Below are 72089 nucleotides of genomic sequence, written 5' to 3'. Positions count from 1 at the left end.
TGCCATGAATTGTCCCACCTTGGACAGGCACTTCAGCAATGCCGTACGCGACCAGTTTGACCTTTTTTCCTCTGCTGATACAGAAGCTCGCAGGGGGTCCTTGTTGGCGCCTACCAACGTCACCTAGTGATGACACCCGCAGATGCCAATTTGGGACGGCAGTATTTCATGAACCACGAATAGATCCTCAAGCGCACGAAATACCGCTGTAGCATTTTACCAGGGGGTATACCGGGGTGTCATTTCTATTTCCGTAGGGAAGACGATCAGCGAGAGAATATATAGATTAGTTGGTGAGCTCTATCTAAATTGGATATTCTCATGCATAAACAGGGGTAGGGTAATAACATGGTAGGAGGTAGTGTGACACACACACAAACTACTCTCTTGGATAAAAGAATAAAGGTTACTTTAGGCGGGGAGCAAGGTAAAAGTCAGAGCTCGAGTCAGCTATGCTAGGCTAGCTATATCTACACTTTCTCATTAGTTAGCTCGTCAGATATTAAACTACACAACAGGGAGATCTCTATCGAAGTAATGGGAGGAGCCCGTACACCCCGGCGACTTTATCTACCTCCTACCCCCAATACCGAATGTGGAGGATTTCTAAAAGGCACGGACAGGGCTGTCACCACCTGCCAGCTACCTCTACAAACTGTGGGTATAGTTGACATCCAGCAACTCTTAGCTAATCTAGACACCATGTCTACACTAGTAAGGGATACTCGAGTGTCCCGCGCGGAGCCCCCACCCTCCGGATGGACAGACATCACACTAGAGCAATCATACGAATACTAGAGCAGTTGATAGAGTTCTAAGAACAAAAGACTAACCATCTCCAGCACAGGGTGATCACGCAATGCAAGCATTGAATAATAACGCAACCACGACAAGAAGAATATACTCGATAACTCAGAATATACTTCAAGCAGATATCGGTAACTATAGTCTAATTCTATTACAAACGACCAAATAGTACAAGAGAGAGCTAGAGATGAACCCATACCAGACTCTCGAGCAACTCCGTCGACTCAATGACTCCTAGACTTCTCCTAAACTCCACTAAGCCTAAATACTATGCAAGAAATGCAAGAGAGGAAGAGGTGTGTGGTGTGTGGTGTGTGTGTGTTCTATTCTCTACCCCCCCCCCCCTTCTATTTATAGCAGGGAGCCACCAGCCCCAGCACGCCAAACCGACGTTGTGAGCCAACAAGGAAGCACCCCATGCCTTGGTCGAGGCAGTGGGGCCCACGGGCCTGGCCGGCCGACCAGGTAGGTCGGTCGGCCTGCCCGGGCTGCCAACCGCCCCCAACTTCCTGGAGTGGGCTTGTCTTGGTCTCCCCTTATCCTAAAGTTGAGGCACGGCCTGCCCCAGCTGGGTTTGCTTCAGTTCTTAATTTTCACTTGGTCCATTTGAGCCTGAATCGGTACTCTGATATATTTCTGTGATTTTGTGTCGGGCCAAAGTGTGCTTGTAACCTGCATATTAGTTTGAAAACACAACTTGCATATTCTAAAAGGTAAAGTGTGATTTAGGAACTTTATTGGATAAGGATGCTTGTAAGAAATGCAAACTCTCTTGATTTTCTGATCAAGTTGACGCCTGGAAATGGTCGTTAGTGAGCGTCAACAAGATCCCCTAAGATGTCCTTTGCTCGTCTCGAGCAAAGTAGGACAAATCAGGTTGTTGATCAGAAAATCACTTTGACTCGTACCTTACCTGTCATGTCATAGTCTGAAGCAAAGAGATTCATCTATAAGCTTAAATAAGTTGGTTAGCATACCTTTGCTCAATTACCTTACTCCCTCATGGGGCTTTTTAGCTATCTCCTTGTCTTGGGCTGTTGAGAGTTAGAATGGTGCATAAAGCAGTACTTACTTGTTCATAGATCCTCAATCCATCTAGAGGCATTTTTTGAAAGATTTTTGAAAATATGGCAAAGCTCCAGGATAACTCTCTCGAGGCACTCATCTTGTATTTTCTTACCAGGGCAGTGTTTGCCTTTGATCTTCCCTACTACTACAAGTCTTTGTGGAGCTCAAGGTAGGATAAGAACAGGGCACACTTGTATTCTATTTATTGTAAAGTCAAAGAGAGGATCCATAGAGAAACAAGTCATGCAATCTCGATTAAAAGGTGCAAGTGTATGAATGGATGGATAGATGGATGAATATGGCTTACTCCTTGAGGTAATGGCTTTTCTCTCTCGAATCATCCCTATCTCTCTCTCTCTTTTTCTTTTTTTTTTGAGACATGGTTACCCACTTTTTCTCTCCTTTTTTTTGGGTCATGCTTCTTTGGCATGCCATCTTTTCTCTTCTTTTTAGGGCAACCATAATCTGACTTTATTTTATTTCAGGAATGTTCTACGAGAGAGATCATTATTTGCGCTCCTTAAGTACCCATTTTATTATATGATTAGGAGTGGTTTTGGTAATTTCTTCAGGATGATTCATGTACTAACCCGCCACTTGGCACCCGAACTTGACCGTTTTTGATTTTGTCTTGGATTTTAGAGCATGTTGTATTTTGGCAGGAAATTGGATATTTTCGGAGATGTTTTGACGCATGATCACAACTGGGCTAAGATGAGGAATAAGGAGAAGAGGCCACACGCGAAAGTTGGAACCGAAAGGGGCCAGAAAGGGCCCAGGCCGGCCGGCCTGGGGCCCTCTGAGCCGGCCGGCCTAGCCCATTCAGAAGCCCAATCGGCCTCAGTATTCGTAAACCCTAGCCTGTGTTTTACCAAAACCACCGACCAGAACCGCCTATATATACCCCGAAGCCGCCGTCAAAGAGAGGAATCGGAGGAGGGAGCATCTAGAGACGATTTCTAGATATCCATTTGAGTTAGACACAAGAGAAAGGTGACACCGGAGGCCTCATCGTCCCTCGGCGCCGCTGCAAGTTGGAGGACAGCAAGGGATCCATCTCTTGCCGGAGATTTCGTCACCATGATCGACTACGCTTCGCCTAGCTTCATGGGGTAAAGTCCTCGTTTGTTCATGGGGTTGTAAGGAGATCTTGAGTTGTAATTGCCGAATCCTTTATGAGATTGATCTATCATGATTCTTGTTGATGATGCTTTGATGCCTAATAGAATCGTGACTTGGCTTTGGGTTTGCTTTGCTCTTGCATGGTTTACTTAGATTACATCAACTATCGTGTTCTTGTTGTTCGTTACCGATTATCCTCGTGTAGTGACAGTATGCGGGAGGGAAAGGTTTTGATCTTGGAACACACCTTTGGTAGATTAGATCCGTTCTTCGTTGCTCAGCGATTACATCTCTAGTGATCCTAGATCCTATGGACAAATGCTCTTCATATCTTGTGCACACACCTATCATTGCTCACTAGTCTAGATTAGATTAGATTGGTTAGATTAGATCTATTTCACACTCAATCACTCAATATAGATCTTTCACCAACGTCATTAGTGCTTAGTTAAGTATAGTAATACACTTGTTCCGTGGATTGATAAACCTTGGGGGAATACTCTAAGGGAAAAGCTACATGATCCGTGTGCTTGCGGTACGTAAATTGGCGCTCTAAGGAGCGTCAACAAGCTTTTCTGGCGTCGTTGCCGGGGAACAAGCGATTTTGCTACGTTTAACTTTGTATTAATTTTGTTGGTTACTAACACCTAACCTTTTCCCTAGAAAATTTTTGTTTTTGTTTTTGTTTTGATTGTCTAGATGGCCCTTCTCATTCAACACGTGGAGGAAGGCGAAAAATCACTAAGGGATTATGCAAGCCCGCGATCAGAGGACTTCGACATGCAAAAATCAGATTCGGTGTTGCGAGCCACCGAGTACGAGATCAAGCCTCAAATCATCAAGATGGCGGCGGCAAACCCCTTTAGAGGAGATGAGACGGACAACCCATATAGACATATCAAGTGGTTCACAATGCTATGCAACACGGTACAACAAGACGGAGTTCCGTTAGCTTGGTTTAGATGGAATCTTTTCCCATACTCACTTGCGGAAGAAGCGAGAAGATGGTTTGCACTTGCGTCCTTCGAGGTAAAAGGAAATTGGGATGACTTGATGAAGAAATTTTGCGAGCGGTTCTTTCCGTTAAGTAAGGTTCAACATATTCGGAAGCAAGTGATCAACTTCGCGCAAGGAGAAAAAGAAGGGATAGATCAAGCATGGGATAGATTCAACGGATTGATTGAACAAGGACCGAAGCTCGGATTTTCCGGTGAAGTACTCTTGCATACCTTTTATTTTTCCCTAACCCCCGAGTGCATGCAATTTGTTCAAATGTGTGCAGGAGGAGATCTCATGGAGAAAACACTCACGGAAGCCACCCAACTCCTACAAAAAATAAGCAAGGGTGCGCCCATGCGAAGAGATTGGGAAAAACGATGTTCGGCAAGCTCCGAGGAAGAATCTCATGTGCGGGTGCTTGCTGGAATTTTCAGAAAAGAGACATCGGAAGTGAGGGAAGAACAACCGAAGCATGGGAAAGTCATAGAGACAAACCACGATGAAGAAGCATCGATCCGGAGTGCAACAAAAGACGACCCGAAAAAGAAAGGAAGAACCTTGGGCACCGCCAAATCGCTAAGGGAATTCGAGCAAATGGATTGGATACCAATTGACTTCGGAAGATTGTTCGACAAAATAAGACCGCATCCAAATCAACGAGGAATGGCGAAGGTGATAGCGGAGGACTTTCCGCCGGATAATCACACGGGATATACATTTGGCAAGGAATCGGCCGGTGATATTATTCGGAAACTTTTTGAAGAAAAAGAGGAAGAGATTGACTTGAACGAAGTGCTGGAGGTCAAAAGGATCATGGGAGTGAAATCGGAATCATCACCCTACGCGCACATAGCCCAAGTATATGCGATTGGAAGCAATCAAGGCGAAGGTAATCCATCACCCACACCTCGTGTTGATTGCATGATAAACGGAGTAAAATATTGCAATGTTCTATGTGACGTTGGCGTCCATGTTAGTGTGATGAGTTCCAAGGTTTATGCTGCGCTTTTTAACGAAACACCAAACCTAGATGCTACAATCATTAAATTGATCATGGGAGATGGTAGATTAATCAAACCGCTAGGAGTGCTTAGAAATTTAAAAGTTACTATAGCGGGTAAAGATATTCCTACCGACTTTTTTGTGATTAATGCTAGTGATGATGAACATGAAAGCATAATCCTTGGAAAACCCTTTCTCAAACTAGTAAATGCTATTCTAGATGATGGAAAAGGGATTGTCACTTTCGATCTAGATGGAGAGAAGCACACTTTCGAATTTCATTCAAAACCGTCTTTTGCTTCACCTCTACCTCTTGATAACGAAGGGGTAGAGAGCATTCATTTCATTGATTCTTTCAGGGATCCTCTCCAACGCGCTTTGGAGAATGGGGACGCTCAAGATGATAAAGATGGAGAACTAGTAGAAACAATGGAAGAGTTGAAGCCGCAACAACGGAATTTGGAGGAAGAAAATTTTGAAGACATTGGAAAGTTAGATCAAGAAGAGGATGGTGCGCCCGATGTTGAGATGAAGCCGCTCTCCAAGTGATTGAAATATGAATTTTTGGGTGATGGCAAGACTTTCCCGGTGATTGTTAGCGACGAATTGAGCCCGGAAGAGATGGAGAAGTTGCTGAATTTATTGAAGAAGCACAAAAAGGTGATCGGCTACTCGATTAACGACTTGAAAGGTATTAGCCCCGCTTTTTGCACACATCGTATACAACTCGAGGAGCAATACAAACCGGTGGTAGAGCATCAAAGAAGGTTGAGCCATGCTATGCGAGATGTGGTGAAGAAGGAGGTTATCAAATTGTTGAATGCCGGAATAATATACCCCGTGCCACATAGTGAATGGGTAAGTCCCGTGCATTGCGTTCCGAAGAAAGGAGGACTCACAGTTGTGAAAAATGAGAAGGAGCAATTGATACCGCAAAGAACCATCACGGGATGGAGGATGTGCATCGATTATAGAAAATTGAATAAGGCAACGAGGAAGGATCATTTTCCACTGCCATTCATTGACGAGATGCTAGAAAGGTTGGCAAAGCATTCACACTTTTGTTACCTTGATGGATACTCGGGATTCTTCCAAATACCTATTCATCCGGATGATCAACATAAGACCACATTTACTTGCCCATATGGAACTTTTGCATATCGGAGGATGCCTTTTGGATTATGCAATGCGCCCGCTTCTTTTCAAAGGTGCATGATGGCTATATTTTTTGATTTCATAGAAGAGATTATGGAGGTATTCATGGATGCTTTCTCGGTGCATGGTACTAGCTTTGAAAATTGCTTGGCAAATTTTGAGAAAGTTCTTAAAAGATGTGGAGAGATCGATCTTGTGCTTAATTGGGAGAAGTGTCATTTCATGGTGAAAGAAGGAATTGTTCTCGGTCATGTTATCTCCGAGAGAGGGATAGAGGTGGACAAAGCAAAGATAGAAACCGTGGACAAATTGCCACCACCTACGGATATCAAATCCCTAAGGAGCTTCCTCGGTCATGCCGGATTCTATAGGAGGTTCATAAAGGATTTTTCAAAAATCACCAAGCCATTGACACAACTTCTCCAAAAAGATGTGGAATACACCTTCGATAGTGATTGTCTTCACGCCTTTCGAACACTCAAGCAATCTCTCATAAGTGCTCCCATCATGCAACCTCCGGATTGGAATCTACCTTTTGAAATCATGTGTGATGCAAGCGAGTATGCCGTAGGAGCCGTTCTTGGACAAAGAAAAGAGGGGAAGGTAAATGCTATCTACTACGCAAGCAAGACTCTCAATGAAGCCCAAGTTTATTATGCAACAACGGAGAAAGAATTGCTTGCTGTGGTATTCGCCTTCGAAAAATTCAGATCATACATAGTAAATTCAAAGGTGATAGTTTATACCGACCATGCGGCTATCAAGTATCTCTTGTCCAAGAAAGATTCTAAGCCACACTTGATTCGATGGATCCTATTGTTACAAGAATTCGATGTGAAGATAAGAGACAAGAAAGGGGCACAAAATGTGGTGGCCGACCACCTATCAAGGATGTACCATGGAGATGATGGAAAAGAACCTATCGAGGACCAAATGAGAGATGATCACCTATATAGAATTCTCAACAAAGATGGTTGGATGAATGATATAATAAGGGCAATAAAAGGGATGCCCTTGGATCACTTGGACAAGAATGCAAAGAAAAGAGTGAGCGCGGAAAGAAGAAAATACTATTGGGATCCACCATACTTATATAGATATGGAGAAGATGGAGTCCTAAGAAGATGCATACCGAGGGAGGAACGTGAAGAAGTTCTAAGAAAGTGTCACTCGTCGGGATATGGAGGACATTATGGGCACTTTAGAACTCAAGCTAAGGTATGGGCTAGTAGATTCTATTGGCCCGAGATGCATGAAGACGCAAAAAAATTTGTTTCGACTTGTCCAGAATGCCAAAGGACGGGGAATATCTCGCAAAGGAATGCCATGCCATTGAACTACAACTTGCAAATAGATCTATTTGACGTCTGGGGAATCGATTTCAAGGGACCATTCGTGAACTCACATGGGTTTGAGCATATATTGGTGATGGTGGACTATGTTTCAAAGTGGGTTGAAGCTATGCCATGTCGGAAGGCAACAACTGAGGAGTCCACGCACATGATTAAATCGGTAATCTTCCCTCGATATGGCGTCCCGAGAATCTTGATAAGCGATGGAGGAACACACTTCACGAGCAAAGACTTTGGTAAATGCTTGAAGAAATTGGGAATTGAACATAGAGTGTCCAAGGCTTATCACCCCCAAACAAACGAACAAGCAGAAACTTCGAACAAGCAATTGAAGGATATTTTAAAAAAGACCATGATAAAAGGAGAAAAAGATTGGTCGAAGAGACTAGATGATGCACTATGGGCATATCGTACGGCAAACAAAACCCCGATTGGTATGACTCCTTATCAATTTGTTTGTGGAAAAACATGCCACTTGCCGGTTGAGCTAGAACATAAGGCGTATTGGGCGATGAAGGAGATGAACTTTGATGCGGAAGCTGCTGGAATTAAAAGGAGAATCCAAATAAGCGAATTGGAGGAGTTAAGACTGAAAGCGTACAATAGTGCAACAATTTACAAAGAAAGGATGAAGAGATGGTACGACAAGCGATTACAAAACAAGGAATTCAAAGAAGGAGTCTAGGTCCTACTCTACAATTCAAGATTCAAACTTTTTGGCAAAGGAAAATTACAAAGCAAATGGGATGGACCATACGTCGTACACTCGGTTTCACCTACGGGAGCGGTGACTATCATGGATGTCAAAGGCGACCAATATGTGGTTAACGGACAGCGACTAAAGGTATTCTTGGAGCTCAATGTCGTGCCCCTTCATTACATCGACATATACACCATCAATGAGGAACCGGAACGTCAAGCCTAACGACGTTAAGCAAGGTAAGTTTGTAAATATTCTCTTTTAGATTTTATTTTCGTAGTTTTATTTTTATTCTGGACGAACTTTGAGTAAAACATAGGCTCATAATTTGTTGGTGGGCACCTCGGAAAAAGCTGGAGTCCAGGGGGCCGAAAAACCCCCTGGGCCGGCCGGCCCAACACCTCTAAATTGGATATTCTCATGCATAAACAGGGGTAAGGTAATAACATGGTAGGAGGTAGTGTGACACACACACAAACTACTCTCTTGGATAAAAGAATAAAGGTTACTTTAGGGAAGGAGCAAGGTAAAAGTCAAAGCTCGAGTCAGCTGTGCTAGGCTAGCTACATCTACACTTTCTCATTAGTTAGCTCGTCAGAGATTAAACTACACAACAGGGAGATCGCTATCGAAGTAACGGGAGGAGCCCGTACACCCCGGTGACTTTATGTACCTCCTACCCCCCATACCGAATGTGGAGAATTACTAAAAGGCACGGACAGGGCTGTCACCACCTGCCGGCTACCTCTACAAATCGTGGGTATAGTTGACATCCAGCAACTCTTAGCTAATCTAGACACCATGTCTACACTAGTAAGGGATACTCTAGTGTCCCGCGTGGAGCCCCCACCCTCCGGATGGACAGACATCACACTAGAGCAATCATACGAATATTGGAGCAGTTGATAGATTTCTAAGAACAAAAGACTAACCATCTCCAGCACAGGGCAATCACACAATGCAAGCATTGAATAAAAATACAACCATGACAAGAAGCATATACTCGGTAACTCAGAATATACTTCAAGCAGATATCGGTAACCATAGTCTAATTCTATTACAAACGGACGAATATTACAAGAGAGAGCTAGTGATGAACCCATACCAGACTCTCGAGCAACTCCGGCGACTCGATGACTCCTAGACTTCTCCTAAACTCCACTAAGCCTAAAGACTATGCAAGGAATGCAAGAGAGGAAGAGGTGTGTGGTGTGTGTGTGTGTGTGTGTGTGTTTGTGTGTGTGTTCTATTCTCTACCCCCCTTCTATTTATAGCAGGGAGCCACCAGCCGCAGCACCACAAACCGACGTTGTGAGCCAACAGGGAAGCGCCACGTGCCTTGGTTGAGGCGGTGGGGCCCACGGGCCTGGCCAGCCGACCAGGTAGGTCGGTCGGCCTGCCCGGGCCGCCAACCGCCCCCAACTTCCTGTAGTGGGCTTGTCTTGGTCTCCTCTTGTCCTAAAGTTGAGGCACGTCCTGCCCCAGCTGGGTTTGCTTCAGTTCTTGGGCTTCACTTGGTCCATTTGAACCTGAATCGGTACTCTGATATTTTCTGTGATTTTGTGTCGGGCCAAAGTATACTTGTAACCTGCATAGTAGCTTGAAAACACAACTTGCATATTCTAAAAGGTAAAGTGTGATTTAGGAACTTTATTGGATAAGGATGCATGTAAGAAATGCAAACTCTCATGATTTTCTGATCAAGTTGATGCCTGGAAATGGTCGTTAGTGAGCGTCAACAGTCCTCACGGTGATGTCATCCACCGAGTAATGTTCTGGCTCGTCCGGAAGCACTGTGGGTTGACCTCCGGCTGGGTGCTACGTGGAAGCGACGCTGCTACGGCATTGCGAGCCGGGGCTGCTCTCCAAATTGGCAGCTGATCTGGCTTCTTGTTGTGTGCCTGACTGCTAGCTGCCATTACCCCTTCAATCGAAGGTATCCTTTGTTCCAGGGCACGCATCTTATCTTCCTGTTGAGCCTTCTTTCTGGGTCAGCTTCGATAGGTCTCAATGTCAGCACTGAAGCCATGCTTCCAATGAACTACACCCATACCTCGCACACGTCCTGTGTGTTCCGGTGTCCCAAGAGCGTACATCAGCTCATCTTTCTCTCTGTCCAGCTTGAAACTGCCTTCGGACACGGCCTTTAGTGCCTCATCCAGCCTGTTGGCCACTTCTCTTATGGCGTCACTAGTGATAAGCAAGCCATCTTCTGGGTTTACGGAGCCTCCATGAGCGTAGAAGAAATGCTTTGCTCGCTGTGGCCAGTCGAAAGTCGCCGGTATGATTCCCCTTGCAGTGATGTCGTCTTCCATTTTCTGCCATTTGGGGATCGCCGTCGAATAACCTCCTTGCCCAAGATGATGAAAGTGTTTCTTTTTACTCGCTTTCTCTGTGGCTTGTGCTGTCCTTTTCTCGTTGGTCTCGGACAGTTTGTATTGCACAAATGCATCCCAAAAAGGACGTTGCTTCTTGAAGTGTTTCTCGAAGTCTGGCACGCGGCCCTTCTTTATGTAGTCTTTGTTCAAGTTCTTCTTGAACGTCTGGAAAGAAATAGCCATCTTCTTCATGATTCAATCCTTAAAGATTTCTTCTTTGTCCTCTGGGAAACAGAAGTGTTGTTTGACATCTGCCCATAGCATTTCTTTCTCTATTTCAGGGACGATGTCGGCTTCATATATAATACGCGGAGTTACGTGTGATACGTGAAATTATATAAGAAGCGGAGTTTTGTATGGAATTACGTGTCGTGATCTATGCCTTAAGATTGTTCATATGGAATTACGTGTTGTGATCTATATGACAATATATGATAAATTTATAATATGAATACATCATAAGTATGAAAAGTTTCAACAATATATGATAAATTTATAATATGAATACATCAGAAATATGAAAATTTTCAACAATATAAGATGAATTTATAATATGAATACATCAGAAATACATCAGGTATACATCATATTGCAACAATACGAAAATTATTAAACTCATACATATAATAACAATTTTCTACAATAACAACATGATTCTACGATTTTCCAACATTAAGGAAATGATTCCATGATTCTCCAACAATTTTCAACAATAAGTACATGATTCTACGATTTTCCAACTATTTTTTACAATTTTCCATGATCCTCCAACATTTTTCTAAATTTTTCTATTATTTACTATTAATTTCCTACCATTTTCTATAATTTTCCTATAATTTTCTACCTATTTCTATAATTTCCTACCTATTTCTAAATTTTCTAACTATTTTCTATAATTTTCTACATTTATTTCAATTACCCACATATTTAAAAAAAAGGGTGACGTCAGCACGTATTAGTGTTGATGTCAGCAAGGGCTTACGTTAGCCCTGCTTGCGGCGAGCGGTGGTCCGGGGGGCGGGGCGTCCTTGGGCGGCTGATGGCGGCGTGCGCGTGGCGGTCCGGGGTCGCTGAACCGGAGGGCGAGGCGGGCGGCGCGCCGGCGGTCGAGGTCGCGGCGGTCGAGGGCGAGGGGCGTCGCGGCGGCGGGCGACGTCGCGGTGCCGGCAGGGGGCGGCGCGGTCGAGGTCGCGGCGCCGGCGGTCGAGGGCATTGAGGCCGGCGGGCGGCGATCAAGGGCGACAGCGGCGGTTGAGGCGCACGGCGCGCGGAGGCTGGCGGGGGCGGCGGCAGTCGAGGCGGGGGGCGCGCGGGCGATCGGAAGACGACGGGACGGCGAGCCGGAGCGCGAGGAAGGACGGCGGCGGCGTTCTTGGACGGCGGCGGAGTTGGGCAGCGACGACGTGGACGATGAAAGAGGGGGAAATGGCGATCGAACTAAGTCCCTGCTTATATATAGGGATGACCAGTTTAGTACCGAGCCGTGGTTACGCCCGGTACTAAAATGCCTTTCTCCCATTTAGTACCGGGCGTAGCCACCGCCCAGTACTAAATTGTTGCATTTAGTACCGGGCGCGTCTGTGGCCCGGTACTAAACAACGCCCACTAGCGGGAAAAATTGTGGAGAACTTTAGTACCGGCCATAGCCATGGCCCGGTACTAAATTGTAAAAAGTTATATTTTCCAGCATTTATTTTCTAAATTTCTCATGTGTAAGTAATTGTAAAAGGCATTAAAAATAGAAATATATAATATTTTGGACATGCAAAATTACTATATTATACATTGCATCATTAACAATTTATAGAATATTTGTTTATTTGTAAAAAAATTGTTTTATATAGCTTATAAATATGTTTGTCGTTGAACAAATTAAATATATTTTTGAAAAGGGTAATATATATTATATACATCAGATATTCAATACAAAAGGGTAATATATAATGAAAAGGGAAACAAATAGAACATAGATTTTTACATGATTTTGATCAGATATTCAATACTAATTTATATTACTTATGACCACAAAAAATATATAGTACATAAATCACTTGATCAAATGAACAATAAGGTAAAACATAATGGATACTATGACTCAACATTATTTAATGGAACATTTACAATTTTCATTTTGACGAACGTCCCTTGGTCGTGATCGTGGTGTAAATAAGGAGTGTCCTCTTTGAATAACAAGATGCTTGGGTCAACATCAATCGAGAACAGAGGACGGTCATCAAACTGATCAAAGTCTTCTGACTTGTCCGAAATATCCTCAACTACAATGATTTTTCATTTTCCTGGAAGAACTGTGTGGCGTTTTGGCTCGTCGTCGGACTTGGCTGTATTTTTCCTAGGCTTGCTTGACATGTCCTTCACGTAGAACACCTATGCGACATCCTTTGCTAGGACGAATGGTTCGTCTTTATATCTAATCTTTTTGAAGTCCACAATTGTCATTCCATACCGGTCTATCGTTACGCCGCCTCCAGCTCGATTCACCCATTGGCACCGAAACAAAAGAATCAACAAAGGACCATATTCTAATTCCCATATCTCCTCTATGACTCCGAAGTAGCTGTCCTTATTTCCATCATTTCTTATTCCGTCCATACGCACAACACTATTTTGATTCATGCTCTTTTCATCTTGATCTCTTGTGTAAAATGTATATCCATTAATCTCGTACGCTTGGTACTGCATGATTGTCATTGATGGGACCCTTGCTAGCCATTGAAGTTGCTCTACAATCGTGCCGTCACCCATCAATATTTTTCTAAGCCAAACAGCAAAGTTACCTATGTGATGCCGTGTAATCCAGGCCCCAGGCTTCCCAAGATTTTCAGACCATACAATTACAATAAAACAATAATTGCTCTCACAATTACAATTAAAGTGTACTCTTGTTACCACCAAGTCTGAAATGTAAATAAATTAGAGTTGCTATTGAGCCATTAGTCATCATTGTGTGCCTTTGTAACATCCCAGTTTTCATCACTATTGAGGGGGAGTGTTGAAATATACAATGCAAACTTCTAGAAGGTTCTATAAAAATAAGGATAAACCATGGCATAATTTTGTTCACCATGACAAGGTTCTAGAATGCTCCACAAGAATCATAAGAAGACATGAAGCTTGGATATTTTCTTGTCATGGTAAAATTTAGAATTTTCTAGATATAGATATTTGTAGGGAACTTCCTAGAGTGTGACATGTGTCACTCATCCAAGAGGGTATGGGTGCCTATATAAGGATGGTGCCACCCCTTGCCATGCCATACTACTCCACTCCATCCCACGCACATCCAAGGGCATGGTAGAAGTGAGCATAGGTAGAGAGTGCTAGGTTAGCCACCACAAGGTGTGTGTTCCTTTGTAACTTTGTTGCTCCAATAAGGTAAGTGTCTTTATAAGTGTTAGTCTCCCGGTTAAGCTTAGTACTTAGTGTATAAGTTGTGATCCATCGAAGGTTGGCTCTGTCACCCGGGATCACAAAAGGGTCTGGGCTTCATCGAAGGTTGGCTCTGCCACCCGAAAGCCAGCTTCATCTATTGGTAGGCTCTGCCTCCCGGAAGAAAAAGGCGGCCCTGCCGTCAAAAGGACCCGGTACACTAAGTAACTAGAAGCTGACCGACTCTGAAGTGAGTTGGTCTGTCATAGGGGTAGATCCTCAACTTAGTGGGTATTAGGGCCACCTCAATTTCCAACAATCACTAAAATAAAACTTATGTTGTAATTAAACTAGTAACGTAAAATAATACTAACGTTATATGAGGTATTACATAATTACTAGGCAAACTATTTTATACTCTTGCCTTGCGTTAGTACATTCGTTCCCTCCAGTAACCAGCATACGCATGCTTGCACCTGCGACAAAAATCATCCCGTCTCTTTCCGTAGAAGCCTCTCGAGTCACCGTACCATGCCATAACTCACAGTCAACCGATGGCAGCACCTACTCCCTTTTACTGACGCCTCGACGGCAACGTACCACGCCATAATTCCCAGACAATCATGGCAGCGCCTACCTCCTTCACCATAACTTCATCATCCTCTGGAAGCCACAGAGTACCCACACCATTGACCTTGAAATGACCCGTCATGGCAGCACTCACTCCATTTCCTGGAAGCCGACGCCCCCCTGCCGTCCTCACCCGCTCGCTCTCGCTCGCGCACGCGCGACAAGCCGGCCCCATGACGGGACCGTGCACTGCCGCCGGCACCACGCCGTGCCGCCCACCCCCGCGTCCCCACCTCGCCCACGCCACTGCAGCGTCCTCGCTAGCTTTGCCGCCTCGACGCTCGCGCCTTCAGCACTGCCACTGTTCGCGTTGACGACGAGCTGCCGCAGCCCACGCCGTCACCCGTCCCTGCGCGACGCCGCTGCTGCTCTCCTCGCCTATAAAAGGAGCGAGGCCGTGACGAGCCCCATCACCAGCCCAAGCACACCGAGCCGCTTCGCTCCGATAGCTGAACCACTCCTCACGAGCCTAGTTCACTCACGAGATGAAGCTCCAACAGTTGACCCTCTTCCTCGAGCTGCTCCGCGCCAAGGTGAGATGGCAGGCAGCTCCCCAACCATTAACTCCACAACACTAATAAAGGCCAAAAACACCCACCAGGCCGTGATCACTTAATCCAAATCATTCCATTATCAGAATTAAATACCGACCAATACTATAAACTCAATATCTCTTTCATATCAACTCCTTTTCCGTAACTCTTTTTCCTAAACTCTCCTCAAATCATATACTATCTATTCCTCCCATTTTCATCTCCATTTGAGCTTATTTTATTGCTTGCTTGTGTTTGTTTGCCGGTTGTGCCGTTTTCACCCGTAGATCACGGAGTGACCGAGGTGGAGCCTGCCAAGGAGTACGAAGGCCAGTACCGCGAGCTGGAGCTAGAAGACCCATACCGCGAGCAGAAAGCCGCCGCCGCCGACGCGTACGTAAGCGAAGGCAAGTTTCATCGACCCCTACGTGAGCGGTTGCATCCATGTGAGGATGTCTAGCTGTAGCCTGGGTCTAGGATCGATTACATATACCAGTACTTGAGTGATTGAGTGTGCTCATGCATGCATCTGAGTAGTCATGCATATCCAGAGCTGAGACTAGGATGCGAAGGGATCTGACTGAGACCAGAGCAGTTGGGTGTGCTGGAGCCGGCGCTACCGTGGTGGTAGACTGGCAAATGAGTGCTACCGTGGTGGTAGGCTCGAGTTGATATGTTGATGGATAGTTGTTGCCCTGGTGAACCATGAGGACCGAGTTGTTTTGACATCTCACCTAGCTTACTTTAGTACGACCATAGGTTCCGGTATGGGCCGGACTTAGCCTAATCCCACTGGTTAGCTTGACGGTCGCAGGGATGGTTTACGGGTATAGACCAGTGGGGTCAGGACCCGAACGTTTGTACGGCCGGGCTGGGTCGTGACCACGGCTGGGTGTCGGCTATGTCGGTTGTCCGTTCGGGCAGTCGAGCGTGTGGGTACAGTGTACGACCTCTGCAGAGTGTATAATCCATTTGAATGGTCCGTGTCCACGGTATGAACAAGCTACGGTGTGGTCCTGACAACTAGTGAGCTACCTACTGTGGTTTGTGTCGGGAAGGGTTGCATACCATTAGTTGCATTGCTAATGCATTGTGCTTAATGTGCGTCGTGCATGTCATTCCCCTCCCGTAGGGTGAGGTGGAACTTGCTGAGTACTCTTGTACTCAACCCTTGTTGATTTTTCTCCAGAGGATCCTGACTTTGTGCCAGAAGACTACGAGTAGATCGTGTCCGCACCCAAGCTGATCGAGTGGAGCCGTGATGGATGAAGAGCTAGTCCTCCATGCCGTCATGCTAGTCGTTATCCTATGGTTGTTCTGTGTAGCTCTGTGTTGTCGCTTTATCCCTCGTGTACATGTTGAATAAAGCTCTGTATGACTCTGGACTCCACTTGATGTAACATGTATTATGCCGGAGACTTTATTTGGTAATTAATACATGGTTTAGCCTTGATCTTTGGGTCGGGGCGCTTCAACCTTGCAATGTCGCAGCTCTACCTAAACCCTTGTTCTTCATCGCTCCTGGCCTCACCCTATCTACATAATGAAGGGTCTTGAAAAAGTTGTGACATTGCAGGCACGATGTGACTAATGCCCCAATAGCAACACTAATTCGTTTATAGTTCACACTTGGTGGTAACAAGTATACATATATAAAAACAATATTTGAAATAAATCTCTAATTAATTGGAAGAAATATCTAATTAATTGAAATAAATCTCTATAACTCCTAATTATTTTGACACCCTTCAATTTTAGGAGAACACTCTTTTTAATATCCAGAAACCCTCTATAAGAAAAAAACTTTATTTCGGAAAATGTATATGTCGGTAACCTCGACCCTGCAGTGATGACATTGCCTTTCGGGGGACACGGTGCGGTACAAGTACGTCATCAATAGGCCAGTCGCAACACCAACATTTACAATTGAGAGGAACACAGCACTTGGCACTGGTAGCATGCTCGTTGATATGCTCTCACTGCAACAACGGCCACACTGACTGCGCCAAATGCTGTGTTCGGATCAACCGCAAATGCTGGTGTTGCGACCAGCCCATTGGTGATGTCCTTATAGCGCATCGTGCATCCCCGAAATATAGTGCCATCATCGTTGAATGGAGATTAACGACGTATACTTGTTTCGAAATAAAGATTTTTTAAGGTTCTAGATGGTTTCAATGTGAGACTGAATAAATACATCACTAGAGTGTCAAAATAATCCATTCATAATACAAAAATTCTATTATACTTCTTTCAATAATTCATTATAAAAAAATTTACTTTCCATATATGGTCATATATATAAGTAAATCACATGAATTCTCTAAACTCATTCTAAAAATTTCCACTGTCCACATATACTCATCTCATTCGAAAAATTAAAAAATATACTACGGTCATTTCTAATATATAGAAAATGATTGAAAAATATCTCTATAAATTATCCACATTCAACCTAGCCAATAAACCTACTACCACATTCAAGTCATCGTTTCTATATATTTCAAATCATTGCATAAATCAAAGAAATGCTCATTCTCACTATTTCTAAAAATCTCAAATTTCTCTAACTATGGAGCATAAAACGAAGCATGAAGACCATCAAAAAGGAGAGGATGAAGTTGCAAACCTTTGGCGCATTTGGATGAGTGCAAATATCACAAAAAAGATCAAATGGCAGCACCACTCTAATATGAGAGAAGAACCGAGCTCGAGCTAGGTCTCTGGTGAAATGGGCGCTGGCTCGGCTCGGGGAGGAAGAAGGCCTGGTGGCTCCAGCCGGTACTAAAGCTCCTCATTTAGTACCGGCTGGAGCCACCAGCCGGTACTAAGTTTCCTGGCGGCCATTTAGTACCGGCTGGTGGCTTCAGTCGGTACTAAATGGTCACTAGCCGTTGCAGGCGGCTGTCGGTGGCTGTCGGTGGCGCACTTTAATGCTGCCTGGAGCCACCAACCGGTACTAATCGGCTCCTATGGACACTGTTCCTTTGGCCCGGTAATAAATTTGAATGTTAGTACCGGCCGAAACCGTAACCGGTACTAATGGCCGCGGACGAATATGCATTTCTCTAGTAGTGCCACTTGCCTCGGGTCTCACCACACTAGCTGAGCTATAACATTTGTTGAACGAGGGATACCCGCTACCCTATTTAATAAGGTCAGATAAGAAATAAAATACACCCTAATTATTGACTCCTTAATATGCTAAATTATGTCAAAAAGACTTAATTTTTTAGTATAGAGGGAGTATAGTAATAAGATAGTGTAAATATAGCTAAGGCCGTGTAAGCGTAGAAGTAAAAATCTCAAGAGGGCTAAAACAACCGAATGTCACCTAAACAGATTCTTGATGTTTGGTGGCTCATCGTCAAATTATCTCTCTTTGCTTGGGATGGTAGTACTGTAGGACTATATCCCATTATGCTTGCTCTCACAACCCAAGCAGAGGCACACACATATCACCTCCCACGCCGTCTCATCGTTAGGTAGTATTGCTATTCAATTTTTCCTGTTCCAGAAAACTTGATGTTTCTCTGTCGCATTACTTAACTTTCTTTTTCTGAAATTACATGGTACAACTCAGACACTCACAACGCACGCATACTCACACCCCTATGAACACACGTACGTAAATCCTACCCCTATGAGCATTTTCGAAGACCGAGCCGGCAATACCGAGATTTACCAAATATAAAGTAGTTAATTATCATTGATTCAACATGGCATATATTTTTATATATCTATTTACTCTTATAAAAGTGAACAATTTTAGCATATTAACTTGATCAAATTTAAGTCGTGCTTATAGAATTTGCACTGGGTTTCACTAAAATCCTAATATCTTGTCGTAGTTGCTTTAACGTCATCATCTACGATTTTCCATATATGATTCGACTACATCGTCCTTAATACTATGCAAGCTTCTGTCATTTCTCTTTTACAAAGCGCGGTCAATCCCCGGCCGGCCAGCCCGCCCAGGCTCTCCCCGGATGGCCAATGGGGACACGTCTCCCCGAAATCAGCCATTGGCCCACGTCTGCGCCACATCACGTCCGCATCCTCTGATTGCTCCATATCAGCATGGCGAGGTCCAAATATAAACAGCCCTCCCTCTCCTCACCGAAAAAAAAATGCACACCGCTCCCAATTTCTCTCTCGGTCTCTCCCGATGCTTCCGCCACTTTCGCCTCCGCCGCCAATTGCTCCCTCGCCGTCCTCGCCAGCGCCGCCGCCGCTCCGCTTGACCTCGCCGCGCCGCCCCCGCTCTGCTCGTCCTCGCCGCGCTGCCGTTCCATCCCCTCTCTCCTCCCGAGTCGGCGGCCGGCGCAAGGTGACTGCATCCCTGACGGGCGACGCGCCGGCGCGGGTGGGGCTCGGCGGCCCCCTTCCTCTCCCTCATCTTCCCTGCGGGCTCCTCAACATCTCCTCCCGTTGACGAACATGTGCGACTCGGCCCGACGAAACCCTAGGTGCTTTGCGGTGGAGGCGGCGGCGGCAAACCTCGGTGGCTTAATAAATCTCGTACTCATTATATCCAAGATCCAAGGGCTGCTGTGCATAACTAAGGGTATATGTTTATTTCACTGTAGAGTATAAAGTACGCGAGTAAACATGCGAATAAAAAAGTTAAAGGTAAAAAGCAGCAAAGCATCTCAACCCAAAGCCTTGGCGTGTATTCGTTATCCTCTTCTTCTGCTAGCACAGAAGTAGAGCATCTCAACCTATACGTCTGGGATCATCTCCCACATTACCTTGTCATAAAACACATAGACAAATAACAAAACACACAAGAAAAACAATTCCTTGGTGTGTTACTGGAGGGACCCTTGTCCACACCGGGGTGTGTGTGCTTTGTGTTGGTCTCTGTTTTTATCTGCAACAAGCATGGGTGCCAATGCTGATAGTATAACCTGCCCTGGACCGACCGCGGTGTTTGGTCTAAAACAGGGCTTTTCTGGTGAGTGACTGCAGGGACCCTTACAGAGAATTCGGCTATACGCTAGTCTACAAGCATCCCTATCAACTGGAAACTAGTCAAACTACTATACCAGCACTGCTTTAGCCTTGAAGAAATCAAAGCAAGGCAGCCGTTTTCACAAAAGCTTGACTTAGTACAGGGATGCGTGGACTGAATAATTGGCCTTAGGATCATGCGTGCAGATGGTCACGGTTCACCCCTTTATATTTTTGCTACTTCATCCACCTTCTGAAGCGGCAGATAGATGATGCATCCAGCTCCATATCTCCTCCTTGTGTTGCTCTCTGCTGCTATCTCTGCGACTAGCATAAATATACCCGCAGCCTGAGAGCCCGCGGTCGGAGGTGGAAGGGCTTTTTTTTAGATAAGGGAACAAAGTTCTAGCCAGAAGGTGGAAGGGCTTATAAGGGCTTAAACATGTATAGAAACAAATTCAGGGTTCTAGATGAGAAAAGCGCAAGAGAAAAAGATTTGGTGGAAGGGCGTCAACGTGTACACAAATAAATTCAAAGTTCCTGATGCTAAACATGAGACTGGTAGAAAAGAGGTGTCGAGAAAAGCCTTTTGGGTCGAAAATATAGAAAACTCTTGGATGATGTTTTTTTTCTTCCCCACACTAATTTGGGAGTTGGCAAAAATCATATTTTGGGAAACAAAAATATGAGAAAATCTTGGAGATTAGCTGTGGGCACATGTTCTGTTTTGGTTAGAAACCAGAGCGTTTGTTTAGAATTACAAAATGTGCCAGTTTGGATGAAAGATCCGGTGCAGTGATTGTACGCTTTTTCAAAATTACAGAGGAAGACATATATAAGACAAAGCTCTAACAATAAGCACGTAAATTCAGGATAGACTCTTTGGCTAAAAGAGTCTTTTTCGTTGCCACATAAGGGCTGTTTATATACCTCGGCCCCTAAACTGGGTTTCCAGGCTGTAGGCGATGATGATACGAAACCAAGCAAAGCTACTGCCGAAGAGGATTATCGATCAAACAACAGAAACGTCGAACAGGCTCCTTTCCTAGCTCGTCTCCTAGACCCAGCTGTCCCTCCCATATATCCCGTCTCCCTTCCGGAACCTACTGGAAACCTTTTCTTATATGTGCTATTGCTGTTTGATTAAAGCTCACTCTTCCTCTCAGCTTGTATTATTTATCAGAAGGGAATTTAATCGTAGTATCTGTATCTATGTCGAGAGGGTGCATGCATGCTAACTTTGCAATTCTAATTTCAATACAGTGACTACTCGGAAGGAAGGAAGGGGGATGGGAAGCCGCTGCAATAGTTTTTTTTTATAGAGTTCATGGGTGACCTCCGGACTTTATATTGAAAAAAGACCAAACAGTTAAGCTCCTTACACGTTCTTTCACATAGTAACATTAACCGAAGAAAAAGACATATTACATCAAAGCCCCGTCTTTAGACTAAACAACCTTCATATGACACCCGCCATCAACTTCCTCACAGCAAACTGAATGAGTACTTGCCAGACTTTTGCTACACTTGTGGGCGAATTGGGCATTTAGATAAGGTGTGTGATATAAAACTGAAACCGGGTGAGAAACAACAGTTTGGAAAATTCCTCAGGTTTATCCTGGAAAGGAGAAGGTATGAGGAGAGTAGTGGTGATCGCTTCCCTACTAGTCGAGGGCCATGGAGGGCAGGAGGTAGTGGAAGTACTGGTAGCTGGGGATCGGGAGGAAAAGGGAGGAGAGGTGGCTTAGGAAGTGATTCCCTATCCTGGAGAAAGGAGGAGGGAAAAGGAAGTGGACGTAGTGAGAGGAAAGATTTGGAGGAAGTGGAGGTTACAAGCCCAGTAAAGAATACCAATAGTGCGTCGGGTGGGGAGAGAGCAAAAAGAGCGCTGGCACTAGCATCAGTGGAGGACCAGGACAAGTTAAAGATGCCAGAGCTCCCTAGCAATGAGGGCGAGGAGCGGCTGCCGGAGGAGACCATCGCAGTGGGGGTGGCCGAGGGCGACGTGAACAGTGCCATGCAAGCCATGCACGATGACCAGCCTATAGTGCATACGGGTAGTGATGCGGATGGAGGGGAAAAGGAGGGGGAGAAGAAAAGGAGAACCTACAAGAGAAAGTGACTCGGACAAGAGAGACGAGCACTAGTGGTGGAGACTCGATGACAATGAGTAGAAAGAGGGGTCAACAGGATATGAAGGTGGATGAGCAAGGGTGGGAGGCAGCAGGAGGGACGGGCAATAAGGAGGAAGTGGCAAACAAAAGAGCAAAGAAAGCGGGGCTGGCGGTCCAGCCCTGCAAGGATCAATGAAGATAGCGGCGTGGAACTGCTGAGGTCTAGGGAACCGCTCGGCAGTTCGGGGGCTTCTGGATCTCCAGAAGTCGGAGGACGTGGACATTCTTTTTCTGTCAGAAACAAAATTGGACAGAAGAAGGATGGAAAAATTTCGGTGAATGCTGGGACTGGCAAACATGCTAGTTCAAGACGGAGAAGGAAGGGGGGGGGGGGGAGTTGCAGTGTTTTGGCAGAACGGGATCGATGTGTCTCTACGAGGCATGTCGAAGTATTGCATTGATGTTGATGTTAGGGAGGCTGACGATTTCTGTTGGAGGTTCACTAGGGTATATGGAGAGTCACATACAGATTTGAAGCATCGGACGTGGAATCAGATGAGAAACCTACACATACAGCCGGCCTTACCATGGCTGTGTGCAGGGGATTTCAATGAAATTCTTTTTGCCCATGAGAAAGAAGGGGGCGAGAGAAAAGTCAGCTGCAAATGGACAGGTTCAGGGAAGTTTTGACACATTGTAACCTCGTGGATCTTGGGTTTGAGGGGGATGTGTTCATGTGGAGAAACCACAATCACGTGGCGGACCATTACATAAGAGAAAGGCTGGATAGAGCTGTGGTAAATGATGAATGGAGTGCGAGGTTCCCAACAACCAGAGTGATAAACGGTGACCCAAGGCATTCTGATCACCGTCCGATAATTATTGTGATAGAACAAGCTGCGCAAGGTAATATGCGTGCTAAAACACGGGGATTCTAGTTTGAAGCAACTTGGCTGGGAGAAGAAAAGTGCGCGGAGGTGGTGAGCGATGCTTGGAAGGAGGCTTTTGAGATTCTGGGTGCAACAACAACACAAGAAGCTCTTAAATCAGTGGCGGGAGGATTGATGAATTGGAGCACAAATGTGTTGGGCGACTTGGAGAAAAGAGTGAAAAGAGTGAAAAAAGATTTGGAGCTTAATAGGAGGAAGATTAACAAAGATCAGGTGGCGAGGGAGGAAGTGCTGAGATATAAGCTAGAAAGGGTGGAAGAACAAATTGATATGTACTGGAAACAACGGGCTCATGTCCGTTGGTTGCAGGAGGGGGACAGGAACACGGCTTTCTTTCACGCCATGTGCCGGGAAAGGTGAAGGTGTAACAGAATTGGGAGAATGAGAAAAGAGGATGGGAGCTGGGTGGAGGATGAAGTAGAGAAGGGTAGGTTTATGGCTAACTATTTTTCTTCCCTTTTCAGGTCAAATGGGGGTAGAGCTTCACAGCAAATTCTAAATGCTGTTGAAAGCAAAGTAACACCAGAGATGAATACTTTTCTCTTAAGGCAGTTCAGAGAAGAGGAAGTGCAGACTGCTTTGGATTCAATTGGTGATCTAAAAGCTCCCGGTCCGGATGGCATGCCTTCCATATTTTATAAGAGATTCTGGGAGCTGGTTCGCGATCGGGTAGTAAGGGAGGTGCTGGATGTGCTGAATGGTGGACCGATGCCAGTGGGGTGGAATGATACTACGATCGTATTGATTCCCAAGGTGCCGAAGCCGGAACAGGTGAAAGATCTACACCCTATAAGTCTCTGTAACGTGTTATATAAGCTGGTGTCCAAAGTTCTTGCAAATAGGCTGAAAACAATTCTGCCAGAAGTGATATCTTTGTCACAAAGTGCGTTTGTACCGGGTCGCCTCATCTCTGATAATATCCTAGTGGCATATGAGGTGACTCATTGTATGAGGAATAAAAGAAGAGGCAAGGAGGGATATGCCTCGGTCAAGATGGATATGAGCAAGGCGTACGACCGAGTAGAATGGGGTTTTCTGCAAGATATGATGTGCAAGCTGGGTTTCAGAGAGGGTTGGGTTGACCTGATTATGAAATGTGTCTCCACTGTAAATTACAGAGTGCAGATTAATGGCCACCTCAGCGATAGTTTTGCTCCTGAGAGAGGCCTTCGTCAAGGCGATCCACTTTCGCTGTACCTCTTCTTGCTCTGTGCCGAAGGCTTCTCAGCATATTGCTGAATAAGGCGGAGGAGGAGGGAAGAATTAAAGGGGTTAAAGTTTGTTAGGGTGCTCCTAGTGTGTCTCATCTTCTGTTTGCCGATGATTCGCTGATCTTGTTTCGTGCAAATAGAGATGATGCATTGCAGCTACAGAGGATACTGGATGTGTATGAGGAGAGCTCTGGCCAAATGATAAACAGGGATAAGTCAGCTATTATGTTCAGCCCGAATACCAGCAACACAAACCGGGGAGAGGTAATGGCTATTCTGAATATTCAGAAGGAAACGATGAATGAAAGATATTTGGGGCTGCCAGTCCATGTCGGACAGAACAGGAAGAAAGTGTTCTCTTATTTGAAAGAAAGGATTTGGAAACGACTACAGGGATGGAAGGAGAAAATGTTATCGAAGACAGGGAAGGAGGTATTAATAAAGGCGGTAGCACAGGCAATTCCCACCTTTGCAATGGGCTGCTTTGATATTACCAAGGATTTGTGTGATGATATTAGTACCATGATATGTAAGTACTGGTGGAGTAACCAAGATAAAGAAAATAAGATGCACTGGATCAATTGGAACAAATTGACTGAACCCAAAGAGGAAGGAGGTCTGGATTTCAGAGATATTCATGTGTTCAACTTGGCCATGTTAGCTAAGCAGGGTTGGAGATTACTACATTACCCAGAAGGCTTATGTGCACAGGTTCTGAGAGCGAAATATTTCCCTTCCGGTGATGTGTTACAAGCTACAGCACCACCAAATGCTTCGTATACTTGGAGGAGCATAGTTAAAGGTATTGAGGTACTTAAAAGGGGAGTAATTTGGAGAGTGGACAATGGCAGAAGCATAAACATTTGGTCAGACCCATGGCTGGGCAGAGAGTGGTTAAGAAAACCCATCACTCCTAAGGGACAGAATATCCTCAGTAAGGTGGAGTTGATAAACCCAGCCACTAGCAGCTGGGATGAGGAACTTGACCGACAAACTTTCTGGGCAGAGGATGTCGACCTTATTCTTTCTACCCCGGTGCACTGTGAGCTGGAAGATTTAGTAGCCTGGCATTATGACAAAAGAGGTTCGTTCTCTGTCAAGTCGGCTTACAAAGTACAACGTGATCATGAGAGAAGAAGTAGTAGGAAGGGCATGGCTTCATCATCTAGTGGAGAGCCAAGGGAGAAAGTAGAGTGGAGAAAACTGTGGAAGATCAAATGTCCGGGCAAAATCAGACATTTTCTGTGGCGTTTCGCCCACAATAGTCTGGCGCTGCGAAGGAATTTGGAACGGAGGGGAATGGAGATCAACACTAAATGTGTGCTATGCAACCGGTTAACAGAAGATGGAGGGCACCTCTTTTTCAAATGCAAGTACGCCAGGGAGGTTTGGGAGGGAGTGCAGTTGGAGGAGCAGCGAAGGGAGCTAGAAATGTGTTGTACTTCCGGGGAAGTCATTCAAAAAATTCTGAAATTGAAGGAGGACACTCAGCTGAAAGTAATTGTTCTGCTTTGGCAATGGTGGAATGAGAGAAATAGAGTTACATAAGGAGATAAAAGAAGAAATATACATGACTTAATTTACGTGATCATGAAGAACGCAGAGGAATTCCTACAGTTGGGGAGTACTAGTGAGGAGAAGGCCAATAAACCTCTACCACGCTGGTGCAAACCTCCAAGTGATACCGTCAAGATAAACTCGGATGGGGCCTTTCTAGTTGAAACAGGAGAAGGAGGGTGGGGGGATGTGATCAGAGATGGAGATGGTGATGTGCTGTGTGCAGGGGCTGGAAACCTCACATGTCCGAAAGATGCGTTACAAGCTGAAGTACGAGCGTGCTTGCATGGAGCCAAAGCGGCAGCCGAGCATGGGATGGGAAGGGTGATCATGGAGACGGATTCTTTGGTGTTGATACATGCCATGAAGGACAACTCGTACAGGTTATCTATGTTTGGAGGCGACATTCTAGAGCTCAAAACATTCTTGAGGGAAATTTTATTTCTTGTACCATGGCCTTTGCGCCTCGATCTTGTAACAGAGTCGCTCATGCTTTAGCGGCTTTGGGCCGTAGATGTTTACCGGAAGCCAACCTTGCATGGAACGGCTCTCCTAGTTGTGTGGAGGTTTTGGTGGCCAGCGACATTGCTAAGCCCATAAGTTAATGGAAAGCTCTTTTCCACGCAAAAAAAAAGAAGCTGATCAATCAGTCTGTGTCATAAGCTGATTCTTCCTCGGCAATGTCTTCTCCCAATCAGTGACCAACAAAGCTGATCCACTTTCCTCCTCGGGCAGCCTTCTCCCAATCAGTGCCATAAGCAAACAGGTCTTTAGCTTCTTCAGGTATTGCCAGATTCTTCCAGTCATGACCAGCAAGATACAAAGAACGCTCTCCAGGCTTGTTCAAACTGATCAATCCAGGCAGTCTGTGTGGGCTTGTGTCAATAGTCTTCAACTTCGCCAATCGAACCTTGTATTCCGGAATTCTTTCCTTGGGGCATAACAGAATCCAATCCTGCAGCATAACTGTTACCTTCAGTAACATTATACCCCCATCCTTCCAAAGATGACCCTGCAAACTGTCAGGCGCCTGGGCCGCTGGGCCCTAGGGCCGGCCACACGCGGCCCAATGATGGGCGCGCGCATGCCAAGGAGGGGAAGGGAAGCAGCCCCGCCGCCGCCGCCGTCGTGAATCTCGTCAAGGAGTCGTTTTAGGCAATAAATAAATAGTAAATAAAATAGAATAGATAAGGAATTAGAATTAAGATTTCTTAAGATGCAGGTCTGCTCGGGATCGGGATGCAAGTGGGTTAGAATTGGGTCATCCAGTGATTGACCCGTACAACCCATGAAGAATATTATGGAGTTTTGGGTTACACTGACCCGTTATGATGATTACCCAAATGACACAGTGGGTTACCCAAAGCAGCAAATTTGATGATTCAAAGCCTGCGCACAACAAAAGTATGCGTCTGTTGCTATTACCAGCCCGACGTCCAAGCTGCCAGAGAAGCAGGAACCCTTCGTCTGGGAGCTGATGCACCTCATCTAAGTGAGATGATCGTAGCACCTCCTCAACTGCCATGCCACCGCCAGTAAAAATGCAGTGGCCGCCGTGCTAGAAAAGGCTTCGGAGGAGGATGCTGTGGGACTGCAACTCTAGGACGCGGCGAGCGGGAGTCTGCGCCCAGCCGCTCAGGATCAAGCGTTGGGGAGATGGGAGGGAGGAGAACAGGTGGCCGTACGTGCTTTAGAATGGAGTATGCAGCAGGCATAGAGAGATAAGAGGAGCACGACATGGCAGAGCAAGGGCGGTGCAAATGACTACGTGGGACAGGGAGACGGCGATCTATGCGGTAGCTGGCTGTGACACCGCTCGATGTTGGAATGGGTTACCCGATGACCCAAAGCACTATGCACTGCTTGACACTAAAATTTTATGGGTCAACATAATGGGTATTTACACTAGAATTCTTATTTTGGATATCGGGTCACTGGGTTGACCCATATAAATCTGCATCCTTACTCGGGACTATAAATATAGAGGCTATTGTACCCGTTGGAATTAAGAAAAGAGTTAATAGGGTTTTACCCTTATCTCTCCCTCGCTCTTTCTTTCACCGCGCCGCCGCCTCCTTCCCTCCCGCGCTCGCATGCCGCCGCTGCTGACGCCCACTGCGCGCACGCTGCCACCACCGCCTCCTAGCCCTAGCCGCTGCCCCCCCCTGCCCAGGGGCCTCACATCTGGTATCCGGAGACCAATCGATCCATCAGCCACCACCACCATCAAGATCCGTGGCTGCCACCACGACCGAGATCAAGCAGCTGATCGAGTCCATCAGCGAGCTCTGCCGCCGCAACTTCGACAACATCAACACCAGGCTGACTCCATCGACAACCGCCTCCAACGCCTCGATCGTGCATGACAGCAGCTGGCGCCACCATCAGCATGGCCAGCCCGACGAGCGCCGCCAAGGGCGCCTCCAATCTGGTCAACCCCGACACCGACACTGACGCCGACAAAGGCATCCTTGCCACGCCAGCAGGCGCCTCCAACGGCACGCCTGCGCCCGCACACATCTCCAACAGCGCCCCAGCTCTCAAAGGGAGCTGCCGCCACCCAGATCGACGTTGACAACGTGAGTGCCCCCAACAGCGCCCCCGCTCGCGTCAACAACAACAAGGAAGTTCCCGCCACCGAGATCACCGTTAACAACGCTCCGACCCTAGTGGACGCCATCAACAACCTTGCGGTGGAAACACAGCAAGTCATGCGCAACTCCGGTCAAACCCATCTACGTCACAGGCTGAGGGAACCCCACTCATCCATGACACCAGACTCCATCTCCAAGGTATCGGCAAATCTATTTGCTACGCCCCTAACCAACATGGATGATTTCCCGGCAAGGCACGTGGCAACAGCTCCACCCAGGATGGGAGGCGACCCACGGCACCAGCCAGCCATCTGGCCGCCGGCGCAGGATGCGCCACCACAGGGAGAGCACCCACCAATCAACGCATCACCACCACAACAGATGACGACCCCAGCCAAGGACGCAACGGGACAACGTCAACAATATGTCGCCCGACTTACGCCGCCAACATATATATGACGGCGCCAACAACCCAACTGCATGGGTTTCTTAGATGCAGCTGCTCAAACTACACCGTCTTCCACAGGCGGACTACGTACGGTACGCTGCGTTTCATCTGACAGGTGCAGCGCAGCTTTGGTACACACGCGTGACCAAAGAGGCGCCCATGGAGGACTGGGACGCCTTCACCGCGACTTCGGCCCACCGATCGACGACGACACCACGACAAGAGGGCTCCCTGAACGACTACATCCGCGCCTTCGAGAGCTACGCCACCCGCACCGGCATCAACAGTGAACTCCATCGGGTCCACCTCTTCACCCACGGACTTTGTGATGTGCTCCGCGACGCCGTTCAGCAGTACGAGCCCCGTGAGTTCGAAGTAGCTACCATGCTCGCTCAAGGGCTGGACGCCTCCCCACCTTCATCGACCGGCGACCCTACGACCGACAACTACCACGCCGACAATGACGCCCACAACAATGACGACGTCGACAACCCCATGGACAAAGGGCAATCCACCAAGGCGACGCCACCAGCAACACCAGGCCCCTCGACATTCGACTCCATCACCGCGTCTGAGGCCCTCACCGAACTACGCCTGGCGCGCTCCAACAACCGCGAGCTCGAGATCATCGTCAACACCATCGAGCTCCAGGCCGAGGCACCGGCATGGAGGATCCACAATGGCATCATCCGCTACAACAATAGCTACTACGTCCCAGCCAGTGGCGGAGCTAGCATTTCAGAGTTGGGTATTCCCATCTCAAACAAAAAAGACTAGTCCAAAGCTGTATAAAATAGTTTACAGGTAAAAGCTATACAAAAAAGACTATCACAAGCCTGTCATGTACATATAAATGGTCAAAATGTGATCAATTAATTGTATTAGAATATTTCGACAGCTAATACATAAGAAGCATGTGTATATGTTTGATGTATACTTGGTTTGGTGTACAAAAGTTGGGTATTCCTAGGAATACCTAGGCATCAATGTGGCTCCGCCACTGGTCCCAGCGACCGCGTGGCAGCTTCAGGACCTGCTCCAACTCTAGGAAGTCTCTCCGCACTTCCTAGCGGTGGGCCTCCACAACCCCTGCCCCGTGAGCATCCTGCTATTGGAGGAACGGCCACGCCTCCTACCACCATCAGTGACAGTTGTCTTCTTCGACAACAACGGCCACCAGTTCATCAACATCGACGACGTCACCATCGGCCAAGAGAGCAATGGTGCCCCAATGATTGGCTCGACGACGACTAACGCGACCGACCTCCTCTACGGCACGCTGATTCACTTCTCCATGTCGCCACCGACTCACGTTCCAGCGGCCCTATGCAGTCACATCGACATGGATGTGGATGTCGGTAACGTCTACTCATTCCTCAGGTCACCCCCTATGATGCATAATATTCACCTGACAGGAACCATGCACGGCGCAATGATGGCCGCGGCTCTACAAGCCCGACCAACTCTACAGGAAGGGCCGTACACCTACTACCTCTGCGGCTTCATCGGATCCTGCCACTACGGTTTCTTCTTCGACGACGACATCTACGTACGACACGGACAATGCCAACGAGCATCTCGGACACCTCCGCATACAAATCGAAACGACATCAACCGCCTCGTCGCTCCGTCCCAGTCTCCACTCCGCCTGGCGCGTTAGTCAACGCGAGGACGCGTCGACTGGAGGAAAGAGGGGAGAGATGTCTGGTGGGGGGGTTCCTATCTATCTTGTGGAAGATAAATAAGCCATCCATCTTTAAAGCCCACTCTGTCCCAATTAGTTTATATAAATGTTCGACATTTTTTTAATCATGTTTAACATTTTTTTAACCATGTTCAACATTTGTCGTTCAAAATGTTGAAACTACATAGACAAAATGTTGAAATTGTGAACATCAAATGTTGAAACTATAAATTTAAAATGTTGAACCATGTATCTGGGACCTTCTTTTCCGCCTCCGGCGACCTTGCGTCGTGCGGCGGCGCCAGGGGGCAGCGGCAACCGGGGGCGGGGCGGGGCGCAGTGGCGCCAGGGGGCAGCGGCAGCTGGGGGCGCGGCGGCCCGGCCTCGACGGCAGCCGGGGGCGCAGCAGCGCCCGAGGGCAGCGGCGCGCGGGGGCCCGGCCATGGGCGGCAGCCAGGGACGCGGCGGCGCCCGAGGGCAGCGGCGCGCGGGGGCCGGCCATGGGCGGCAGCCGCGGACGCGGCGGCGCCCGAGGGCAGCGGCGCACGGCGGCGCCCGGCCACGGGCGGCACCGCCGGGGCAAGGGGCGCGCAGTGGCCCAGCCACGAGCGGCGGCGCCGGGGGCGGAGCAGCGGGGCTGCAGCGGCGGCGGGGCAGCCGCGGCGGGCGCGCCAGGGAGGGCCGCACGGTGGCGGCGCAGCCCCAAGAGTCAATAGGGTTTTACCCTTATCTCTCCCTTGCTCTTGCTCTCACCGCGCTGCCGCCTCCTTCCCTCCCGCGCTCGCACGCCGCCACCACCGCCTCCTAGCCTTACACAAACAAAGGCTATTTCTTAGATTCCAAAGCCCCCACGGGGCAGCTGCACAAAACATGTTTTCTACTGTAAACTTTGAACGGCCCAAAGCATTGTAGCAACAACACAATCAAAAAAGAGATGATTAATAGTTTCTAGTTCTGAGCAAAATAAACAAATAAGATCTTTCAGCTTCTTCCTAATGCTCAAATTATCTCTAGATAGAAGTTTGTTCTTAGAGAGCAACCATAAGGAAAATTGAACTCTTGGAGGTACCTTAAGTGCCCACAAAGCATGCACATAGATGGGCATAATACCGCAAAAATTAACAATTCTATATAAGGACTGTGTTGAGTATATGCCCTGGGAGCTAAACTGCCAGACTAAAGCATCTTCTTCATCTGAAAAGCAGATGGTAGAAGCTAACTGAACCACCTCCATCCACATATTATAAAGTCTATCATCTACACAACGTCTAAAGGTGCCCTTGAGATTTGTGCCATCCCACAGAGAAGCTACCGTAGCTGCTTTTTGATTAACTATAATGTAGATTTCCCAGAACTATATAGCTAAACTCGAGGACCCCAGCCAATTGTCCTCCCAAAACTTGCATTTCTTTTCATTCCCAATCCTCCATCTATATCCTATTTTTGCTGCCGAGGCAGCCCACATCATCCCTTTAAAAAAATCAGAAGCACCAGCCGTGGAACTATAAAAGATATTAGGATTATCAGCTCTGTACTTAAAATCTAAAAATTGCTTCCACAACTTATTACCATCTAGACTATACCTTTTGATCCAAGAAGCTAGAAGGCAAACATTTAAATCTCTCAGATTTGGTGCCCCTAAACCACCATATTCCTTCATCATGCTAACGCTTCCCCAATTGGCTAGATGGATCTTACGAGCTTCTGGACTATCATCCCATAAGCAATTAGCTAAATGAGTATCTATGATGCTAAGAGCCCACTTAGGAAACTTGATGAAGGATAAAAGATAAACCGGGATGCTTGCTAAACAAGATTTAACTAACTGTAATTTGCCTGGATAGGATAGCAATCTTCCTCTCCATCCAGCAATTCTTTTCAGCATCTTGTCTACTAAAGGTTGAATGTCTTCTCCACTATGTCAAAATGCAAAGGGATTCCTAAGTACTTAATAGGTAAGACCCCAATAGGACAAGAGAACAAATGTGCTAGCTTCTGGACCCCCTCAGGCTCCACATTTATAGAAATTAGTTCACTTTTATGGAAGATAATCCTCATCCCAGATAATTGTTCAAACCACAATAAGATGCCCTTAAGATTCCTAGTGTCTTCCTCCTCGACTCTAGAAAAAAGTATGGTATCATCTGTTGGCGCCTGCACCAAGCACCAAGGTGAGCAGGCCCTTGCTCACCTTCCTCTCCCTCTCCCCTGTCCCAAGGTTGAAGAAGAGCAGGGCTCTCTGCTCACACACACACAAAGCACTCTGTTCAGCATTGGCTGAGCTTGGACTCTCAATGTTGGAAGCAAGGAACCACCTTCTCCATTGCATTGCATTGCTTTTATATACAAGTCTTGTACTTGCTAAAGTACAGAGGACATGGCCGACCTCAGCCTTCCTACTCCTAGTACGAAATCAGCCAGGACGTGGGCTGATGTACCTCTACTCCTACCACTATTTGATTGGCCTATTGCCATGCTGTTGCAGTGCCAAGGATGGGCAGCACAAGACTGACCAATTCCTACTCCTTGACTGCTTTAGGGAGAGAAGAGAGGGTTTGTAGAAGATTATGTTTAACAATTCTTCCCCTAATCCTGCTGCTAGCCCTTGACATCCACCATGCCGATCATGCCTCGCAGCTCTATAAACCTGAGGCGCCCGAGCGAATTGGTGAGGATGTCAGCGAGTTGCCGCCCGGTCTCGATGAACTCGATGATGAAGTGTCCTCCATCGACACAATCTCGAAGGAAGTGGAACTTCAGATCGATGTGCTTGCTTTGGTCGTGAAGAACTAGGTTCTTTCCCAGCGCAATGGCTGGCTTGTTGTCCACCTTCAGCACTGGTGGGCGAGCCACAACGCCGGTGAGCTCTCCCAACAACCAGCGCAGCCAGACAACTTGGCACACCATAGTGGCCGCCATGACGTACTCTGCTTTGCACATTGAGATGGGCCACCATCTTCTGCTTCAGTGATTGCCAGGCGATTGGTGCCACGCCGAGGAAGACGAGCACGCCAGAGGTGTGCATCGTCCATATATATCGCCTGCCATGTCCGTGTCACTGAATGCCGCGAGCACTAGCTCACCAACCTTGGCCTTGGGCGGTGCTTCGCTGAATGCTGTCAGCTGCAGCCCGCTGCGTTTGGGGAAGATGATGCCCATTTCCAACGAGCCCTGGACGTACCACAGCACTCGCTTGACCGCCATCCAGTGGTCGTCCCGCGGATCCTCCATGAACCAGCTCGTACCCGATGGCAAATGCGATATCTGGCCGCGAATGGGAGAGCCAGCGCAGCCAGCCGCCGATGCTACGATAATGAGTCGCATCCACCTTCGCCGCCGTGCTCCGCTTGGAGAGCTTAATCCGCTCCTCCATCAGAATAGCCATGGCCTTGCATCCCACCATGCCAGCACGCTCTAGCAGTTTCAGCATGTAGGCGCGCTGCCCCAGCGTGATTGCCTCCTTCCCCTGCTTCACCTCAATGCCAAGGTAATACGACAGCGTGCCCAGGTCACTCATCTTGAATCGGGCTGCCATCTCCTCCTTGAAGGCGTCAATGTCGCGCGCCCGAGCCCCAGTGACAGTCAGATCATCCACGTACACGCTGACGATGAGCTCCACCTTCCCCAGTCGTCGGGTGTACAAGGCATGCTCTATGGCGCACTGTGTCAACCCAAGCTCCATCATGGTGACGTCGAGCTTGGTGTTCCACGCCCGCGGAGCCTATCATAGTCCATAGAGCGCCTTCCGAAGCCAGAGCACCTTGTGCTCTACTCCCTTCACCGCAAACCCCAGTGTCTACCGGACGTAGACGACCTTTGCCATGTCACCATTGAGGAAGGGCAAATTGATGTCAAGGTGATGGACAGACCAGTCCTTGGCCGCTACCAGTGCCAGCAGCAACCGCACCGACTCAATGCGCGCCACCGGCGTGAAGACTTCCTCGAAGCCAATCCCTTCCCGCTGCACAAAGCCGCGGACGACGAGCCACACCTTGTGCTTCATCATGGCACCATGCTCATCGCGCTTCACCTTGTAGACCCACTTGAGTCCGATCAACCAGCATCCTACCGGTGGATCAACAAAGTCCCAAGTCTTGTAGGACTCGATCAACCTCATCTCCTCCAACATCGCCTTCCACCACTCTGCGTCGTGCTCCACAACGGCGAACATGGTTGGCTCCTCTGTGCTCATGAGTAGGAGCTCTGGATCGTTGTTGAGTAGCCGTGCTGCCAACCCTGGCGCCTTTGCATCACCAATCACATTGTCAACCCGGCAAAAACTTCCCTCCTCTCCTTTGTGAAAGACGTCCACAAATTCTGAAAGGTCGGATGGTGGCATCGCGAACTTGATTTCCGTTGCCGAGGAGGTCCCCTGCCCATGCGGAATAGAGGATGGATGTGCCAACCCCGCAGGGGAACTCGGCTCGCCGACCACTGCCTCATCCACGTGACCCGTGGGAGTACGCCATCCTTAGGCTGATTCGCGCAGCCCCGCGGGGAAATTTGGCTCGCGGACCACCGTCCGATCTGCATGACCCTGGGGGTGACTTGTCACGCCGGCCCCTGTCCGATTCGACCGCCCCCTAGGGAAACAGTCAGCTCGCTCGATCCCTAGGTGCGTCTCTGTTGATGCTAGTTATCGTCAACTTTATAAGGTTAAATAAATAAGAATTATGAATAGAGGATGAGAATACTAGAGATAGGGTTTAAACTAACAATTTCCTTGAGTTGTGTGAATTTTTGTTCTCTACAGGATTTAATCAAGAAAATATCAAGAGAAAGCCATAAATGAAGAAATATTGAGAAGCAGAAGGATTAGTATCGAAAAGTGGGATCTAGAGGACACCAGAAGACACCCCACACAAGATGGGACCCGCCTCTTGTGGGACCAGACCGGGCGGCTTGCGCCCATAGGCCGGCTGACCTTACAGAGAGGAGCCACGTGTCGAACTTTGAATGGTTATCTCCCACCGACCTCTAGATTCAATCCTAGCCATCCAATGAAGTCAGTTTGATCCAAGGGTTGAGATTCATCCTCGAGGGCTATAAATAAAGAGGCAGACCACCCCCCTGGAAACCCTAATTCATTATCTCTCAACTCAGATTGCTTGTAGAGGTTTCCCAATGTAAGGATAACCTCTCTCTCAAAGATTAGAGAATTAAAAGTAAATTAGATGTAGATTAGATCTAGATCTAATTGAGAGTTAGAGAGAGCGAAGCCGTGCTCCGGTTCTGGAGGAGTCTTCAGAGTTTGGTATGTCTTTGTATCTTTTTGCTACAAGACTTATGCTTTAATATATTTATCTTCTCTATTTACTTTATTTATGCCTTTCATATTAATGGTAAGCGTAGTATTTATACTTTTGCATGGCATCTTTGCTCGTATTGAGTGCTCTAGTTATTCGCGGTGACTAGAGTAGTAATCGATAGTTTACGTATGGTGTCTAGACTATAGGTTACCTGAGGTTGCGCTCAATCCTACGGATAGTTGTAGTAGCCCTAGAGGTGACAGCTCTGTCAGGCCTTTGTAATCCACCACATTAGGGTTGATGTTCGTGGAGCTTTAGGCAGCCTTCCCCCAACTAACCCTTCCCAAGTGTTTTTGTGTGATTGCTATATTTATCAATGATTCAGTTATCATAAGAACCAAAGTAATAGAGAAGTGTTTAGAAACCTTGATCTCTCCTCTTAATTAGCTAATCTACTCATTTATCATAGAGTTCTTTGTTATGTGTTATTATTCATAGTCCTTAATATCATTTATAGTTTTATTATATATTTATATCATTTATCACTTACCCCTATCTTTAGTTTAGTTGATATTTTAAGTTAGTAGATACATGATTGAGAATTATCAATCTCTTTAACTAAAGCTTCCCTGTGGATACGATACTCTAGAATACTGCTAGGTAAAAGCTATAATGGTGTTCTGTGCGCTTGCAGAATCTTTCATATTCTAATAGCACTTAACAAATGCCAACAAGCTTTTTGGTGCCCTTGCCAGGGAAGCAATTGGCATAAAAATTCTGATAATGATCTTGATGTTTGCTAATTTAGTATATCACTAGCTTTAGTAGGATTACCCATGTTCTGCTGAGTTGTGGAATAGACAGGACATTAGATGCCGTTGCGACTTCCAGCAAGATTCCACAAGAAAAGGAAAGAAGAAGAAACATTGAAGAACCCAGGATGCTTGAACTTCATGATCCATCAACATTGGAGCCCTGCCATCTCAAAGAAGTCAATGTCACAAGAATTCAAATCGCATCTCAAGTGATGAACATAGAAGCTGCACATCATGGTAAGTGTGATCAAGAAAGGTGAAATAGTTTTGCTCTTGAACTTAAACTTTATGAGTAGTTATCATTTAATTTCTTGCACTCCACTGCATATTTACTTTGATTAATCCATGCATTCACTCCATTTAGTTTATGTTTTCTCATATTAAACTCACTGCACATTTAGTTCCTTGCATATATTCATGTTGTTTGCATCTAAAAAGAAATAAAAATAATAATTCTCACCATGATCATGCTATTTCAACTCCATTTGATTAAATATCTATAATGCTTTTCATGCTACCTTTGTTTGCCTAAGTAAGTTTTGGTTTGGAAGTACTGCACATACTTTCATTAGCTTTTAAATTAAGCGTGGTGCTTAGGGTTAAATAGCCTTCCTTGATTAAATTAGACATGGAGTCTAGTTTGGTTATTGAACTAAGAATTGCTTGTGTAGACAATAGTTATTTTGTTGGACTAACCCTTGCTGGAAACTCTAAAATTCGATTTGGGTAAGTCAAGAGATAAACTCACATCGGAGATGAAGCAAGGGAATAAGATGAACTCCAACAACTTCATGCAAAAGGCCTATAAGTATCAAATTCATTCACTTTATCTTTTGCTTCAAGTTACCTTTGCCTCGAATCATGCTAGAGTGTAGCTATAAGTAAAATTTGTTATAAATTATGTTAAATAAAACCTATGCTAAAGTAATTTAAAAACTATCTTTTCAATTAGCATAGATGAAAAAATTCTATATTTATTTCATGTTTATTTCTATATAACTTTTGTTTTATGCTATGAAAGGAAAAGGAATAAAAATATGTGGGCAAATGAAGGTCCATTTATATGAAAAGAAAAAAATGTGTGAGCACATGAAGGCTCATATGTATACATGCTCCTAGGACAGGTTCCCTTCGGGTATTCTTGGTCACTAACCATTGCAGGATAAGACTTAAGAACGAAGTATGAACAATGTCCAAGGACATGGCAGTTACAATACACCCAGAGGGATGATTCAACATTCACACTTGACTTTAAGTGTCAAGTGACAACAAGGTTCGAGCGTGGGGGAGGAAGGTCGACTCCTCGAAAGAGATTTGATAATGCTCTTACTCTTCTCAAGCTCTCGTCACTCTGACACGATGGTTTGCAATCCCTTTTCTCACTGTTACATTGTTTTTATAAGTTTGAATGATTTTACAAATGCCTTGAATGAAAATCAACTTAAGACAAAACAAAATCAATCCTTTAGAGAAAAAGTAATGGTGATTAATAAAGATATGTCATTTAAAACTTAGTTATAATGTTCTATGCTAATCAAAATGCTAAAACTAAGTGACTTTTAGCTTTGTGATAACACTACCCTTGTTATTATTTTTATATTCCTTCGGGTATGTGTTCTCCACTAATGCTTTGCAGGAATGAAACAATGATTAAAAGGTCTAAACACAATCTAAAAGAGCGAAAAGATGGCATGAGAAGGAGTATGACATAAGGAGACAAGATGCCCAAGCTAAAAGGAGAGGACTACCACAAGGTGTTATGTTCCATCACGTCCCAACAATGAAGTCACCATCATCAAAACTCCATCAAGGAAGGGACGTCATCACTGTCTATCTTACTTCTACACCGCCAAAAGATCTAGCTTGGGGGAGACCACCCCTAGTTAGCAAGATAAGTTTCTCTTTCCCTATGTTTTATTTTAAAGTTTATCTTGCTTTACTTAGAAAATAAATAAAAAGACGCTTAATAAATTAAATCAAATAAAATTTTGTCTTAGCTATATATTTATAATAAGGTGTGATTAATAATTGTAGAATAAAATTTGCTTTAGAGATGATGAATATTTGTTGTGTCATAATTCCTTTCTAGTGCCTAGTTTTTAAACTCAAATTATCCTGAGTTTTGGATACACTTGTTTTGATTTAAGATTTGCTCTGAACCTGAAACCTGTGGGTAGCATATACTTGATCTAAGTCTAGATAATTGAGGGATATGATATGAGAAAGTTTGAGCTGCTGTTTACCTTGTCCTTAGAGATACTATATTTCTGTTGATTTGTTTTTGAAAATTTTTTAAAAAAATATTACATGATGAATTCTTGTATGGCAAATTTCTAAATTCCTACCAAAGCCATATATATTTAGCTTAGGAAAACTTTCCACTTACATATGCTGCTTGCTTTGAGTTGAGTTTAGTCAAGTTTTGTGATGCCTAAGAGAGTTCAGTCATGAAATATCAAGATCCACTTACACACCACCCAAATATGCATTATTCCTACACTGGGAATAGGTGCAACATGCTTTTCCATCCAGATCCACCTGAAATTGTTCTATTCCTATACTAGGAATAAACAACCCCATATAACCCATAGGAAGCCCCCTGAAATTTTACTCCAAATTCTTATCTCTCCTAAAAGTTGTTTAGAAAGAGATTTTGATATGTGGCTATGCAAAATGAGAAGGACAAAAGTCTATGTAATTCACCTGATCATCTGAGTAAGACTTGCCCTAATAAAGATAAAAAAAGGTACTCTAGCAAATGTGAAGAACAAGAGAGAGTTCTAATCATAGACAGTGTTAATGAGAATATATTAGTCTGTGATGATGAAATAAAAGATGATGAGTCTATATATTCTATCATAGAAACAGATGAAATAGAAAGAGAAGAATTAGACGAAGATTCAAGCGAAGAAGAAGACTTAATCGATGAGTTAGCTGGTTTAAAAGTAGAAATGATGGACCAGGTAGTATGTGAACACGATTGGATTAGAGAAAAAGGAGATTATAATATAAAATGCAATATCTGTGCATATTATCCTAATCAAGAAAATAGGACATGTACTCTATGCTTAAAGCAAGTGTGTGTCGAATGTTTAAATGCTACTAAACAAAAATGGAGAAAAGAAGAGTTAGAAGAACTAAAACGACAATTAAAAACCAATAGTAAGAAGCAAGTTGAAGTTGATAAACTTAAAGATTTTATAGTAGAAAATAAAAATAAAATATTAAATAATATTGATACAATGGTTAATACTTTATCTCATTTTGCAGGTATGAAGAATAAAGAAGGCAAATATTATGTTCCCAACGAACTCCTTATTCCTAGATTAAGTTTTAAAACCGAACAAACACTATCATATTTTAATGAAGATATAAAGAATCTAATATGGGAAAAATATGCTGAAAAACATAACAAAATATATATTGACATCCAAAAATATTTTATGAATCTGTACAAAGGAAAGGAAAGACAACAAGGAATATCTATTGATTTCCACTCTTTTCCTTTATTCTATATAGATGAAAAATTAATCATCAAAGAGCACCATAAGTTTCTAATATTAAATACAAATAATTCTAAGATATTTTGAAAATTTGCAAATATATCCCATTGGAACCATATCTTTGCAAGGCATAATAGATCATGGATTAGTCCATACTATCTATGGAACATTAGAAGAAGTCCTCCACTCAGATCTTGGTAAAGCTATAAAAGAAGCATGCAAAACATTAGCATATCTTCAAGGTACTTATAAAATAATATTCTATTCCAATCCACCAATGTTTACGCAACCGTTAAGAATAGCTACTCATGATATATATATATAATGAAAGGTTACTGTAGAATTCCTAGTTTATGGCCCTCTGATATATCTCAAGAAGAAGAGTTATTCTCAACAAGCACAAATCATGACAACTGGAGAATATTTAATGAAGCCAAAGAACTAGAAGGAAGTATTAAGTTTGATCCAGAATATTATATGATTTATCAAAACAAAATTATAAAAATATTTCTACATGAATAACCTGGTAGTTACGTCACTATAACAAGAGACATTGGAAGATTAATAAAACCCGAACTTGGCAAAGACACTCAAATAAGAAAAGAATATAGAGAGTTTATGTCTTGGTATGAAGTATGGCAACCTAATGATTGGAGTCATACTAACAGTGCGCCAATGCTTGAAGAAGATGATTATGAATAAATATTACTTAAATGACTATACCAAATAATATCTATGAAGTAAGAAAGATCATCATCAAAGAAACCTACATACAAAGAATCCCTGGTCAAAGGACTTGATCCTTTAGACACTGAATATATTGATGCAAAGATTAAAGAAAAATATGAAAATATATTTCCTCAATGGAAGAAGGAAATAAAGGAGGAAATCATGAAAGAGTTAAGAATAGAAATGCAAGAACAAATTGCCATTATCAAAAAAGAATATGAAGACCAATCTATCATCAATAAATTTCTGAATAGTGAAGGTGAAGAAGATGGCATGGAAATATCGCTGAATGGTGAGACTGTGGATCTAAGAGGTCATGCACAGGTCCCTGAATAAAATACTCAAAAATATATATTCAACCGCTTCGCAGCTTCATCAGGCAAGCCATGCACCGGAATAGTATATTCAACCGCTTCTCCAACACAAGGCATCTATTGGAAAAGGCTCAATCAAGATACGTCAGCAATGCATGGTCTTGCATGCATGCGCTGTCAAGAGAAGACCTGGCGTCCTCGTTTCAAGCCGTCAACCGCTTCAGATGTACTTAAATAATGAACATGCAGGCATCTCCCTCTACTATAAGACTGACCACAGCGGATCGAGTAAATGGACGAGTAAAGGATGGAATCACACTGTAGCAAGCACTGTAGACAGAGTGGGAGGTGGGGTAGGGAATAGGGATGGGGGAGAGGATGCTCATCCGCTGTGATCAGTCTAAAGGAGACTCCCTCTGCATGCAAGGAGGAGGAGACATACATACAGACAGAGGAAAAGAGAAGACACAGCCTTCGAGTTCCTGAGAGCACTCCTCTGTAGTAGTAGTGTTTAGCTAGTCTACTGTGTAATATTCAAGAAGACCGTTGTACTGTGACCGCTGTAAGGTAATCCCTGTTCTCGTAGTTGTTTGTGGGGTTTTCCGAAAGGGAAAGCCATGTGTAAGCTTGTTTGTTTAATGGAGTAGTTTTCCTTTGAGAATCCCTCTGTCTGCCGGTCTGTTTGTGCGGGATGAGTCTCTATGCTAGGGACCCTATAGGAGAAATCTCTGCGTTTGATGCTCTCGTTGAAGCCCTGAGAGTGGCGTAGGAGAGCCGTGTTCGTAGAGAAGTGTTCCCTTCGGGTGGAACTGCCTGGGGAGACGATAGAACTTATCTTGCATAGGCAAGATCTAGGACATATGGGAAAGAAAAGGGGATATTTGCTCCATAATACGAATTTGCGATGAACATGGTGAGTACCGAGTAGGACATACACAACTGAAAACCCAGCTGTCTTATTGGTTTCGCAGACCTGCAAGATCCTGAATATCCCGCTCGTTAATATAGTAATCACCACCGCAATATTTTATAAGACGCAATATTTAATACCCGAAGGGCTTAATCATCCTCGAACCTATATTCAATACTCTTGCTCTTGATCACGGGAGCCATACCATTTAAATATTCGGCCGCAATATTATAACACAAAGCAATCCCATTAGCATATAATATTAGCCGCAATATTCTAATACAAAGGAATCTCATTAGAGCATATTATATACCTGCCGTCATTAGCATAGAATATATATCCCCTAATCACACTTAGGGTATTATATATTAATTTATACATCCATATTTTATTGTTTGGTGTAGCTAATATATATATATATATATATATATATATATATATATATATATATATATATACACATACATACAAACAAGGGCCCGTCACGGGACAAAAAAACTATAAAACATTCACGAAAATTATGACAATAGAAATAGCACGTATCTATTTATGTTTTTCCATATTCTATAATGACATCCATACCATAAGTTAATGTTGGAAATAATATGACAATGTCCTATTATGCCTGTATTGAATTAAAATACAATCTTGATAGATCTTTTCTCTTGTTGTAAAGCATATAAAGATATTTAGACATAAATATATCATAACTTTAATTTCTACACTATCAAATGTTACATATTGAGTTCCTTGATTTTCTTTGAAGATAAAATATTTAATTCTAATATCTAATTAGAGTCAACAAGTGTTTGTTGCCAACACGCAAATATTAGTTTGTTTGTTGATGACTGACGAGAGACCTCTCTCGATTTTACATATGTCAACCCTTATCGAGGATTACGAAAATAGAGTTATTTAGACTGGATTAGATACCAAAGTGCCCAGTATTTCACTTCACGGTTTGATTAGCTAGACCATCGGCTGATCTAAGTTCTAAAAGAATAGGCATTGTTTCTAACTAAAACTACATCAACAACTTGATGGTAAAATCTTTAGTTTTTTAGCAAAAGTCAATGGTTCAAAACATGTAGTGTTGTATTTATTTTTCCATGAAACTCTGTCATGAAAATATTTCCGTTCATGTTATTTTTGCATTGTTTCTGTATTCACAACTTCACACTAAATCAAGTTGTAACTGAGTACTAATCCATGTTGCAACTCTATTTCGTGTGCAATTTGTAGTTGTTTATGTGTTATTTTTGTATATCATAGTATTTAGGGTTAATTGGAAGTATACCATTGCAATTTTTAAGAGTTGGAGAAACACTATTACAACTTCTAATATTTGAGATATGCTACTTCCATACGTCTTTCAACACTTTAGTCCCACCCACAAAGTACGTATCTCTCTGGCTTTTCCGTATCGACCATATTGTCCTTCTATACTCATCCATCATTGACACTCGATCGATGTACGTCCATTGCCCTAGGTGCTGCTGCCAGTCGACTGCAGGTGCGCCGCCGCCCCGAGACCCCTGCCGGGCGCCCCTGCCGCACTGCCTGCTGCGTGCCTGCCACTCGTTCGCAGCAGCTGCGCCTCGTCCGGGGACGACTGCATCAGCCCCCAGTCGTGCTTGTCCGTCACCAGCCGCAGCTCGCGCATGCACTCCGGCTCGTGCGGCAGCACCGACGTGTCCAGCACGTACTGCAAGAAGAAATTTCGTCGCCGATCATCATCAGACCAGCACGCGCCTCCTCGCAGGCAGTGCGGCAGGGCCTGCGCGGCAGGAGCGCCCGGCACTGGCCTGCGCCCGCGCGGCAGGGGTCTGCGCGCCCGCGGCAGGGGTCTCGGGGCGGCGGCGCACCTGCAGTCGACCGGCGGCGGCATCTAGAGCAATGGATGTACAGCGATAGTGTCGATGATGGGATGAGAAGGACAATACGGTCCATATGGAAAAGCCAGACGGATACATACCCTGCAGGTAGGACCAAAGTGTTGAAAAACGTATGAAAATAGCATATCTCAAATATTAAAAGTTGTAGTAGCGTTTCTTCAACTCTTATAAGTTGCAATGGTATGCTCATGTTAACGAGTAGTAATCCATTTATATCTACATTACACTAAGTTGTAAGAGTAGTAACTCATGTTGTAACTGTATATTTTATTTGGTTGTAGTTGTACTTTTTTTTTCTTTTTTAAATTAAAAAACTTTTTTAAATGTTTGTCAAAACATAGCCTTAATGGATCTTATTTTCTTCAGTATATTTTTGTCAATAATAATCTTCAAACGGTTCGGGAATGTGACTTACCGTTTGTGAGATATTGTAGTTTGAAATTTTGAATCATGAAAATATTCCGTGCGCATGCATGCATGTCAGATGAGTTGGTGGATAGTAGTACTCAAATAATAATCAAATAAGCACCGGTTATAACTACATTACAAACGGCTGTGTTTAGATCCCGAAACTTTACATTTCAAAACTATCACATCAAATATTGTGGCACATGTATTGAGTATTAAATATAAACGAAATAAAAAACTAATTATACAGTTTGCTTGTAAATTGCGAAACGAATCTTTTAAGCCTAATTAGTCCGTGATTAGGCCATCCTCACAGTGGGGATTTCATGGCTCCGTTTCCAACATACTTATATTTTGAAAACAGTGTAGAAAAGTTTCATCTCCATGAAACTCTCTCTACTCCAATGAAACTCTCATCATCTCTCTCTTCATTAACATAGTACTATGTCAGCATATTTAATGCTCATGAAACTTTATGAAACTTGCATTGAGACTGGCCTTAAACACTAAACTGCTATAGTAACACATGCGCTAATGATGTATTAATTAGGTTTAATAAATTCGTCTCGTAGTTTATAGATGGATTCTGTAATTTATTTTTTAATTAGTCCACATTTAATACTTCAAATTTGTACCGGCATATTCGATATGACACCCAAAACTTTACTTTACACCAACTAAACACACGAGAAGTTATAACTACATTACAAAGAAAGTTGTAACTTGGGAGTAGACAGTTATATTCGCTTTAGTTTGGTGGAAGAGGACTGCAGGGGCGCTGGCGGGAGGTGGAAGCAGGGGGATGTGTGCAGCACTAGTGTTTACTGTACACGCGTACATTTTAGTCACTCCATATAAATATGCATATGTTTTCTACTCTCAGGGTGTAGTTACTCCCATGTGTATATCTTAAAATTTAGGGTGTATATGGCCTGACGAAGTGTATGTATGCGGAGTATGTGATCATACTAGACCACCTAGGGTAGTATGTGTCGGTGTCCGGACCTCGTGGTCTAGCACCAACTAGTGAAATGCTGCATGTCCCAGTCCCTAGATGGTTGATGCAAGAGCTAACACAATGACACAAGGTTTATCCTGGTTCCGATCACGGGGCCGTACGTCCAGCAGGGTGTGCGAGCACTGTATTATCTTGCATCGGGGTGCTTGTTGTGGGGGGTACAAGCTTAGGCGAGAGAGGAAGAGAAGTGATGAGGACATACCCCCAAATGCTACTCAAGTTACACATAAACATGTTTATGATGCAATCCTAAGTCACGCTTGAACCCTCATGGTTTATATACCCCATTACATATTCCTAGTGTTCCATGGTAAGACATTTCTATGGACTTTGTTCTTGGTTTACCTCGAACCAAGAGAGGAAGGGATTCAATCTTTGTTGTGGTTGATCATTTTAGCAAAATGGCACACTTTATTCCTTGTCATAAGAGCGATGATGCTTCACACATTGCTGAATTATTTTTCAGAGAAATTATGCGTCTACATGGAGTGCCACGTACCATTGTATCGGATCGTGACACCAAGTTCTTGAGTTACTTTTGGAAGACTTTGTGGAGTAAACTTTGGACAAGGCTGCTGTTCTCCACAACATGTCATCCACAAACTGATGGGCAAACCGAAGTTGTGAACCGCACGTTGTCGACAATGCTGCGAGCTGTTCTTAAGAAGAACTTGAAACTATGGGAAGAAAGCTTGCCTCATGTGGAATTTGCATACAACAGGGCGGTACACTCGATAACTAAGTTTTGTCCATTTGAGATTGTATATGGTTTCAAACCTATTGCTCCCATCGATCTTTTGGCTTTGCCTATGCTGGAACGTGTGAATTTTGATGCAAGCAAGAGAGCAGAATTCGTCAAGAACCTTCAGGATCGAGCTAGAGCCAATATTGAGAAGATGACCAAGATGTACGAGAAGCGTGCCAACAAGGGTCGCAAGAAGATGTTATTTGAACCAGGAGACTTGGTTTGGGTGCACCTACACAAGGATCTTTTCCCTGAACAACGCAAGAGCAAGTTGCAACTCCGAGCTGATGGTCCATTCAAAGTGCTTTGCAAGATCAATGACAACGCATGTGAGATTTATCTTCCCAGTTCTTATGGTGTGAGTTCAAGTTTCAATGTCGCCGATTTGTCTCCATTCTTTGGAGTAGAAGAGTCGAGGATGACTCCTTTTCAAGAGGTGGAGGATGATGAGGACATGCCCCCAGAGGCTACTCAAGTTACACATAAACATGTTTATGATGGACCAATTACTCGAAGCCGTGCAAAACAACTCCAAAAAGAGGTGAACTCACTCCTATCTGAAACTAACTTCAATATATTTGAGGATATTATACTGCCTAAATGTTCTACTTTGATTCTACTTAGGCATATACATAAAGAAGATTGGAACATCAAGCAATCAGGCAACCAATTCACGTCAACCAGTAACCAGTTCGGACAGCCAGATCAGAACAACCAGATCGGACCAGTCAGGTCGGACCACCCAAAGTAACACCCATAACTCTTGATTCCCGAAAGCTCTGAAAGCGCATAAGTACCCGTTGGAAAGCTTGTGAAGTCTACTTGCCAACCCATCAAGTGTCACGTCATTTCGACTTCCCAGTAAGGATTTATGGTCGAATCATTGAAGACTGCTCAGAATGTCAGGAGTCTGCCCGAGGATTTATCTTGCTCAACTTCCCGTGCAAAACTGTACCATTCTACAATGTTTCATGGTGCATGCCACACATGCCTAGAAAGCTTATCAATTCTAGTTTCACACCCAACAAATGGCTTATCGTTTTAACTTCCATGTAGGGAGAAATGATCATTTTACTGAAGACTGCGCAGAAGCCGCTGCGCCGTATTGTGTGGATTAGTCCCGATTTGTGATTCTGCGATCGTTCGGAGATCGAGTCGAAGTCCTCAAGGTTTTGGTGCCTCTCTCCCCGTTGCTTGGTCGCATCCAACCTTGGCAGGTATAAAGCTATTTACCCGCTGTTTCGCAGCAAAGTTATCCTTGTTCTTGAACCTACTGTCGTGAAGATCGGGCCATCCTTGTGCTGGTTTATATCGGCACCTATCATGTGGTAATCAGAGCTATCATTATCACGGTAGGTTTGTTTATCATCCACTTATCTATCATTTGTTTACCATCTATTACTGTTTTCATCCATCACATATATTTGTTTTGCCATATCCTATAGTCCACTGAAAAGCCATACAAAAAAATCCTATAGCCTTTTGTCGATACTGATTATCTTGTGTTGTTTGCACTCATCTTGTTGCTTGCTAGTCACCATCGTTGTTCTTCCATCGTACTCTTGTTAATTTTTTTTCCCACCCACCCTCCTCATATACTATCTTGTGTCTGCTGAAAAAAAAAGAAAGAAAAAAAGAGAGATCAGAAAGAAAGAGTTGAGAAACAAGTGAAAAAAAGAGAAGTTGAAAGGGGTTATATTGCGGATTGTGTAGCTGCAAGCTCTGAATTTAGAATCGAAAAGTTTGTGGTGCTAGTAACAGCAACATTTACCATCTTTAAGTGGCTTACACACTTGAATTTTAGTACCATAAGCCTCCCTTGAACAACCACCTATAGCTCCACAAAAATCTGAAACCGGACTCTCGTCTTGTATCCTTTCGATCGCTTAATCACAGCTGCGGTACTGCCACATTAGCACACTCACAGTCCTTGAGAACGAGTAAGAACATTGGTAAGTAAGAGGTGAGATTGTGTGACTCCACAAATTTTATCTATTCCACTTTCCATTGCATTTTTTCTAACATGGCAGGATCTGATTCGAGTGTTCGTGGTGGACATCATGGTGAGCAAGAACCTCCTGTTGCACGGGCTGAGCTACATCAACTACAAAACTCATTGTGGGAGGCCATGGAGTGGATGTTCAATGAACAACTTCCCGCAGCGGGTGGTCGACGTCCACATCAAGAAGAATCTGGAGATGAAAATTCTAGTTTTGGTAATGGCTTTCATGACCGTTTCGGCAATGGTCATGGTGGTCGTGGTGGTGGTAGGCGTGCTGGTCACAATGATCGGCGTACTGGAGGAGAACGCAGACATGGTCGTCATGTCCACTTTGATGATGAAGAGGAAATTCATAGTGAATCTGAAAATGGGGAATATGATGAAAATGACAACCCTTTTGCTGACCATGGGCGTTTTGGACAGCATCGTGATCGCCGTCGAGGTGCTGGTCATGATGGAGGACATGATCGTGGTCGTCACAATAGGGATGATCCGGATAGCATTGCTCGAGTCAAGTTGAGTGTCCCTAAATTCAGTGGTAGAGAAGATGCAGATGCATATCTTGAGTGGGAAGAGCAATGTGATTAGATTTTCAGAGTGCATAATCTCTCTAATCAGATATGTGTAATCTTGCTTCCGTTGAGTTCTCTGGTTATGCTCTCACATGGTGGCATCAAATACAAGAAAATCAGTTTGTGTTGGGACGTGATCATATCAACACATGGGATGAGATGAAGAGAGTGATGAGGAGGCGTTTTGTGCCATCAAGTTATCAGCGTGACCTTCGCAATAGGTTGCAAAATCTGAAACAAGGATCCAAACCAGTTGATGACTATTTCAAGGAGATGGAGTTACTAATGGTGAGATCTGGAATTAGAGAGGATAATGAATCGAAGATGGCAAGATTTTTGCATGGTCTTAATGAAGAGATTTCAGGTTTTGTTGAGATGTTTCCATATCATAATTTGCAAGAACTTGTTGATCAAGCTATGCGCACCGAGAAGAAGATTCAGCAAGAGTGCCGACGGAGGTCATATAGCAGTCAATCTATTTCAACTCCATGGCGTCGGCAGCAAGCTGGGACCTCTATATTGGTGGTCGATCTCAAGGTGTTGCAGTTAGGCCTGCTCCATCTATTAGTGCTGCAAAGACGGCGGTTTCTACTACTTCTTCACCTGCAACTGAGCAAGAAAAACGACGTCCTACTATAGGTACAGCAGCCCCCTCTGTTGCATCAGCTACTGCATCATCTTCACTTAGCCAAAACATTGTTTGTCACAAGTGTCAAGGTCGTGGACATGTTGCTGCTCAATGTCCTAGTCAAAGAACAATGGTTGTAAATGAGCTTGGTGAATGGGAATCTGAAAGTGAAGAAGATGATGCACCACGCTATGATGAGAAAATTGAAAATGTTGAGAATGAGATCCAACCTGAAGAAGGTGATGATAAATGCTTCATTTCTCGTCAAGTGCTTAGTGTTACTACTGTGAAGGAGAAGAATGGACATCGGCACAATCTTTTTCATACTCGAGGCATGATCAAGGATAAATTATGCAGAATCATTGTTGATAATGGCAGCTGCAATAATATTGCAAGCCAAGAATTGGTTGAGAGATTGAGATTAAAGCAGCAGTGCCATCCGTCTCCATACAAAATGCAATGGTTGAATGAATGTGGTGCGCTGCGTGTGAACAATGTTGTGACTGTTCCCTTCTCCATTGGAAGATACAATGATCAAGTGGAGTGTGACATGGTGCCAATACAAGCTTGTCAATGGCTGTTGGGAAGACCTTGGTTGTATGATCGTGATGTTCAGATTTGTGGTCGATCTAATAAAGTTGTTCTCATGTACAAAGGAGACCGAATCACTTTGCTTTCTTTGTCACCGGAGGAGATTCTGAATGATGATCTGAAAAGAAAACAGCGAGAGAGTGAGAAACAATTACGAGTGACCCACAATCATAGTGAGGGAGTGTTTCCAAAGCCAAATAAAACTTCACAGCTGCAAAGAACAGAGCCAAAGGGAAAAGAGGGTTTAGTGATGATGGCTAGGAAAGGGGATTTAAAAGAATTGAGTGAACCCAATGCCATGTTCTTTGTACTCTTGTACAAGGACAATTTTATTTCCACTAACGACTTACCCTCTACTTTGCCTAGTGCTATTTTTGATGTGCTACAGTAATATGAAGATGTCTTTCTAGAGGAAGTACCACCTGGGCTGCCACAAAAGAGAGGGATTGAACATCAAATCGATCTTGTTACTAGTGCTTCACTTCCTAACCGTGCACCATACCGCACCAACCCGGAGGAAACAAAAGAAATTCAGCGCCAAGTGCTAAAGCTCATCAATAAAGGTTATGTGAAGGAAAGTCTCTCACCTTGTGCTGTTCCTGTTCTTTTAGTTCCAAAAAAAGGTGGTTCATGGAGAATGTGTGTTGATTGCCGAGCTATAAATAACATCACAATAAGGTATAGACACCCCATACCTAGGCTTGATGAGCTTAGTGGTGCTATTATCTTTACAAAAATTGACTTAAGAAGTGGATATCATCAAATCAGAATGAGAGAGGGAGATGAATGGAAGACAGCATTTAAAACCAAATTTGGGTTGTATGAATGGTTGGTAATGCCTTTTGGATTGACAAATGCCCCTAGTACATTCATGCGGCTGATGAATCATGTGCTTAGATCTTTCATTGGCAAATTTGTTGTTGTTTACTTTGATGATATCTTAATTTATAGCAAGTCTCTTGATGAACATGTTGAACATATAAAATGTGTGCTTGCTGTTTTGAGGAAGGAATGTTTGTATGCTAACCTTGACAAGTGCACCTTTTGCACCAACAAGGTAGCCTTTCTTGGCTTTGTTGTTTCAGCTCATGGCGTGGAGGTGGATGAGGAAAAGATCAAGGCTGTTCGTGAGTGGAAGCCTCCACAAAATGTGAGCCAAGTGCGAAGCTTCCTTGGACTCACCGGCTTTTACCGTCGGTTTGTGCAAGATTTCAGTTCCATTGCTGCCCCAATAAATGAGTTGACAATGAAGGATGTACCATTCCAATGGGGTGAAGCACAAGAGAAGGCATTTAAAGAGCTGAAAACAAAGTTGACAACAGCCCCACTCCTTGCACTTCCAGATTTTGGTAAGACCTTTGAAATAGAATGTGATGCAAGTGGTGTAGGGATTGGAGGCGTGCTCATGCAGGACAGAAGGCCCATTGCATACTTCAGTGAAAAGCTAAGTGGTCCAACTCTGAATTATTCTGTTTATGACAAAGAACTTCATGCTCTTGTGAGGTGTTTGGAGACTTGGCAACACTATATTTTACCTAAGAAATTTGTGATCCATTCAAACCATGAATCTTTGAAACATTTTAAAGGTCAACTAAAACTGAACCGAGGACATGCTAAATGGAGTGAATTCATTGAATCTTTTTCTTACATTGTCAAGTACAAGAAAGGGAAAGATAATTTTGTTGCTGATGCTTTGTCTAGAGGCCATGCTTTACTCTCACAACTTGATTCTAAAGTTCTTGGGCTGGAATGTATTAAAGATTTGTATGCAACTGACATATGCTTTGCTGAACCATTTTTTAAATGTTGTGATGGCAAGGGCTGGGAAAAGTTCCATTTGCATGATGGATTTTTGATTAGAGCTAACAAACTTTGCATTCCAGATTGCTCTGTTCGTCTAATGCTTTTGCAGGAAGCTCATGCCGGAGGACTTATGGGCCACTTTGGTGCCAAGAAAACAGAGCAAGTGCTACCTGATCATTTCTTTTGGCCAAAGATGCAGCGAGATGTAGAGAGACATGTTCTTCGCCGCGAAACCTGCCACAAAGCTAAGTCACGCTTGAACCCTCATGGTTTATATACCCCATTACCTATTCCTAGTGTTCCATGGTAAGGCATTTCTATGGACTTTGTTCTTGGTTTACCTCGAAACAAGAGAGGGAGGGATTCAATCTTTGTTGTGGTTGATCGTTTTAGCAAAATGACACACTTTATTCCTTGTCATAAGAGCGATGATGCTTCACACATTGCTGAATTATTTTTCAGAGAAATTTTGCGTCTACATGGAGTGCCACGTACCATTGTATCGGATCGTGACACCAAGTTCTTGAGTTACTTTCGGAAGACTTTGTGGGGTAAACTTTGGACAAGGCTGCTGTTCTCCACAACATATCATCCACAAACTGATGGGCAAACCGAAGTTGTGAACCGCACGTTGTCGACAATGCTGCGAGCTGTTCTTAAGAAGAACTTGAAACTATGGGAAGAAAGCTTGCCTCATGTGGAATTTGCATACAACAGGGCGGTACACTCGACAACTAAGTTTTGTCCATTTGAGATTGTATATGGTTTCAAACCTACTGCTCCCATCGATCTTTTGGCTTTGCCTATGCAGGAACGTGTGAATTTTGATGCAAGCAAGAGAGCAGAATTCATCAAGAACCTTCAGGATCGAGCTAGAGCCAATATTGAGAAGATGACAAAGATGTACGAGAAGCGTGCCAACAAGGGTCGCAAGAAGATGTTATTTGAACCAGGAGACTTGGTTTGGGTGCACCTACACAAGGATCTTTTCCCTGAACAACGCAAGAGCAAGTTGCAATTCCGAGCTGATGGTCCATTCAAAGTGCTTTGCAAGATCAATGACAATGCATGTGAGATTGATCTTCCTAGTTCTTATGGTGTGAGTTCAAGTTTCAATGTCGCCGATTTGTCTCCATTCTTTGGAGCAGAAGAGTCAAGGATGACTCCTTTTCAAGAGGGGGAGGATGATGAGGACATGCCCCCAGAGGCTACTCAAGTTACACATAAACATGTTTATGATGGACCAATTACTCAAAGCCGTGCAAAACTACTCCAAAAAGAGGTGAACTCACTCCTATCTGAAACTAACTTCAATATATTTGAGGATATTATACTACCTAAATGTTCTACTTTGATTCTACTTAGGCATATACATAAAGAAGATTGGAACATCAAGCAATTAGGCAACCAATTCACGTCAACCAGTTCGGACCAGTCCGAACCAGGTCAGACAGCCAGATCGGAACAACCAGATCGGACCACCAGTTCGGACCACCCAAAGAAACACCCATAACTCTTGATTCCCAAAAGCTCTGAAGGCCCATGAGTACCCGTTGGAAAGCTTAAGAAGTCTACTTTCCAACCCAATAAGTTTCACTTCATTTCAACTTCCCGGTAACGATTTATGGTCGAATCGTTGAAGACTATTCAGAATGTCAAGAGTCTGCTGGAGGATTTATCTTGCTCAACTTCCTGTGCAAAACTGTACCATTCTACATTGTTTCATGGTGCATGATACACATTCCTGGAAATCTTATCATGTCTAGTTTCACACCCAAGAAACGGCTTATCGTTTCGACTTTCGAGTTGGGAGAAATGATCATTTTACTGAAGACTGCATAGAAGCCCAGGAGACGTGCGGGAATTGAAGACCGTCTCGTGAATGATTCACCTGTTGGCCTTCCACCTTCCAACATGGAGACTTCAGTTCATACCTATCTAGGAGGGTTGTTCCTAGTATAAATATTTACTATGTGTACTCAGATAAGGACTTTTGATCATTTGATAAACCGATATGGTATTCTAGCTGATTTGCTGATGAGTGTCTTACACCTTTGTTCTTGCGAGTTCTTCTCGGATTTGTGAGGAAGATCTCTCTGAGGTCCCCTACTTTGTGCTCTACGGTTGCCGTTCGGCTGTGCCATATTGTGTGGATTAATCCCGGTTTGTGGTTCTGCGATCGTTCGGAGATCGAGTCAAAGTCCTCAAGGTTTCGGTGCCTCTCTCCCCGTCGCTTGGTCGCATCCAACCTTGGCAGGTATAAAGCTATTTACCCGCTGTTCGCAGCAAAGTTATCCTTGTTCTTGAACCTACTGTTGTGAAGATCGGGCCATCCTTGTGCTGGTTTATATCGGCACCAATCAAGAAGCTCCCAAGTCTCTATGTACACTAGGATGATTGAGGCAAGTGCCAATATCGAACTCAAGTGAGCGTGCGTGTGTGTGTGTGTGTGTTCGCGTGGTTCTGCCGTTCTCTGTGTGGGGTTCTACCCGTGCTCCCATGTCTTTGGAAAGAATCCTACCTCCTTTTATAGGCTCAAGGAGGGGCGGTTACATGCACTGGGTGATCACTAATGTCGTCATCCTCTCCCCGAATCGGGGGGGGGGGGGAGCAGTAGCTAGTTGCTGTTGCCGGGCACTGTGGGGCATGGCGTCAGGCATGGCCATCGTCCTTGGAGGCCTTTTAGCCATGCGTGGAATGCGCCGGCGTCCTGTGGCGCCAGTGAGCGGTGTGGCGACTTCTGTAGGCATGGCAACTCCTGCTGATGGCGGTCTTATTCTGGTCAAGGGGCCGTACATCGTCCGAGGGCCGTCCCCATGCTCGCCGAGGGTCCTGCAGAGGAAGAAGTACGAGGATTTGGTGGCACAGTGGCGGGAGCAGTGTCAGGCATGTCCGCACAGCACGCCGCAGGTCCGCACAGCGCCGGGGATGGCGGCACAGTGACCGGAGTTGGCAGACGGGACTCTGGTCACGTCCACTGCGGCGTGGGCACTGACGCCATCTGACTGCCGCGCTTTGTGGTGGAGTGGTTGGTAATAAATGCACTTGTCCGTTGAGCGGGTGGGTTGCAGTCCCCGTCTGTCGAGGGGGGTCTCGAACGAGATGGAATTTCCCCTGCACCAAGGGCCTGCGGTGGGCTCGGCTGATGGGGCCTCGAGCGAGGCGGAGTTCGCTTGCTCTTCGAGGGTGGCCCTTCACGCTCGAGCAAGGCAGAGATGTAGCATGATGCCGGAGGCCTCGGCGGGGAGGCCTCGGGCAAGGCGGAGATTGCCCTGCGGCTTTCGGGGAGGCCTCGGATGTGCCGTCCCTCAGTGTTGGGGTGTGGGTTGAGTACGGATTGGGCCTCTATGGAATCTAGAGAGGATTTGGACATCGAGTAGTCCTTCCCCGAGTAGTCCTTATTCCCCTTCGGATCGGAGGAAGACGGCTCGCCTTGGTTCGCCATGGCTGTGGAAACCAATGAGGCGGTTGGCGTTGTTTGGGGAGAGAAACGAGAGGGCGACAAGTGTTTGTGGTTTCTTTGGGCCCGATTGCTTAGTCGTGTTTTGCACTTTTGGGGGCGTTTTAATCCCTAGATTAGGGTGCCCCATATTTTGGTACCCGACAGTAGCCCCCGAGCCTTTGTGGGAGTGAGGATCAGTCCTGCAGAGGCTAGAGTCCTTGAGGTAGTGACTCGGATGCTAACTTTTGGGGTTTAGTTCCTCGAATGTGTGAAGTATCCTCCGTGGGGGCGCGTCAGCACACCTGCGGGTGTAGCCCCCGTGGCCTTGGAGGAGTGCAAGCACTCGTCCCAGGGCTATGAGCATCGTGTTTGTATGGTTGATCGGGAGACGCAGCCATTCAGCATTCATTTCAGCCGGCCTCAGCATTCCTTTCAGCCGGCTTCGACGTTCTTTTCAGCTGGTAGGGCGGCCCTTGCCCTCTTTGGACCAATTCAAATGGCTCATCGAGCGTGCAAGGAGGCTTGTTTGACACGTGGGATTTCACAATCGGGCGGTAGCCGATTTACTCGAGGGTACGGCCTTAGCCGTGGTGTGCGAGGAGCCCCCGAGCCCCAGCCCTTGTGAGGGCGATCAGGGAGTACCCTCGGCTTAGTGTTTGTTGACGCTCACTAACGACCATTTCCAGGCGTCAACTTGATTAGAAAATCATGAGAGTTTGCATTTCTTACACGCATCCTTATCCAATAAAGTTCCTAAATCACACGTTACCTTTTAGAATATGCAAGTTGTGTTTTCAAGATAATATGCAGGTTACAAGCACACTTTGGCCCGACACAAAATCACAGAAAATATCAGAGTACCGATTCAATCTCAAATGGACCAAGTGAAGCCCAAGAACTGAAGCAAACCCAGCTGGGGCAGGCCGTGCCTCAACTTTAGGACAAGGGGAGACCAAGACAAGCCCACTCCAGGAAGTCGGGGGCGGTTGACGGCCCGGGCAGGCCGACTGACCAACCTGGTTGGCCGGCCAGGCCCGTGGGCCCCACCCCACCGCCTCAACCAAGGCATGTGGCGCTTCCCTGTTGGCTCACAACATCAGTTTGGAGTGCTGCAGTCCGTGGCTTCCTGCTATAAATACAAGGGGGTAGAGAATAGAACACACACACAAACACACACACACACACCACACACCTCTTCCTCTCTTGCATTCCTTGCATAGTCTTTAGGCTTAGTGGAGTTTAGGAGAAGTCTAGGAGTCATCGAGTCACTGGAGTTGCTCGAGAGTCTGGTATGGGTTCATCTCAAGCTCTCTCTTGTAATATTCGGTCGTTTGTAATAGAATTAGACTATGGTTACCGATATCTGCTTGAAGTATATTCTGAGTTATCGAGTATATGCTTCTTGTCATGGTTGCATTATTATTCAATACTTGCATTGCATGATCGCCCTATGCTGGAGATGGTTAGTATTTTGTTCTTAGAACTGTATCAACTGCTCCAGTATTCGTATGATTGCTCTAGTGTGATGTTTGTCCATCCGGAGGGTGGGGGCTCCGCGCGGGACACTAGAGTATCCCTTACTAGTGTAGACATGGTGTCTAGATTAGCTAAGAGTTGCTAGATGTCAACTATACCCACAGTTTGTAGAGGTAGCCGGTAGGTGGTGACAGCCCTGTCCGTGCCTTTTAGTAAACCTCCACGTTCGGTATGGGGGGTAGGAGGTACATAAAGTCGCCGGGGTGTACGGGCTCCTCCCGTTACTTCGATAGCGATCTCCCTGTTGTGTAATTAAATCTCTGACGAGCTAACTAATGAGAAAGTGTAGATATAGCTAGCCTAGCGTAGCTGACTCGAGCTCTGACTTTTACCTTGCTGTTGGCGCCTACCAACGTCACCAGCGATGACGCCCGCAGATGCCAATTTGGGGTGGCAGTATTTCATGAACCACGAATGAATCCACAAGCGCACGAAATACCGCTGTAGCATTTTACCGAGGAGTATACCGGGGTGTCATTTATATTTCCGCAGGGAAGACGGTGAGTGAGAGAATATATAGATTAGTGGGTGAACTCTATCTAGATTGGATATTCTAATGCATAAACAGGGGTAAGATAATAACATGGTAGGAGGTAGTGTGACACACACACAAACTACCCTCTCGGATAAATAAATAAAAGAAAGATAAAAGATGCTTTAGGCCGGGAGCAAGGTAAAAGTCAGAGCTCGAGTCAGCTGTACTAGGCTAGCTATATCTACACTTTCTCATTGGTTAGCTCGTCAGAGATTAAACTACACAACAGGGAGATCGCTATCGAAGCGACGGGAGGAGCCCGTACACCCCGGCAACTTTATGTACCTCCTACCCCCCATACCGAACGTGGAGGATTACTAAAAGGCTCGGACAGGGCTGTCATCACCTGCCGGCTGCCTTTACAAACCATGGGTATAGTTGACATCCAGCAACACTTAGCTAATCTAGACACCATGTCTACACTAGTAAGGGATACTCTAGTGTCCCGTGCGGAGCCCCCACCCTCCGGATGGACAGACATCACACTAAAGCAATCATACGAATACTGGAGCAGTTGATAGAGTTCTAAGAACAAAAGACTAACCATCTCCAGCACAGGGCGATCATACAATGCAAGCATAGAATGATAACGCAACCATATCAAGAAGCATATACTCGATAACTCAGAATATACTTCAAGCAGATATCGGTAACCATAGTCTAATTCTATTACAAACAACCGAATATTACAAGAGAGAGCTAGAGATGAACCCATAGCAGACTCTCAAGCAACACCGGCGACTCGATGACTCCTAGACTTCTCCTAAACTCCACTAAGCCTAAAGACTATGCAAGAAGGAACTTGAGAGGTGAGTGAAGTGAGGTGTGTGTGTGTGTGTGTCCTATTCTCTACCCCCTCCCTTGTATTTATAGGAGGGAGCCACCGGCCACAGCACCCCAAACCGACCAAAAGGAGCAACATGGAGGCGCCACATGGCAAAGTTGAGGCGGTGGGGCCCATGGGCCTGGTCGGCCGACCTATAGGTCGGCCGGCCTGCCCTGAACGCCAACCGCCCCCAACTGCTGGGGGTTGGGCTTGTCTGGGCCTCCTTGTCTGATCCACGCTGGGGTTGGCCTGTCTTGATTTGTTTTGCTTCGGTTCTTGGGCTACACTTGGTCCATTTGAGCCTGAATCGGTACTCTGATATTTTCTGTGATTTTCTACTAGGCCAAAGTGTGCTTGCAACCAGCATATTAGCTCAAAAACACAACTTGCATATTCTAGAAGGTAAAGTGTTGTTTAGGGACTTTATTGAATATAAGTATGTGTAAGAAATGCAAACTCTCATGATTTTCTGATCAAGTTGACGCCTAGGAATGATCGTTAGTGAGCGTCAACACTTGCTCCCAGCCTAAAGTAACCTTTATTCTTTTATCCAAGAGAGTAGTTTGTGTGTGTGTCACCCTACCTCCTACCATGTTATTATCTTACCCCTGTTTATGCATGAGAATATCCAATCTAGATAGAGCTCACCAACTGATCTATATATTCTCTCACTCATCGCCTTCCCTGCGGAAATATAAATGACACCCCGGTATACTCCAGGGTAAAATTCTACAGTGGTATTTCGTGCGCTTGCGGATCTATTCGTGGTTCATGAAATACTGCCATCCCAAATTGGCGTCTGCGGGCGTCACTGCTAGGTGACGTTGGTAGGCGCCAACAAGCATTTTTGGCGCCGTTGCCGGGGAAGGCACAGAGTGAAATATATAGACAGAGTTGTGAACAAAATTGAAATTGGTATTCGCTTGCTAAACAGGCTAACTTGGCTTTGTTTTCTTGTCTTCGTTGATATGAAAACAGGGTAGTGTATGACCAGTTTCGACATGCCGCAAAACTTTCATTCCGATCTAGAGTCACTTTTGAGGAGGACGCGAGCTCATCTCGTATCACCTCGAAGATCACTCTCGGCAGTTGATCCAGTCATCGCATCATCGTCAGCTCCTAGAGCTATGGCCCAGAAGACACTCCGTGATTTCTCTGCTCCATCTGCTAGCCAGGTCCCGACCGAACCCAAGTTTAACACCGGAGATGAAAATTATGAGATCAAGACGAGTCTCATTACGATGGTGCAGGCCAGCCCATTTTGTGGCAGGGCCAATGAGGATGCCAGCGCTCATCTCCAGCAGTTCTTGGAGCTCTGTAGTACTTTTGTTATCAAGGGTGTATCGCAAGATGCAATCCGGCTCCGTCTGTTTCTATTTTCTCTCTTGGGGAGAGCGAAGCAATGGTTTTATGCTAACAAGGCTGTCGTGGATACTTGGGACAAATGTGCCAAGTCGTTCCTCTTGAAGTTCTTCCCGACGGGCAAAACCAATGCTCTTCGTGGTCGGATTTCGAACTTCCAGCAGGCATCAAATGAGTCAATTTCGGAAGCTTGGGAGAGGCTTCAGGAGTATATTTTGGTGTGTCCGCACCATGGAATGGATAATTGGCTCATTCTACAGAACTTCTACAACGGGTTGACACAGTCATCTCGTGATCATGTGGATACCGCTGCGGGTGGAGCTTTCTTCTCGCTGACCATTGAAAGAGCTACATCATTGATCGAGAAGATGGTTTCCAACCAAGGTTGGAGCGATGATCGCCTCCAACCGCGCCAGCGAGGTATGCACTCCATCAAGGAGGCCGACATGCTCGCTATGAAGATTGATCTCCTCCTCAAGAAGTTTGAGGATTATTCCCAAGATAAGGCTCAGATGCAAACACTTCAAGCCTTGGAAACTCGCATGACGTGCGAGGTCTGCGGGAATGTTGGACATTCGGGCGACAATTGCCCAGAAACCCAAGAAGAAGCTCTATTCCTCAATGGCAGCAATGGGTTTCGTCCACAAAGAGGTCAGGGGTGGAATCAACCACGCCCATATTACCAAGGAGGTATTGGGAATTCGAATTCTTTCGGTCCTAACCAGCCTACCTTGAGAGATCTTGTCTACGGCCAAGCGAAGATCAGTGAGTCCCTTCAGAAGAAGTTGGCCGCTATGGACAAATCTATGGAGACCATCCATGCCAAGATGGACGGGTTTCAACAAGATGATTGAGACTCAACTAGCTCAAGTGGCTGCTACCATGCCCCCTACTTGGGAGAATGTTAAGGCGATAACCACACGAGGAGGTAAAACTACTCAAGACCCGCCTTATCCTAACCATGTTAACAGGAAGAAAGCAAGCCCGGTGGCAGAAGAACCACCTCGGGAGGAGGAACCCGAGAAGGTTCATGAAGGGAAGATGGCTCCGCATGAATTTTATGATACCCAAGTATTGCCGTTCCCTATGAAGGCAAGGAAGCCAAGTATAGATGAGCAGTTCAGCTGCTTTGTTGAGATAATACAACAAGTGAACATCAATGTGCCCTTGATGGATGCGATGAAGGTTCCAACCTATGCTTGTTATATCAAGGACATAATCAACAACAAACGACCACTGCCAATTACCGAAGTAATCAAGCTCACTAAGGCATGCTGTGCAGCTATACTTCAACAATTGCCCGAGAAGAAGAAGGATCTAGGATTCCCAACTATCAGATGTTCGATAGGGGCACAGAACTTCAACAAAGCCTTATGTGATTTAGGAGCCAGTGTTAGTGTGATACCGAAGGCGGTCTTCGACCAACTCAACTACACAGAGTTGACACCGACACCCATGCAGTTGCAATTGGCTGACTCCTCAGTACGACACCCAGAAGGAATCGCTGAGGATGTCCCCATGAGAGTACGGGACTGTTTTGTCCCAGTCGATTTTGTGGTACTTGATATGGATAATCAAAAGGAGACTACTCTCATTCTAGGACGGTCGTTCCTCAATAAAGAAGATGCACATATTGATGTTGGGGCCAGAGAAATCCGACTCCATATCAATGGTAAAGAGGAGAAATTTGACTTCCGACCCAAAAAAGAGCAATGCTTGATGATCCGGGTCAAATTTGGGCCAAATCCTCATAAAATCAAAGAAGTCGAAGTCACACCCTCTCAGAAAGATAGTCTTATACCTTTTATGAAGACACTTATGAAAGAAGATCCAGCGAACTCAAAAAGGTCTAAGAAGAAGGGTAAATCAAAGGATCCTGTTCTTGCACCGCCTACGCCAACAAAAAAGACCAAGAAGGTGTGGCGCAAGAAGAACAAGACGTCATCGACCGCTACTACTTCTCCAGGTACGGACGAAACGACCTCAACCTGATCAGGTATGGAGAAAGGTCCTACTTTTTGACCCTAAACTAAGAGCTAGCTTGGGGGAGGTTCCCTCCCCTTAGTCAACTGTATCCCTTTATTTGCTTTCAAAAAAATTGATAAAATCTTCCAAAAACAAAATAAAAATTTACTACTTTATTTCCCTTTTCCATGATGCGCGGTAAGAATGTTTTAACTCCCTTTTGATAAGTTGAAAGGATGAGTTTTGCTTTGCTCTATCATGTCTGTTGTGCCTAGTTTGAAAATAAGAGTTCTCTTGAGTTTATATTCGTTGGTTATACAAATATGTTGCCAATAAACCTAAAAGTTCCGTGGGTTGCATATGCTTGATCCGAGTCTAAGTTGTTGTGAGTTTAGATATGGTAAATAAGGTTATGCAAGCTTGTTCTAGTGATGCTTGAAGTCTGGAGTTGTTTTCGAAAAAAGAAACTTTAAAAAAAATGAAAAGGCAAGTTTCCCAGCGATATACAATGTCCTACCAAAGCCATATGTCATATTCCATGAAAAAACCTTATACATATGCTGCTTGATATTCTGTTGAGTTTTGTCAAATTGGGTGACCCTAGTAAGATGTTCTTCATGCTTTCTCAATCATAAGCACGTACACGTCCCATCCATTTGTTATATTCCTACACTGGGAATTAGCACCACCATCCACTTCACTTCTATAAATGCTCCATGTCTTGGTGATCTCTCTCGTAGAATATTCCTGAAATAAAATAAAGTCAGATTATAGTTGCCCTAAAAAGAAGAGAAAAGATGGCATGCCAAAGAAGCATGACCCAAAAAAAAGGAGAGAAAAAGGGGGCAACCATGTCTCAAAAAAAAAAAGAGAGAGAGAGACAGGGATGATTCGAGAGAGAAAAGCCATTACCTCAAGAAGTAAGCCATATTCATCCATCTATCCATCCATTCATACACTTGCACCTTTTGATCGAGATTGCATGACTTGTTTCTCTATGGATCCTCTCTTTGACTTTACAATAGAATACAAGTGTGCCCTGTTCTTATCCTACCTTGAGCTCCACAAAGGCTTGTAGTAGTATGGAAGATCAAAGGCAAACACTGCCCTGGTAAGGAAATACAAGATGAGTGCCTCGAGAGAGTTATCCTGGAGCTTTGCCATGTTTTCAAAAATCTTTCAAAAAAAGGTGTCTCCAGATGGACTGAGGATCTATGAACAAGTAAATACTGCTTTATGCACCATTCTAACTCTCAACAGCCCAAGATAAGGAGATAGCTAAAAAGCCGCATGAGGGAGTAAGGTAATTGAGCAAAGGTATGCTAACCAACTTATTTAAGCTTATAGATGAATCTCTTTGCTTCAGACTATGACATGACAGGTAAGGTACGAGTCAAAGTGATTTTCTGATCAAAAACCTGATTTGTCCTACTTTGCTCGGGACGAGCAAAGGACAGCTTGGGGATCTTGTTTACGCTCACTAACGACTATTTCTAGGTGTCAATTTGAACAGAAAATCATGAGAGTTTGCATTTCTTACACGCATCCTTATCTAATAAAGTTCCTAAATCACACTTTACCTTTTAGAATATGCAAGTTGTGTTTTCAAACTAATATGCAGGTTACAAGCACACTTTGACCCGACACAAAATCACAGAAAATATCAGAGTACCGATTCAGGCTCAAATGGACCAAGTGAAGCCCAAGAACTGAAGCAAACCCAGCTGGGGCGGCCGTGCCTCAACTTTAGGACAAGGGGAGACCAAGACAAGCCCACTCCAGGAAGTTGTTGGCGGTTGGCGGCCCGGGCAGGACGACCGACCTACCTGGTCGGCCGGCCAGGCCCGTGGGCCCCACCACCTCAACCAAGGCATGTGGCGCTTCCCTGTTGGCTCACAACATCGGTTTGTGGTGCTGCAGTCCATGGCTCCCTGCTATAAATACAAGGGGGGTAGAGAATAGAACACACACACACACACCCACCACACACCTCTTCCTCTCTTGCATTCCTTGCATAGTCTTTAGGCTTAGTGGAGTTTAGGAGAAGTCTAGGAGTCATCGAGTCGCCGGAGTTGCTCGAGAGTCTGGTATGGGTTCATCTCTAGCTCTCTCTTGTAATATTCAGTCGTTTGTAATAGAATTAGACTATGGTTACCGATATCTGCTTGAAGTATATTCTGAGTTATCGAGTATATGCTTCTTGTCATGGTTGCGTTATTATTTAATGCTTGCATTGCATGATCGCCCTGTGCTGGAGATGGTTAGTCTTTTGTTCTTAGAACTCTATCAACTGCTACAGTATTCATATGATTGTTCCAGTGTGATGTCTGTCCATCCGGAGGGTGGGGGCTCCGCGCGGGACACTAGAGTATTCCTTACTAGTGTAGACATGGTGTCTAGATTAGCTAAGAGTTGCTAGATGTCAACTATACCCACGGTATACTCCTGGGTAAAATGCTATATATTCTCTCACTCATCGCCATCCCTGCGGAAATATAAATGACACCCAGGTATACTCCCGGGTAAAATGCTACAGCGGTATTCCGTGCGCTTGCGGATCTATTCGTGGTTCATGAAATACTGCCGTCCCAAATTTGCATCTGCGGGTGTCATCGCTAGGTGGCGTTGGTAGGTGCCAACAGTGTTACGACCCTCGTCGCCCTTTTGCAGGGAGGAGGGGTGAAGCGAGCCATTCTACCCTTGCCCGGGCCGTGAGTCATGGACGCTTCAGTGAGCTGTTAGCGGGTGGTTCAAGTGGACGTCCGTGCCCCATTCGATAAGGGTCGGCTCGTGGTCTAGAGACACGTCTCATAAAGTGCTCGCAAAGGTTCACTAGGCAGGGCTCGAACCAATTAGATAGGGTCCGAGGGCTCGATGCTCTCCCTTGACGGGATCCCTCTTACTAGACACCCTCGTCCGGCCTCGAACACAACATAGGACGTCTCGAACTCGCGTTTGAGGCTAGGCTTGTATGAGCACGTCCATGTTGTCCCTGACTCTGTTGATCTGGGGCGTCTGTCGAACCCTTGGTGGGTCAGCCTTCGAACCCCTGATCAGTAGGGCTCAGAATAATGTTCCTTCATTAGAAAGGAACACCCTGGGGGAATATTCCGTCACAGTCCGCGTGCGGGGCGGAGGCGTGGGTCGCGCGCGGTTCATCCGCCGGTTGTGCGTGATGTGGCCCGGCGCGTGCGGTGCGGGCACACCTTTTCAGGCGGTAGCCTCGGGCAGACGGAGCGGCGCGGGCGGCCGCCGATTGATGTGATGGTGCTACAGTGCCCCTGTGCCGCTTTGGTTACCGCACCGCGGTAGTTACTGCGCATGCGCGTGGGTTTCCATGGTCGTGGGGCCCTACTGTCAGCGACTGTGAAATCTATCGCATTTAATGCGGTTGATTTGGGGCAGCCGCTGCGAACACGCCCGGTGCAGTGGTTATAAAGAGAGGCATTGGGGCGTCCGTCCAGCTTACCTTGCCTTTGCCTATGCCTCCTCTGCTTCCCTTGCCGCTACCTTGCATCAGAGCTCAAAGTCGGGAGGCGAGAGGAAGAAGAAGAAGAAAGCCAACGCACCTTTTCCTTGTTCGAGCCCTTCCTCCATCCTCCTTTCGTCGTCACCATGGTGCAGCTGGTTGACCCCGCGCCATGGGGCAAGTCCACCGCCGACAGGGTATTCCTGGAGTCGTTGGTAGCTACCGGAGTCCTGCCGCCAAACACCGACCCGGCGCGCCCGGTGTGGATCGCTCCGGTGCCGAAGGTGACGGACTAGAAGCCCACGAGCGGCTACATCGTCAGCCTAGCACGGCTACACGAGCGATGATTCGGCGTCCCCCCCTAGCTGGTTTTTCCGCACGCTCTGCCACCACTATGGGGTGGAGCTGCACAACTTGTCCCCCAATGCCATCTCGCAGGCGGCGGTCTTCGTTGCCGTCTGCGAGGGAAACTTGGGGGTGAACGTGCATTGGGACCTGTGGAGGCACCTGTTCCGGGGCGAGCTCTACACCGAGTATGTCTCAATGGGGGTGCGGAGGCTCGTTCGCGCTGGCGGCTTCATGCTCCATGTGCGTGAGAATAGGAAGGACCTGTACATCCCCAGCATGATGACGATGAACAATCGTGACTGGGATAAGGCGTGGTTCTACCTCCGCAACGATGACGGTCGACTCCTGGCGTACACTGGCAATATCCTAGTGGAGAAGCCCGATACGTGGGGATACGGTGTGTCACCCGCCGAGCGCTAGGCCAAGCTCCAGGTGTTCACCAAGGCACTGCAACGCCTGGCGGGCAAGGGGCTGACCGCTGCCGCCGCCGTCGCCAACTTCCACCGGCAGAGGGTGCTTCCCCTCATGGAGAGGAAGCTGGCCATCTACCAGCTGACGCCCCAGGCCGCGTCTGAGGGTTCGCGAATGACGGAGGAGCTGCTTTCCCATGACGTCGCCGCCTAGAGGGTGAAGCGCACGGTGGCGCAGTTCTCATCTAACCCCGCTGACCTCTGGGCGATCAAGATGCGCCCCGAGGCAGGGTACATCTAGTTGGTAAGGATTGTTTTCGATTATTGGTAGTTTTGTGTTGGCCTCCTTCCCCTTCTGATCTTGGTCGTGCTCACAGGGGTTGACCCGGAGCGGGTATGTCTCGGACCCCCCGCTCCTCGAGACCCGCGCCACGAATCGCCGGCGCGCGGAGGCGGAGAAGGCGCGGAAGGACTCAGAGAAGCAGAGCCACAAGAGGAAGAGGAGGAGGAAGGAGGAGCACAAGAAGGAGAATAGGGCGTGGGAGAGGAAAGGCCTCTTGTTGGCGCTCCTTAAGTACCCATTTTACTATATGATTAGGAGTTGTTTTGGTAAATTCTTCGGGATGATTCATGTACTAACCCGCCACTTGGCACCCGAACTTGATCGTTTTCGATTTTGTCCTGGATTTTGGAGCATGTTGCATTTTGACAGGAAATTGGACATTTTCTGTAACACCCGGTTTATAAAAGGACATAAACCGAGCAATCATATATGTGCCAGGATCAAGTCACACGTATATACAACAGAATGAACAGTATATCATAGCACATATCACGTAAAAAGATATAATAAAGCGAATACGAATGTTATTTATTACATTAATGACAAAAATGTCTGATACAGCGGAAGCGAAGTACAAATACGGTAAAGACTCTCCGAAGCTGAGCAGGGCGCCACAGGGACGTCGACTGGGAGACGAACGCCTAGAAGTCCTCGTAGTCCTGGTAGCGCTGAGCGAACTCCCTCGCGTCGGCAGGAACTGAGCAGCAGTAGAGTATCCAAGAGGAAAAAGTAGAGAAGAGGCAAGAGTGAGTACACAACTTGTACTCAACAAGTATAACACAAACTATGAGGCTCTAGGTTGGCTGACTGACTGCATTAGCTTTTAAGTGTTGGCAAATTTTTATTAAAGCTATTTACTACAAGTTGATTAATTACCATAAACCCAGTTACATAGTAATTAATCAAAATTAATCATGTTACTACAGAGAACCAAACCAAAACCACCAAGGTAACCCCGAGAGGCACCTCCCTCGTCGGAAGGAGATAACCCCACTAATCAAAAGGAGGATCTGGGCCGCTCATGACTGTGAGCACGGCTAGTATACCAGTTTTGCACTCTGCAGAGGTTGCACATCTTTACCCACAAGTCGTGAGCTACGCCAGTTGTTCATCACACTTCCTTAGGTGAGATGACTAGCGACTCACTACGAGGCCTTTACAAAGAATCTCGTTAGTAAGGAATAACCGCGAGGGTTGGATCGGCGACTATGGAGCAGGTCTAGTGGGCGTCAAGAATACCACAGACGAGGCCACTTAGTACGAGGGACATAGAAGCTTACCACCCTTGCCCCGCAGGTAAGTTACTCCAAACCAAAAAGACCTAATTATTACGCCAAGACCGTCCCATTCCAGTCTTGTGGTAGCGCTGTTGTCCCAGGTTGTCGCTCTATGAACCGGTCCTTATGGAGAGTGGCCAACCCAGCAGTAAGCACCGTGCCGGCCCCCTAAACCATGTTTCTAACAAAACCAATTTTAAATGAGACGTGAGCCACTCAAGCCACACAGAGGGCCACTCTCATAATTAAGTTGCATATACCATTAATCAAATTAATTAAAAAGGACCATTATGTGTTATAGCGCGGCACCTAGCACAACTAACCAAAATGCAACCCAAAGGATATATATATATAAAGGGTATAAAGTGGCTAGGAAAGTCCTTATAGGCATACAATATTAAAATGCAGTATGAGAATGTATTCAAAGTGATAGGTTGTTCATGTTATACTTGCCTTCCTCGTACTGCTCCTGCTGCTGCTCAAACTGGTCGGAAGACGGCTGCTCCAGGTACTGGTACTGGGGCTCCTCCGGTAGCTCAACGTCTACTCACGAACACATGGCCAAAACAAGGCACAACAATAAGCATACAAGCAAACACTAACAAAAGCTAAGAAACAGTATACCAATACATAAAAACAGCACACTAAACTAGTCTAAAACTATTCTAAACGTTACAACGATCACGTGGACATAAAGAACGCTTAAAACGGAGCTAAAACACATAAACTAGAGCTAAAACAAGATCTAGGGGCTTATCTGCGAGAAAAACTAAGTTCCAGGGGGTTTTCTGCAAAAACTGAGGGCTAAAACATAATTAAACTAAAACTCTGGGGTCTAACTCGTAAAAGAACTAGTGCTGGACGGCGGGTTCGAAATCTACATAGCTCAGGGGCTAAAGTGTTAAAACAGGGACCTATGTAACACCCGGTTTATAAAAGAACATAAACCGAGCAATCATATACGTGCCAGGATCAAGTCACACGTATATACAACAGAATGAACAGTATATCATAGCACATATCACGTAAAAAGGTATAATAAAGCGAATACGAATGTTATTTATTACATTAATGACAAATGTCTGATACAGCAGAAGCGAAGTACAAATACGATAAAAACTCTCCGAAGCTGAGTAGGGCGCCACAGGGACGTCGACTGGGAGACGAACGCCTAGAAGTCCTCGTAGTCCTGGTAGCACTGAGCGAACTCCCTCGTGTCGGCAGGAACTGAGCAGCAGTAGCGTAGCCAAGAGGAAAAAGTAGAGAAGAGGCAAGAGTGAGTACACAACTTGTACTCAACAAGTATAACACAAACTATGAGGCTCTAGGTTGGCTGACAGACTGCATTAGCTTTTAAGTCTTGGTAAAATTTTATTTAAGCTATTTACTACAAGTTGATGAATTACCATAAACCCAGTTACATAGTAATTAGTCATAATTAATTAAGAAACTACTAAGAACCAAACCGAACCAAGCCACCCGGGGAAACCTGCCTCGCCAAAGGGAGATAACCCCACTAATCAAAAGGAGGATCTGGGCCGCTCATGACCGTGAGCACGGCTAGTATACCAGTTTTACACTCTACAGAGGTTGCACATCTTTACCCACAAGTCGTGAGCTACGCTAGTTGTTCATCACACTTCCTTAGGTGAGATGACTAGCAAACTCACTACGAGGCCGTTACAAAGAATCTCGTTGGTAAGGCGTAACCGCGAAGAGTTGGATCGGTGACGATGGGGCCCACCTGTAAGCATCTAGGCCCTCAAGGTATGTTTCGGTGATTAATGACAACCATTATTGTGACTAATGAGTTTGTGCAGCTTAAAAGATCATTATCGCTCATTTGGTCTTATGTCAAAAGAGGCCCCTCAAATTTCATTATTCAAAAAGGCGATCTCGGTATTCAACTCAATTTTATGTCAAGGCTAAGGATCTTTCTAGTCCTAAGTGTCACAAGGTTGAGAAGGACACTTAGGTTAGTATAGGTTTTATAGTTTTGTAGTGATCGCACTATTAAGAGGGGTTAAAGCTTAGTAACTTGAGCATGGACATGGTCATTTGAAAATGGATGCACACTATGGTCACTCAGGTTTCTAGAAGTTCAAATAAGTGGTTCTCAAACTATATCTCAAGAATATTTGGATTTCATTCAAGACTCAAATCAGAAAAGACAAAATCAGAAAAAGTCTATACACCGGTTTAACCGACGCTCTCAATTTTCCATACGTCGGTTAAACGAAGTCAGCAGAGTCTGGACAAATTCAATACACCGGTTAAACCGACGTGTTTGAATTTAACGTCGGTGCATTGGTCCAGAGTTGGTTTTTCCAGGGAAATTCAAGTTCTATTCACCGGATTAACCGACGCTGTTTGAATCAAGACGTCGGTGCAATTGACCAGTGAGATGGTTTTTTCAGAGGAATTCAAAAGTTGTACTCACCGGTTAAACCGACGATAGGTTTGAGTTAACGTCGGTGCAGTTGTCCAGAGACTTGATTTTTCAGTGGTTCAGTGGACAACTACACTCACCGGTTAAACCGATGCTACGTCGGTTAATCTGCCCCAGTTGTAACGGCTAGTTTTCAGAAGAGGCAGTTTACATTCACCGGTTAAACCGACGATGACAATGGGGGGTACGTCGGATTAACCGGCGCTACGCAGTTTTCTGGCAGCTTTTCTCCAACGGCTCTATTTGTGTGAGCTGCCTATATATACCCCTCCAATGGGTCATTTCGCCCACTCTTGACACCAGGCAACATCCAAACACTCATACCATAGTCAAGAGCCACCTTGAGCTTCATCATTCACATACTTGTGCATTCAATCAATCAAGAAGCAAGATTAAGGACTTGAGTAGAGAGAAGCTAGTGTGCATCCGCTCTTGGTGATCGGTTCTTGCTCAAGTGAAGGCCTTAGCTTGTTACTCTTGGTGATTGGCATCACCTAGGCGATCTTGGTGATCGAGGTGTTTTCTCGCGGAGCTTGCCAAGGATTGTGGGAGCCCGGAGAAGAAGATTGTACGTGGCTTGATCTCCACCACGCCGGGATGGTGAACGGAGACTCTTAGTGAGCGCCCTCGTCTCGGTGACTTGGGAGGTGACAATACTCTTTGTGAGTGTCACAACGTGGATTAGGGGTGTGTGCCAACACATCGATACCACGGGAAAAAATCCGGTTGTCTCTTGTCCATTCCTTTTATTCAAGCATTTTCTTTCATGCAATTTACTCATGTGCTTGACTTAGAGATCATAACTTAGCTCTACCTTGCTAGGCTTTACTTTGTTTTAGCTCTCTTAGTTTGTGTTAGGAGCTTAGTTATCCGGTTGGTGAATTGGTGCCCTACTAGCATTGCATAGGTTAAGGTTGCTTTACTTTGTTTTAGAATTTGAAAAAGGCCCAATTCACCCCCCCTCTTGGTCCATCGATCCTTACAATTGGTATCAGAGCCTCGTTGCTCATTTGGATCATTAGGCTTCACCGCCTAGAGCTATGGCCAAGATGGGTGGTTCGCCGCCTCACTTCGAGGGCAAGAACTTTGCTTATTGGAAAGTTCGCATGGCCGCATATCTTGATGCGATTGCCCCCGAAGTGTGGTTGGCCACTAAGACCGGATTCACCGGAACTCCCTCCGCCGAGCAATTAAAATGGAATGCAAAGGCTAGAAATGCAATTTTCGAAGCCATTAGTGAGGAAGTCTTTGCTAGAGTAAATGGCATGGACTTAGCAAGTGATATATGGAAAGAGCTAATTGAAATTCATGAAGGCTCCACAAAAGTCCGTGAACAAAAATATCACTTGTTTAGAGCTAAGTATGATTCCTTTAAAATGCTAGCTCATGAAAATTGCAATGATATGTACTCTCGCTTGAATGTCATTGTCAAGGACATTAATGCTCTTGAAGTTTCCAAAATTGACAGTGGCTCCATCAACCGCAAGATTCTCATGCTCCTTCCGAAGCCCAAGTACAACATTATCAATGCTATGCTTCAAAAGGAGAATCTTGATACAATGGAAGTGGGAGAGCTTGTGGGCGAAATTCGCGCCCATGAAATGAGTATCCTTGGTATGACCGAAGAGCCAACTTCAAGCAAATCAATTGCTCTAAAGACCAAGGCAAACAAAGCCCGCAAGCTCAAGATGATCAAGCAAGATTCAAGCTCAAGCAATGAAGAAGATGATCATCATGAAAGCTCATCCGATGTTGAAGATGATGGAGAGCTTGCTCTTATGATGAGAAAGTTCACCCGCTTGAATGACAAGATCAACAAAAAGGGGTTCAACTTTGACTCTAAGAAGGGAATGTTCCGGCCAATGGATGTCAAGAACAAAATTTGCTACAATTGTGGAGAAAAAGGTCACATCCGTCCAAATTGCCCCAAGCCGGACAAAAGAAACAAGGATCACAAGAGCAAGCATCGCCATGATTCAAGCGATGATGAAGAAGAAGAAAGGAAGAACAAAAACAAGAGACTTGGGAAGAAAAAGAGCCATGACAAGAAGACCAAGCTCTTCCCAAAGAAGAAAGGGCACACCAAGAGAAGCTTCTTGGTGGAAAAACAAGAGTGGGTGACGGATGTCTCATCAAGCGAAGATTCAAGTGATGAAGAAGACATAGTCACCATCGCCCTCACAAATGAAGAACCATCACTACCTCCACCTCCAATGTGCCTCATGGCCAAAGGTAACTCTAAGGTATGTGAGAGTGAAGATGATAGTGATGATGAGCTTGACCCTAATGAGTTTGCTAATC

The 72089-nt window shown here is 45.3% G+C and overlaps 1 non-coding gene across 1 annotated transcript; it reads right to left on the bottom strand.

Annotated features, from left to right (window-relative positions):
- Positions 1 to 59658: 59658 nt before the first annotated feature.
- Positions 59659 to 59765, bottom strand: LOC120646541. Its single transcript, XR_005664445.1, has one exon. It is a non-coding gene; the product is annotated as a small nucleolar RNA R71 (small nucleolar RNA).
- Positions 59766 to 72089: the final 12324 nt, after the last annotated feature.

The sequence above is a fragment of the Panicum virgatum genome, chromosome 8K, assembly GCF_016808335.1.
Source record: "Panicum virgatum strain AP13 chromosome 8K, P.virgatum_v5, whole genome shotgun sequence".
Taxonomy (NCBI): Eukaryota; Viridiplantae; Streptophyta; class Magnoliopsida; order Poales; family Poaceae; genus Panicum; species Panicum virgatum.
Note: the sequence above shows the minus strand (reverse complement) of the source record. Positions and strands in the feature narration are given on the sequence as shown.